General features: G+C 36.3%; 1 protein-coding gene across 2 annotated transcripts; it reads right to left on the bottom strand.

The window, feature by feature from the left end:
- Window positions 1–23,579: 23,579 nt before the first annotated feature.
- On the bottom strand, window positions 23,580–60,648 carry CCDC186 (coiled-coil domain containing 186). 2 transcript variants are annotated; one of them, XM_034440171.3, is made up of 16 exons: window positions 58,856–59,551; window positions 43,835–44,496; window positions 41,018–41,144; window positions 40,283–40,411; window positions 39,575–39,787; window positions 37,543–37,662; window positions 36,974–37,078; window positions 34,928–35,026; window positions 34,669–34,755; window positions 32,266–32,408; window positions 30,288–30,543; window positions 29,245–29,434; window positions 29,067–29,147; window positions 27,555–27,765; window positions 25,765–25,984; window positions 23,580–23,947 (listed from the first exon to the last, which is right to left on the bottom strand). In XM_034440171.3, the coding sequence occupies exons 2-16, from the start codon at window positions 44,479–44,481 to the stop codon at window positions 23,864–23,866; spliced, it is 2,712 nt and encodes a 903-aa protein (XP_034296062.2). In that variant the 5' UTR covers window positions 44,482–44,496; window positions 58,856–59,551; the 3' UTR covers window positions 23,580–23,863. The 2 variants fall into 2 exon arrangements, with proteins under 2 accessions (XP_034296062.2, XP_034296063.1); XM_034440172.3 differs by lacking the exon at window positions 43,835–44,496 and having other exon boundaries at window positions 58,856–60,648.
- Between the last annotated feature and the right edge of the window lie 3,877 nt (window positions 60,649–64,525).

Below are 64,525 nucleotides of genomic sequence, written 5' to 3' on the forward strand. Positions count from 1 at the left end.
TATGATTGCTTTTTATCATTTTAAAATGTTTTTAGAATTTTGATTATATATATATATTTATTGTAAGCCACCCAGAGTCATTGACTGACCCTGGGTGGCTTACAATTGAATATGGAAATTGAATAAAGAAATAATAAAGTTGTACTCCTCAATGAAATAAATATTAGATTCAAGTGGTTTAAAGACACTCCTTAATAAAGAATCTACATCTGGAAACAGTTAGCATCGGGACAAGGTAAGGAAATATCATTCCACTTCCAGATAGTGTTGGCCCATATCTCGGATGAACCCTTACCTTTGGAAACTGGAATTTGATAACATCTGCAGAGCCACACACTGCTCTTACATGCCATAAAGTAAGCATTTCCAGCACAAAGAATCTGGGAGACAATAGCTGCCAAAATTCAGGGAGGTCATTTACCCCTCCCTCCAAATTAAAATAATGAATAGAAAGGCACTTGGGAGAAATCATAACTCAGGTATATTGGTTTCAAAATACAGAGTTTAAAGTTCATACTGGTTTTAAAGTTCAAAATAGTTTACTTAGACAAACTTTATTTGCTAGGGGCTGCATAGGCATCTGGTGGCAGTGGTATCATATGCATTGTGTCTCAATCGCACAAATGACACAAAATATGGTTAAGGTGTACCTGAATGATGTCATGATGCATGTGATATCAATTATCCTTCCCCTCATGCTTATGAATGACAGCCAACTGCCTTATAGCCTGACTAATATTCAAGCACCAGAAACAAGAACAAAACACTTCATTAATCTAGCATAGACAAGAAAAATGGACCAAGTTCTCTGAGATTTAGGACTTCCTGAATGTTTTGAGTCTATAAGACATTTCACTTCTCATCCAAGAAGCTTCTTCAGCTTGGGACAACCATAACCTGGATGTCCGAGAATTTCCATAGACATTCAGCAAATGTGTGGGAAATTCTTTAAAAAATCACTGGTTACAGAAAACTTCCTTTCCATGCTGAAAGGAATTGACAACTGGCAGATTATCTAAATGTGTTTTACTGGAGGTCTGAGAGGAAACCACTGTCAACAATCATCACCACCATCTTAATTAATTATTTGGATTAAATTATGATTTTATTGTACTTGTTTCTTAACTTGTGTTCGCCGCCCTGAGTTCTTCGGGAGAATGGCAGCATATAAATACATGTAATAAATAAATAAATAAATCTCAGATATACTAATAAACAGCCAGGCCTCCTACAACTGATCCGTATGACAATCAAATGGTATTTTTTCCCTTTTCAATTTCACAGACCTCTTGAAATTTAAGAACTAGAGCATTTAATTCTGCAATTTTCAATTGACACAAAAAGGGAAATACTGTAGGTCTTTGCCTGAACTTACCAAGCATCAAACCGTGACATGACTTCTCAACTTGAGCAACAAGTCACTTGAAGGAAAATAGTTATTTCAGTTTTTCTATACTTCCTTATCTGTTCAGTGTTTGCTTTGTCCTGGATAGGCGTAAGTGATTTAGTGCCACACACCCAGATTTTTGGAGCTTAAAGCTATCAGGTCCAGCAAGCATGACAAATGGCAAGGGAGGGTATATATGGTAGCCAAAAGGGTCTCATAAGTACCAAGTGGTTTGGATCTGCTCTAAAGTGACATTTTTATTTTAAGAGCAAGAGAAGAACATTGAACAAATATGAGATAACCGGTGTGCAGCAAGAATAGAAACAATTAAAGGGAAATGAAAACAGTTACTAGTGCTACAAATATCAGCTAGCATGCATGAGTTCACCATTTGCTTGGGCAACTTAATATCTAGAAGCTGTGCAATCAGGAGATAAGAAGAAGGAAGCTGGGGTAAAACCACAGAGAAGTGAGAAGAATTGTGGGGTTTATCGACCACTCCCATCTCTTAAGTTCCAGATACATGAACTTTAAAACAAAAGGCTACTATGAAGGTTACTAATATAAAATCATGTTATAAAACCAGTCTTTCAGACAAACAACCAGCAGCTAAGCAACTTAATTCCTACTGCAGAGAAATATAAACTGAGGCAAACAACAGTTGGTTCCTAAATCCAGAGGGGAAGAGTGATTCAAACATGTAAAGATCAATCCTTTGTATATAGTTTCTCTGATCAAACACACAAGGTGTATTATAGCAACAAAACAAAACAAAGACAAACAACTTTACATTCCCACCATTATTTGTGATGTTGACAGTGCAATTATTCTGAATACTTGAAACAGATCTAATTGAACCAGGAATCTGTCTTTAATCAGTCAAAGTGTGCAACTGTGGTATAATATTTCTGTACAATGGCTTAGGTGACTTGGCAGAGGTAGGGTGCTCCGTGAGGATCCCACTTCCAATCTAATAAGTGCAACAATGTGTTACAAATGAAGAAAGCATTAAAATTCAACAGAGGATCTGATGTATTTCAACAAGCAATTTTTAGTCTTGACCCATTTTGGCTGTTACACTTTTCAGTCTCTGAGAATTATTATGTGTAATCTTTTAGAAAACCAAACAGTTTTATATTCACTTTATGTCTATCATATCAGTGTTGCAACAAGTTGGACGGCTGCTAGATAGCAGCAAAGTGATGCATGGAATCCTCTTTTCTCCCACCTAGAGATCATCTAGTTGTTTCCCATTTATTATTATGAATTCACTCTGTTCATTTGTATGTTTAATTTAAACACTGACAAAACCATTTGACTCATGGCAATTTATAGCCCCCCCAAAATAAAATCAAAAGCAAGACTTAAAAAACATAAACACAATATTTCACTATGATGATTTTGTTTTTAAGAAGAGCACTTACAATTCCAATCTGACCCAGCTAACTATTTACAAGATAGAGAGGATGCACTATTTTATTATAGAGCTGTTGCTAGAAGTCATGATTTATGATAATAAAAACAACAGCTGGAGTTGTTCAACAAACCAGAGCATATATCTTGATTTAGTATAATATGTGAATAAAGTCAGCCGTAATCACCTCTATTTGCACAGAGCACTAGCACAATAAAATTATGAGTTGCAAAAATCCAAAAAAATTTTTTTTTAATTCCTGATGCTAGTAATCACCCACACCTTTAGGCATCAGATAAAGCCTAACATCTGTACAGAGTATGTCCCTTTCTTTCTTTGTCCCATTCTTTGTTCTCATTTGACATTGCTGTTTTAAAACACTTTTAAGCAGCAGCTAATATAGACTCATTCTCATAAATAAAGACTGAGATAATGTCTTCAGATGCTACAATGATCAAATGATCAGTGCAAATTATAACCATCAATTTAATGTTTCAGAATTAAAGTAGGATCATCTGGTGGTCCACTGTTGAGGTAATTTATGTGCACGGAACAACTTCTACATAATTATGTGGGAAAAATGATGTAAATGACAGACTTGTAAGAAGTAAAACGGAAGAAATACATTGTTAAAGGGAAAAAAGCAAGGGTTGGAAGATTATTTTAACAAAGGTTTCAAGGAAAAAATGCAATAAGTTGAAATATTTGTTAATAATTAAAAAGTGGAGGGGAATTTTAAGTAATATTTTTAATAAATGAGAAAGATTGGGGTTGCCTGGACACCATAGTTGAAAATATTAAATTGAAAATGAATACAGCGATAGAGAGAGATGAAAGAGGAGTAGAGAGTAGAGAAATGGACGGATGGAAGAGAGGGGAGGAAGGAAGAGAGGGGAAATCAGAGTAGGAGAGAGGGCTAGACAGAGAGGAAGAAAGGAGGAGAAGGAGAAAGGAAGAGGAAGTAGAGAGGAGCAGGAGAGGAGGGAAAAAGAAAGTAAGAAGGAAAGAAGAGAGGGAGATGGTAGGATTGAGAAAAAAGACTGCTGTACAACAAAAAAGATGAAATGGAAGAAAGGCAACCCTGAACATATATAAATATATTAAGATAAAGAATGAATGGTTAAAAAAATAAAAGAATAAATATGAATAAGGAAGAAAATTAGAACTTGAGGGCGAATGAAGATGTTGTTTATATAAGGAAGGAAAGAAATATTGACATATGATTAAAAAAGGGGGGGGGAGAAAATTGTGGCAAAAATTGTAATTGAGTAAAATGTATTTGAATTTGATAAATTGTATAAGATAAGATATGGCCAATACTCTGTTAAAAAAAGATGTGGGTGAATGTGGGGAGGGGGGGCGGAACCCAATAAAACTTGATTAAAAAATAATAATTATGTGGGAAAAGAACAGTGAAAACTGCTAGACACGGATAATAAAAATTGCAATTGCTAAAATAGTGGGCATCATCACAGCTTCACTCCACCCTTCTGTGCAAACCCAGAAAATTATTTCCACAATTGAAATCTTTATCCTGGTCTGTATTGTGCTTCTTGTCAAAGGTTTTCTACTGTTTCCCCCACCTCTTTTTAAAAATGTTTTATTTGATCTTTGGCTATTGAATCCAGCTAGTCTTCCTCACAACCTACCGTATACTATCAAAGCAATATTCCAATAACAGAATCTGATTCCTCCAATGTCTGGACCTTTCTGTTTTAGTTACATAATAACTCAGTGGAACTGCATCTATCTTTAGCAAAGAGATGTACTGACTCATCACACGGGCATCCTGATCATGAACCATCTGGGAGTGTTTTAATAAGTTTGTTCTTCCGCATGATGCACCATCCTGCTCTGTTTGTGGCACAAAGGAACTAACCTGTTAGGGGAGATTCAGGACAATAGAATTATTTGCTGTCTGGTATCAGTGGAAGCTGACCACACAAACCTGGATTCCAGCCACTGGCAATAACATGTTCAACTTTCAGATATCCAAGAATCATAATTAAGATATGCTGAAGCCATTAAATCTGAAATGTTACAGAGACATCATTGTCATTGGCATTTCAATTAAGATTATCTCCAACATAATTATAACGGGTAAATAGGATTTCTATTAATTCAAACTTCTGGTAAACTACTTTAAATAAAATTCCAGCAAGATCTTTTGGGTTTAATGTTATAAAGATTCTTATTGTAGTCTTACACTCAATGGTAAATGCTATGCTCATCTTCATGCAAATACAGAATGAATAGAATGTGCAATTTAATAGGAAGTATAATTGCTGTGTCATAACGTAGCCCTTTGGAAAGTATGAATGGCAAAAGTCTGAACCTAATGCAGAAACATTTAAAAAATCCATTACTTTCTATATGGAGGTAATACTACATTACTTTCTTAACCGAGGGGCAATTGGAATGAGATTATTTTTCTATTACGTTTGATAATGGATAAAACTCAGTTCTCAATGTTACCATAACCAGCCTTGATTTTGGCAGTGCTTCTATGTAATTATCAGTTGCATTTTACTGGAACTTCAGCACCCAAAGATTTTTTTTTTCCAATGTAAAACATAGGAGTTAGCTAGCAAAATAAACAGCAATCTTGTCACTATTAAAGTGAAAATAGGAAAAGTGTGGCCCTTCAAATGTAGGCCAGCACAGCCAGCACAGCCATTGGAGAGAGAGAGAAAGAGAGAGAGAGACAGAGAGAGAGAGAGAGGGAGGGAGGGAGAGAGCGAGAGAGAGAGAGCGAGCGAGCGAGCACCAATGGATAATATCACTAGCCCTCACCCACCAACCCCCCCCCCCATTTGAAATGTTCAAAGGTTAAGATCTGGCAACACAGACATCGCAATCACAATTGCAATATGCAAAGAAGCTTCCACTGCTGAACAGTTTGCATGACAAAGTACACTTGCCAGAAGCTTTTCTTGTGTTTTTTTTTTTACACAACTATTAAAGTCTTTCCAAACAATCTTGTCCTGCTTTACAAAACATTGTCCTAATTTAAACTGGTTTAATTGTACTGATTCTCCCCAAAGTCTTTGTAAGAAGTGCACTTTAGTAAATGCACTGAGATTTTTTTGAGAGTTCGACTCCAACAGAAAAATCAATTTCCTATCTTGCTTGGAGGAAATCCAACAGCTTTTTATTGGATTTTAGCTTGTTCTCCTATTTATGTTGTTGAAGATTATTACAAGTAGAAAATCTTATGCACCTTCAAGATTACCAAAGCATATACAATGGAAATTTTAGCTTTGGTTTAACGAAGTCTATTTCATCAGTTGCCTACAATCCCAGAAGAGGACTACACACATTAATGCTGATAAGAGAGCAAAGAAGAGAAATAAATTATTTCCACAGAGTTATCACATCTGTTCCCAAACTTTCAAAAATACTTTAAAGATGATCAGACTGACTTCTGTCAATTCCAAAATGCTGGGTAGAGATCTAGCAAGCCTGTTTCAATCTTCCACAGGTTTTGCATCAAGATCAACAATAAAAGCCTGCAATACTGCATTCTAACTATTGCACCATCATGGCTCTATTGCTCTATTACTTGTTATCACCACTACCTGTCCTAACTCTCCCATGCTTACTCCCTGCATATATGCAAAAAGTAATAAATAAATAAATAAATAATAAATAAATAAATTAAAAATCACCACAGCTCATATAACTGGAATTGGAAAACTATTAAACCACCCTTCCCCTTAAAGCATCACTAGTTTTGCTGCCTTAAAGAGCTCAGAGAAAGATGAGGTGGGAGTTTTGCATATGAGGATTTACCCAGCTCTCCTTGTATTTGACAAAACAAATATGCTTTACAGTACTTCCAATTACAATGCAGCTGAAATCAAAAGAAACCAATTTGTCTACTAAACACTGAGGACATTTTAGGAGATTTGGAGCGCACATCTAGATCAGCAGACCACCGATCCAGATGTGCGCTCCAAATCTCTGTAAAAGTGATCAAATGTCAGATGACCTTTATATGCAACCCAAACATTTTTGCATTTAATAGTTGCTTGACATATTTTGTATGGTGTGTGATAAGAGCCTTGAGTTTTGCTCCTTCTGTAAAGTAGTCTTAAATATTCTAATGAAATATATTAGACTCCTAGTGAAATTGATCTTTGCCATTCCATTTTCCCAAGGGTGGACACTTTGAGTTGAAGTAGGGCTGTACCAATGACTTTACAAACATCCACACAAAGTAGATATGGGCACTATGGCAAATAGTTATACTGCATTATTCCCATGCTTGTTTTTAATCAACTCCAATTTCAGGATGAAGAAACATTAGAGGAAAGTATGTATTAGGATTGTTTGAACATTATGGTTGTATACAATCACCATCATCCATAGGAAAAGGACCAATTCTTCCATCTTCCAGGATCCCAGCACTACTATACTGCATCTGTCCCAATGCCAGAAGGAACACAAAAAATAGAATAATCTATAGACTTTGCTACATAATGAAATGTCCAACAGTCAACTTGTGTATTTGCTTATCTACACGAAGTGGATCACAATACAAGAATGAAAAGTTCAAGGTTGTGAGTTTCTGCATACAATTTTTTCTCAAAATTTCTATCCAATGTTTTAAAAGAACATTTTGTGGTTTTGTAGCAATGAGATATTGGAAATGAGTGACTAATCTGAAAACCAGTCGGTGAATCTGTGGCAAAGCATGTGAAAAAAATGCAAAGCAGATAACCCAGCAAATAAGGAAGCCAGAAATTGTACCATACAGGAAATCCGTGAAACAGAACTAATGCAATATAGGAAACACGAGGCTCTGAGTCATCTTGCTGTTCCCAGTATACATCCAAAGAATTAAACATTTTTTAAATTTTTGTCCCCCTTCTCATCAATGTATGTACACTGACAGATATTCATGCACATGACATTGAATACAGGTATTTTGCTTCTAAACCATGGTTAGTTAGCTCAGTGTCTATAAACTGAGCTTGTTGTAAAATGTTGCCAGTGGGATGATTTATTTTAGTTTTTTAGATGTGACATTTTACTACCCTGTTTCTCCTAAAATAAGGTATCCCCTGATAATAAGCCCAATCAGTCTTTTGAACGCATGCACTAAAATAAGCCGCCCCTGAAAATAAGCCCTCCCTGAAAATATTTAAATGCCTGTGAGGCCGGTCCCTGCCATTTCCTCTGGTTTCCTCCATGCACCCCAAAAGAATAAGACCTCCCTGAAAATAAGACCAAGTTTATTTTGGGCTTCAAAAAAATATAAGACAGGGTCTTATTTTTGGGGAAACATAGTATTTATTTTTATTTAGTATATTTACTCTACAAACTGGCTATAAAATTGATTAAATCAATGTAAATCATAGTATGTTGAATCTAACATAAAAAACAAATTATATTGTTAAGGAATTTAGATGTATGCTGTCAGTTGTGAGGCAGGCAAACATAGTGAGGTGAATAGTGTTTTGAAACCAATTGAGCTGCTGGTTAAAATAGCTGTGTCCATGGACAGGAGTATCAACAATGCCCCTGGACCCAAATGGAACCCAGTGGCAAGTTGGTAAGAGATCAACAGTTTAAATATGGAGGAACATCAGCAACAGGGCTAAGCCTGCTGCTATTTTCATTCCTATTTTCCTGGAATGGGAAGTATAGTACAGAATACAGTGACTTGTGCCATATTTTTTTTTCTTGATTGGACTTCTCTGACTCATTTTATTTGACTGGAAGGCTATTTTTGACCTGATTTGAAAACTACCCATGTTTTACTTGATTTGAAGACTACCCACAAATTAAATTGTTCCCAAGTGCAATCGCCCATCTGTTAATACCCCAGATCCATTATTGTCATAGTGATGTACTGGCTGTACATCTACACTGGCTGTAATACTACACTGGTATGTTTTCAGGTTTAATCCAAGGTGTTCTATCTTCTAGAATGTGTACATTGTTTGGGACCTGGGTATCCTGTTCCATTCTGAATAACCAATCCATTCAAACAAAAGATTTTATATTAATATGGCTGGTGACAGGGGTGGGTTCTACTTACCTTTATTACCGGTTCACAACGGGACCGTGCACACTCGCTTGCTTCACTCACGCGCACGCACATGCTTCTGCGCATGTGCATGCACAGAAATTTCCTGACGATGTCCGGGTCGGTGGGCGTAGCCTCCTGCCAGTTTTACTACTGGTTCTTGTGAACCAGTCCGAACCAGGAGCAACCGACCACTGGCTGGTGAGTGGGGACACCAAAGCAAGCATATTCTCCATAGAAGATCCTACAGAGTTTGCCTATGGAGTCAAACAGGTTACCCCAAGAGTTGTGAATGTCCTTTTCCTTCATGATCTTCAAGAAAGGTAATGTATTCTGAATGATGGCATCTTTTGTACTGGTTTGTTTATTTTACTAGCATTCATTATGTATAGTGTTACTATTTGTATTCTTTTTGTATAAAGGTAATCCTTGACTTACAACAGTTCATTTTGTGACCTTTCAAAGTTACAACAGCACTAAAAAAAGTGACTTCTGACCATTTTTCATACTAATGACCATTGCAGCATCCCTGTGGTCATGTGATCACAATTCAGACACTTGGCAACTGACTCATATTTATGACAGTTGCATTTTCCTGGAATCATGTGATCACCTTTTGTGACCTTCTTACAAGCAGTCAATGAGGAAGCTAGATTCACTTAACAACTGTGTTATTAATTTTTTTAAAAATAATATTGATTAAATTTCCAAAGGTTAAAATACACAGTACAAAAAGAAACATAATACACACAAAAAAGCAAGAAACACACAACACACACACACACACAAACCAGGAAAAACACACACACACACACACAAAATATAAACAACCAAAAACAAACATAAAAATTTCAATACTAAGAACAACTTTTCTGCATGGGTATCTCTAGCCTATTTAACCTCTTTACACAAATTCTACTTCTAAATATCTCTATCTTAAACTAATATCTTTATCTAAATTATCTTGACTTCTATTTACAATTTGATCTCGTAACAAAAGCATCCCTTAAGTTTTATGTTAACTGTGTTACTAATTTAACAACTACAGTGATTCACTTAACAACTATGGCAAGAAAGATAATAAGATGGGGCAAATATCTCATTTAGCAACAGAAATTATGGCTCAATTGTGGTTGTAAATTGAGGACTAATTGTACTATTTAGAATCAGTTGTTGAATTGAACTGATTGAATTGAACTGATACAAAACTTTCATAAACAAATAATATTGTGGTTGTTTTCAGTGAACCGTGGCTAAATAAACCATCCCATTCATGCTATCCTTCCATCTATCCCAAACCAGTTTTCATCAACTCGCTAAACCTCCAATGTTTATGATATCTTGCTTGCAGCAGGTGAAGTTCAGCTCTTTATTCAGTTGCTGACATTCAGAACTGGCAGATTTAAAACAAAGACTAACTGCGCAATAATCCTCTGACAAGGAAGGTTGCAGAGATCAAAAACAGATTATATACAACTTCTATTGCTACTCAGGAATGCTAACACCTGAACAGCTCCCATAGCAATGATGTTGTCTACAATAACATTAAAATAATCGCAAAAACAAATCCTTAGCAGGTGTATCATGAAGTATAATTGCAATTCTGATGATATTAACTCGGCAATATGTTCTTATTTTGACAACAGAAGTGGTTTGAGAGATGAGGAAATTCGTTCTTTTTTTTGAGAATTTTGCAAGTCTGAAAGTACAAATAATCCATCATCACTTTTAAAGCCAAAGGAGTTAGGGAGAGTCCCTTCTGACTCTTTTTTTGCCCATTATGCAAATGCCCTAACCCTAACCTAACTTTTCTTTGCCCATTATGCAGCTGATCTCTAATCTGACCTTTTCTTATTCCCTATTGTCCCCACCTAATCTCAGTGTATCATGTGTACTCCTTTACTTTGGCATTGCTCACATTTATTTAATGGACTATGGCAGCGGTCCCCAACTTTTCCATCTTGATAGTCTGGCCCAGTGCAGCGGGAGGAGGGGAAGCATGTGAGTGGCAGGCGCATGACAACAGGGCTCCATTGGTGTGAATGGCAGGTGTGCACGCCCTCCACTTGCAAGAATGGAGCTTTGCATGTGAGCGGAGGACACTTGTGCTTGTGCATGAAGCTCTACTCACGCGAGCGGAGTATATTCATGCACAAAGTTCCATTCACGTAAATGGAGCTTTGCGTGCGAGCACAAGCACCACCTGTTCAAGCATCCTCTGCACACCAGTGCAGTTTTGCATGTCAGAGCAAGGACCGTTCGTCACATGAGTGGAGTTTTGCACACACGCATGCTTGTCCATCGGTCACACAGCCTGGTTTCAAACAGGCCGTGACCTGATTTCAAACAGGCCGTGGCCTGGTAATGGCCCATGGCCCAGAGTTGGGGACATCTGGACTAAGGTAACTTTTACCCATCCTAGTGACTTTCAAATGGTGTGGCCATGCTGCCAGGAGATGGTAAGTTTTGTGCTCCAATAAATCTAAAAAACATTTCATGTAGGGTGTAATCACCCCTGGAAATACAGGGGTGATAGCAATAGCAACAGCACTTAGACTTATATACCACATAAATAGTGCTTTTACAGCCCATAGTGCTTTTACAGCCCTCTCTAAGCTGTTTACAGAATCAGCATATTGCCCCTAACAATCTGGGTCCTCATTTTACCCACCTCGAAAGGATAGAAGGCTGAGTCAACCTTGAGCTGGTGAGATTTGATCTGCTGAACTGCAGCTAGCAGTCAGCTAAAGTAGCCTGCAGTACTGCACTCTAACCACTGTGCCACCTCAGCTCTTCCCTCAATAGGGAATGCTAGGGGGGAACTGGGAATGGTGAGTATGATGCAGTGGTGGGATTCAAATTTTTTTACTACCAGTTTTGTGGGCGTGGCTTGATGGGCCTGGCAGAGAAAGGATACTGTAAAATCTCCATTCCCTCCCCACTCCAGGGGAAGGTTACTGCAAAATCCCCATTTCCTCTCGATCAGCTGGGACTCGGGAGACAGAGAATAGATAGGGGCAGGGCCAGTCAGAGGTAGTATTTATTGGTTCTCCGAACTACTCAAAATTTCTGCTACCAGTTCTCCAAAACTGGTCAGAACCTGATGAATACCACCTCTGGTATGATGCTTATCTTTGGGTAAATAGCTTTGTTTGTTTGTTTGTTTGTTTGTTTGTTTGTTTGGTTGGTTGGTTGGTTGGTTGGTTGGTTGGTTGACTGATAGTCTACCCAACTCCTAAATGAAATGGGAGTTCACAACTAAAAACCATGTTATTAAAATAAATATTGTACACAACAACCACAAGAGCAAAATGCAAAACAAATACCAATAAAAAACTAAAACTAAAAACAAAGCAAAATTGTATGTTCAAATCAGACTGTTCCCTAGGTATTTATTTATTCAATTTCTATAGCCACCCATCTCAGTCAAATACTTTGTCCTTTTATCATTGCTCTGAACTTGAAATTGGCTTTAAAAAGTGCGATCTCACAACCTTCTTTTTAAAGCTAACTGAATATTGAAACTAGGAGCATTTTTTCTCTAGTGCCACACAATGAAGAATTTGTGAAGAAAGGTTAAAGTTAGATTTCCCAGAATGATCACATAACTCCCAAAGTGATAATAAATATTTTCCCTTCTTGCTTGAAGAACAAAATGGGAAGTTCTATTCATTTTTTAAAATTAGTTTTAGTTAAACAATCATGCCATTTTTGAAGAAAGCCCTGGGAAATTCAAGATGAACTGGAATATTGGGAATTCTCATTGCTATTGATGATTTTCAGAATATCCCCAAAGATATCTCTCGGTGAGTTAATTCATGCATGGAGGAGATCTGGAGCCTTGGTATTTATAATTTAACACTGAGGTATTTTTTTTCAAAAAGTTAATTGTATCTTGGCAGCAGTGTGTGTCCTTGCAAAACATACCTGTCAGTCATCCCAAGGTATGATAAACTATTGAGCAGAAGTGTTTGATTAATGAAAACAGCTCAGGTTTTGGCAGAGCATTAGCTTTCCTAAGATGATCAAAATAGCTATTGATCTTACAGCTTTTTTTCCAGCTAGGTAAAATAGTAATAATGTTTCACAACTTGGGTTTCTTTTATTTTGAGAGTAACAGAAGTATTTATTGACTTGATGGATGGCTGCAAAAGGCATCTATTTGGCTCTTGACGACTCTGACAGGCACACGGAAAAGGCATCAAATAGGACCTGCAAAGCTTAGAGGCCTTAGTTTGAGCTCCTGCTTCATTATTATGCAGTTTTTTATACCTCTTTAAATATAAAGTTAGTACAAGTAGGCAAAGGAATAATGATTTTCTGTCTCCTTTTCCAGTCAATTACATATTTAAAAAAACAAGAAATGATACATAAATTCTCCATTATTTGTAAACTATTTTTAGGGGGAATCCATAGTGATTTTTGGGAGGAGAGGTGAAGGTCACAAAGAGGTAGTAGTGAAACAAGGAGGTGGGGTTAGATCACGCCATTAGCAAGACTGTTTTTTCCCCCTGTATTTGACAGCAAGGATTTTTTTTTTACTTTAATTGTGCTAAATTCCTAAATAGGGTCTTAAATTGTATATTTTATGTTCCATATTTCATAAAGTTGGAAACCATGTTGCCAGTTTGTTTCAGAACTGATATTCAGCTATGCAATCAGCACAGAGCTCAAAGCAGCAGGTCGCCCACTCATGGCCTTCAGAAGGTACCAGAGATGGAATCTAGAAGTTTCTGCTTGCAAAGCAGATCACTGACCTTGGGCAATGGCCCAGGTAAAATGTGTTCCATAAGACTAATGAGCAAATGATGCGATTAAAGTACATAAAGGAAAGAAAAAATCCACCATAACAGCAACTTGAACTTCAATAAGAGCCCAAGCTCTCCAAGGAATGGTCTAGATTTACCGTTGGTCAAGGTAATAGCAGTTTATTGTGATGATAATTATAAGAGAGGCCTACAACAAAATGTTTAAGTCAGATACTTCCATTTCTTTTTGCTTCTTACTAGTTTGGGCCTCCCACCTGATGAATATGCTAGTTATGTATGAGCTGTTTCGATTAGGGGCCAATTTGTGCTTTTTAAAAAATGGTTTTTATTTTATTTTTGCAAACTTCAAAATTCTGTATGTTAGTAACTTCTATTTGTTTCTCAGTTGTGCTTATTTTGGTGGGATTTATCACTTGTGCCTCCCTGTTTAGAATTATAGGCAGAAAGAGAAATTTTGTTCCAAGGGGTTTAAGAGCACTTGAACAAAATCACAGTTGTGTAAATGTTGCTCTTGATCTGCTTTGTGCTTATAAAAAAGGAAATGGTTCAGGGGTGTGAGATGCCTTTAACTAAATGTCCTCAGGGCTTTCAATGTCAGCCTATGCCATTATTCCTCAGTCTTGGCAAGTTGGGAATTGAAGTCCACACATCTTCAAGTTGCCAATGGGGTTGGCGGAAAAGTACATACAAATGCTTGTCAGACTTGAAAACCTGTAGAGATAAGCTTCTCTCCTAGTTAAATGGGCAAGGAAATGATCTATATGTATATGTACCGATTACCGTTAATAGCAATTAATTTCTGATTTCTTTGGGGTTTAGCCATTCGGGGAAAAAAAGTAACAAATAGTAATTATATAGCCGAAGAACAAATTTTAGAGCACAAATCACGAGTTATTAATAAAGAATTCCATCCCCTTTTCAGTCAAATCTTCCAGCTATTTTGGAGGAAAAAAACCATGACAGTTACATGAAGATCAAAATGTTATAGATTTATAGTGTAGGTAGGGCTTTATTCAGAGGAATCCACAGGGAGTCAAAATCTACAGGACAGTGATTTCAAAGTAAAAAAGCCTCACCCCATCACATCCTCCTACAAAAATGGCAGGGCTTCTTTTGTGACATTGCACCGACCATCTTGCAGATTTGATTCCCCCCCCCAAACCCTTATGGATGCCAATGGTTTTATTCCAATGCTTCCAAGGAGAAGACTTTTGAATGTAAGCTGTCTTGAATGAGTACTGTCTTGAAAATGTCAAGATGGCAGCCTTGATTAAAGCCTTGCCTGTTTTTTTACATGTGTTGCAAAAGTTTTGATTACATCACTGTGGCCACTACCTTAACTTTTTTTCTTTATCATATTCCGGAGTCACAGGCAAGCAGACACACATATATGGTTTCAGTGCAGCTACCTTTGCTTTCATCTCTGCTACCTTTGATTCTTGGGCTGCTTCCCTTATGCTGTTTCTGTACTTATAGGGACAATAAATGTTTCAGCAAGACAAACATGTTTCTTTTAACTTGCCCAGGATTACTCAGAAGTAATTTCATCAATAAACTGCATTTTGTTTTTTTTAAGTTGTTACAATTATTTTTCAGTATGTGGTTGTTAGTATTATCTGCTTTCTGTTTTATTTTGGTTTTACTGTTAACTGATTCCACAACAGAAGGATCCAATTCAATCCAATAAACAAAACCAACTGTTAAGTAGAGGTTAACAGAATTGGAAATAACTCAGGTCATAAATCCATCCATATTTCAATATGTCTTCTTGATTACAAGAAGTTTATGTTCCTTTCAATGCCAAATCAACTATTGGAAAAATTGTCCTCTGAAACCAACTAGATTTAGAAATGAACTAGATCCAAAATGTCACTTAAATTACTTTTATAGTAAATTGATGACCAACCTCCAGCAGTAACAGCAAGATTTCTAGTGGTAATACAAAAGATAAGACTGTATTTCCCTATCATTGGATTTTTTATTTTTCTTGTGCAATCCTTTGTTATCAAGATGTACAGATTTTTATCACAATGTACACAGAGTGTATCTTGTAAAGGTTCCAAAAATACACAAAGTGCCTGTGTATCCTAAGCTACTTCTGCTAGGAAATACAATCCTAACTATTGCTCTTCTAGTTAAATTTTATAACACTGTTAAAAAAAAAGAAGAAAATAGGTAAATGTATTTCCTGAACTTTAATTATAAGAAGCTGGATTTCTGGTCCCATGTGGTTGGAAATGGAAAATGCATGTTATGTTTGGCTTTTCTCTTCAAATCCATGAAGCCATTAGAACATCCTTGCAATCTCAGAAAATGGCCTAGCTCTATATGTAAACTTTACATATAGTAAAGATTCTAGAAAGAATGCAGAGAAGAGCAACAAAGATGATTAGACTAGAGCTTAAAACATATGAAGAATGGTTGCTGGAATTGGGTTTAATGAATTGGGCCTAGTTTAATGAAAAGAAGGGCTAAGGATGACATGATAACAGTGTCTAAGGGGCTGCCACAAAAGAGGAAACAAGCAATGTATGGAAACTAATCAAGGAGAGATCCAACTTAGAACTAAGGAGAAATTTCCTGACAGTGAGAACAATTAATCAGTGGACTGGCTTGCCTCCAGAAGTTGTGGGTGAGCCAACACTGGAAGTTTTTAAGAAGAGATTGGACAACCACTTGTCTGACATGGTATAGGGTTGGACTTGAAGACCTCAAAGGTCCCTTCCAACTCTGTTTATTCTGTTATTAACTTCGCCTTCTTTCTTTAAAAGGTAAGTGATATAGGAAAACGATCTATTCTGCAACATGCAACATTGGCATTCACAGTTGGAAAAAAACAGTCCTGAGAAATAATATTTGTAGAAATATAAATCAAGGAAATTGATATCTTTTCAAAAAATCGTTCTCCCACACAAATTATATTATGAACTATAATGTGTCTTGCTTCACTGCAATGCTCTTTCTCTCCCCCCCTCCCCTTCCTGAGAATCTGGACAATATTCCATCCCAACTGAAGAGTAAATCTAAAAGAAATTTCAGGAAAGTTTTGTTATTCTGTTCAGATTTCAAGGAAGTATGTTTTATCTGTTTTTATGAGTTTTCCAGTTTTGTAGGCTGTCCATTGTCATTGGAGACAGGCAGATAAAAAATGTGAATAATGGTGCTTTCTGACCATGGTTGTTTGCTTGCAAATGTGTGTTATCCATCCAGGTGACATCTTCAGTGTCAGAATGGAGTGTGATTTGCTTTCTTATTTATTGAATAAGTATGTAAATTGAAATAAATACTAATTTTAAATATGATCTTAAGATGATCACAAATCATCATTTGTAAAACAGGTCAAATGTGTGGTTTTATCATACTGCATATTCAGTGGTCATCCATTCTCACTAAACAAAAAGAGACTTGATCCTCTGAAAGATAAAATATAAACAATACCAGGCACCTACATAAAAAAATATATCTTTTTTTACTTTCACAGACTGTCAAGGCAATCCATCTTTTCCAGATACATTGAATGTGGCTTAGAGGGAGTAAGATTTGAGGAGGAAAAACCATTGTGAGTCTCATAGGAACAGAATTGTTTAGTCCCAGTGTGCTCTTAAAATGCAGTTGTGGCACTGCTCTATTTGTTCCTGCCGTATTAACATATTCATCAACCATCACTCTTGGAGGCTTCAAGTACTCTAGGAAAAAGAGCTTTTGTACAAATTGGCTTTGTGCAGGATTCTCAACCTAGCTAATTGCACAATTTTTTTCCAAGGATAAAAAAAGGTAAAAAATTTAGTTGCTCGGTATTTTTTGTTGTTAAGCATCATAATAGACTTATAGAAGATGCTGTGATAAAAACATTAGGTTTCTACCCCCAGTCTACTGTACTTGCCAATACATGGAATTAAGATATAAAATTAACCTCAAAATTTCTACTCTGTGTAGTTATCTTAATTTATTGCTACCTACTTCCTGCTTTTGGTCAACCCTCCCTCTCTCACCCCTGCCACAAGGTGGTAAGATATGATTTGAGAAGCTGCAGCTGCAGTATTAGAAATAGAATTGCTATGTTCACTACTTTTGACAGTACACCTTGGAATAGACAGTAGTGATGTGTCTGTATCTTGTTTGCTAAGTCAAAAAGTCAGTTGTCCTGCAGCTTTGTTACAAGTTAAACTACTGCACATTTGTTCATACTATTTCAAACCCAAGATACACAGAATATAAAGCTACTTTTTAGAAGGCAGCAGAGAATCTTCTTTTATACATGAATATCTACGGAATATTTTTAAATCAAGCCATCCTCTCTTTCACACACACACACACACATTATATGTATGTGTGTGTGTGTAGATATACACACACACAGTAATGCAAATATATTTAGACATAGCTTCACTATCAGCACACTAACTAGACAAGTAAAATCCTTCCATTGTGGAAAAAAAGCAGCGATTGTCAGGTATGGCAAAAATATTCCTCTTTTTTTTCTGTAAGAAGATATGCAGGGATTTTTAGCACCACCTACTGTTGTCCATAATAGGCTATTTTTCATTTTAAAGCATTACGACTAAAATATAAGCAACACAGAATTATGTGTATTATTAAGCAGAACTGTATCATACACAGTAAAGAGAAAGCTCTTTATCTTTGTTTTAAAAACTAACATATGTATTGCTAGTATACAGTATATTACTAGCAGGGTGTGACTTCTGATTCAGAAGATGGTTTTTTGTGTTCATCATTAAACACCAACTTCACAGTATTTGCATAATTTTGACTTGGGAATGAATTTGCAAGGAAGATGTTTTTACTAAAAACAGAACATTTCCCCCCAAGGAAGCCAAATATCCTTAGTAGTCATTTTATAAACAAAAGAAAGCAATTTAGAAGAATCCCGTTTGTCTGTTTTTTGTGCATCTTGCTCATGGATGGAAGTTGTTGGTAAGAGGAACAATAACTATTAGGGCTTGTACTAGCAACATCAAGGGATGATTACTTGCAGTAATGTCTTAATCACAGTGGTACTTAACGTCAAAGTGAAACTATCATCCTACATTAACACAGTACTTTCCAGTGCTACCAAGTCAACTTGCCATTAAGTTCAAATATGAAATTAAATGCTGTGTCATTATGTGAATTGGATTTTTGCGTTCTTCAGATCCTTCATGCTACGCACCAACAAGTCTTCATTCTCAGGTTAAGTAGCACATTGCATTATTTGATACTTCGGAAGGCTAGCACCCTCAGATGTCAGTCACCATATCTCTAAGAAAGCACTCATCTACAAAGGTCTGTGTGTTTTACTAATAACTTGCTGTTAAGAATTGAGAAGAATTTCTGACAAGTGTGTGCAATTTAATACTGACTTAAAAAACCAAGGTAGATTCAGCCATGTTCCACATTTGTTCCCGCTTCTCTCCAGTCTTCATGCAGGTAGCAATTAAAAAAAAAAAAAAGACAGTACATTGCAGTTAATTGCAACTTCTTGTATCATAAATTACAGAAGCCAAGTTTTGAAAGTCTTTTATGGCCAATTGTAACTTTCAGGCTTTGACACTCAAGATCAAGGAAGAATAGAGGGAAAGCAAAGCATTCAAATGGGAGTTCACTTATAATGAACAAGATGGGATTATCCGAATGGTAAAGAAAATGTGACTGGAATTGAAAACATAAAAGAAGCAAGATATTTAATCCAAATTTGTAAATAGTCTTCCTTTTCAAAAACGTATTTTATCAGATAATAGATTTGGTTAAGATGATTTATATTTGGATATCAGTTTACATTTGAGATGAACATCACTGCTTGTTTTACTATACCGTATTTCATTCTATCCTCCGTTAACAAAACATCTTCAAAGACAAATTGCTAATACAATCTTTTTTCCTTTCAAGTTTATCACTGATCTCTAGGAATCAGTAAATTCTAGTAGAATCTAGGAATCTAGCCTAGATATTTTACAAAATAATAAACAGATACTCCTGTCATCCTTCACGGCTCAAGTAGGTTTCCCTTTTCTGAATAGTAAATAATCCTGTAAACTTGTTTCACACACATCTATTTGCTCACAACTGTGTTTTTCAAAAGCACCTGTTTAAAACATAGACTTCAACTCCCAGAATTCCACCAGCTAGCTTGGGAATTCTGGGAGTTGAAGGCCATGTATCTTAAAGTTGGTAAATTTGAGAAACACGAGTTTAGCACATAATCCTTTTCTAGTCAGGAAATATACATCTTAAAATCACTTTACCAAAGATCTGAGTTCTGAGCAATAAATAATATTAATTGCTATTTGTGAATATATTCTGAACCAAGCACAACAGTGACAGTTGAATCCATATACCGGCTTAGAATAATTTAAGACTGTCTGAGTAATTTTCAAACTTTCTTCTTTTCCCATTGCATTTTTCCATTCTGATTCATTCATTATGCTTGGTTTTCCTGGTTGTAGATGTATCCAGTGGTATCTATCATACAACTTTTCCTCATTCAGTGAGCTAAAATAGTTAAAAAAGAACACTAATGAAGACAAGGTCATTGGACATTAATAGATTAAACTCTTTTCAATTTAGCTATTGTTTGGTCAAATGTTTGCTGTATGGAGCCATGGGTGTAACTATCCTGAATATAAAGAAGAATATAAAGAAAGCCACTTTAATTTACTTACTTAATACTGCTAATAAACAGCATTCACAAGTTGTTTGTCCAAGCCATGTATTAGCTGTTTATTGCTCATACTGCAATGAATGAACTAAAAACTAAGTATCAGGGGACATTGTTTGTTCTTGGATGGAAGACAATGAAGAAATACTAATCTGGAATTAAAAATTAACACATTTGAAAAATCGCAGAATAGCAAATTCATATTATTGGCAATAAAATAGACATGTCCATAAAAATCACAAAAAATTGAGCTTCATTCAAGGGGGACTTTGGCTTTAGTGTACTAGTATGGAAGATCAATTCAAACTTGACACTTGTTCACTATTGAAAGCAAATACAGCCATAAAAAAACAAAACAAAAAAACCCTCGTCATTGTAGCAGATTCAACATCCAGAAAAACTTCTGTTTTCATTAAATCTCCCCAATCAAGTGTCTTGCTCGTCATCAAGCAAAGATATGTTTGAAGGAGGTGGGTCATTTCTGAAGATGAAATCAACGAGGCTTCTAAAGTGTCAGACTGATTTGATTTCATGATCCTATAAATGTTTTCAAAATAAACTCTCAAGAACAGTTGCCAATATTTTGCCAAAAACCTGAAAACCGGAGGAAAGCAGGTTTCTGGGGATGACGAGATGGGAAAGAAAGCCAAAGGAAATTATGAAAAGAAAAGGTAAAGAAAACCTGGCATTAAGTTTAAGGGGGGGAAAAAATCCCCTGTTTTCAGCTTACTTGTATATTCTTTGGCTTAGGTGCTGACACATTTTGGAATAGGTTAGGTGAGGCTGGAGTGTAGAAACACCAAGGCTTACTAAGCCAAGACAAAGGTGGTTTGATGCAACTTGTATATTTCTAACATTTAGAAGACAACCTTGCTCACACTGAGAATATGCCAGGCTTATTTCTAATTGTGTTTTTAGAAAAGCTCATTTCTTTGGATTGACTGTTACTGCAATACATTTTGCATCACACAATGTAATCTTTTCCGTACTCAGACAAGATTTATCAGCTTCAAACTTATATATTATTCAAGAAAAATGATTGCTTGAATGCAGTTTAAACATTCTACAGTATAATTACAAGTATAATTATGTAGTATAATTACTACATGGATCTAGTTCACAGGCTAAAGTTTTGAAGGTCAGCGATATATTGGTCTGAAAATTAATATAGTTCTGTCATACATGTGACAAACTCTGCTTTTACAAATACTTTGACATGCAAACGCTGCTTAAATTTCAGTCCTTAAAATCAATATTATGTGATTAAGTAGGGCATTCATTTTTATTTCAGCCCTAATTTGTTAAACATGAAGGAAAACAGTATGCAGAAAAATATCCAGCAATAAGTCCAGTTGTACTGAACAGGCGTTCTTTCCTCAGCAAGAAAACACAGGATTGTAACCTGAAAATTATTCTGTACAGCAATATCCACAATCCTAAAGATACAATGTACAATTTAACATTATGAATCAGAAGGCAAGCATGTTTGCTTGTTGTAATGTTACAGCTATACATGTGTTGTGTTTTCAGAAAAATATGAAAAGCACAACTTTTAGAAAAATACAAACTCTAGCACTATCTACACATTTATACAAGGGATTTGTTTAACCTCAGATGCTGGTTGTTGTTGTTGTCATCTCCAAAGCACGCCTTAAAATCTCTGTACTTGAGAAGAGGAATGAAACCATCACATGCAACTATGTAAACACTGCTAAATGAGTTTTGTACTTTGGAATAAACAATCACAAGGAACACTGCAACTCGAAACCGTTGCTGCCTCCCTCTCAAATACCAGGCAAGGGAGAATAGAATAGAAATGGTCACAGGAAAGAAGATTTTATTGCTGAAATGAAAAACTCTTAATTTTCTGACTACCTTACTTAAAAAAATAATTATACAAGATTCAGGTGTTCTGCAATAGTACATTTTTGGACAGCAACTATTTTTAACCAAGCAAAAGTGGGGAAAATGTTTGGACAATGGATTCATTTAAAGTGCTGTCTTCCTGAAAGTGCAGCAGCAATTAAAAAGAGGAAGGCTAAGTATTTGCCTAACATACCTAAAAATCTATTGCTTCCCTTTCGCGCCAGAGAAAGAACAAAAGGGTATTTGAGTATTCGGTCTATCTCATCTCGGAAGCATAGATACACACATACTAGTGCATGTCAAAGCAATAAAAAAGGTGTATATATAGAGCTTACATCGGTTTCCCTTCACTTTCTCTTCTCCGAGGTTAATGCAGATGTCATTCATTACAACTCCCCTTATTCCTAACCAACTGCATGGAGGACCCCAGGTTGTGAGAGGGGCATGAAAGATGATTTTATCATCACAACACCCTTGATTCTCTTTTAACATTATTCATAGCCTGAACTATATTTAATGATTCACACCTAGAACTGCAATAGTTGCTCTCATCTCCAGGTTTAAGCCATGCTCCTTTATTTATTGTCTCATTATTCTCCCACGGCAGTCCACTTGCAATCTTCTTCCAAGCATACCAGGATGACCTGCCTTGGGTGCTACACAAAACTGGGTAGATAGGCAGAATATAAATATAACTTTTTAAAAAGCCTTACAGAGTAACTAGCCAACATGGTCACTAGGAATTCTGTAGCTGTTATCCCAACCGAAGCTACATAGACGACGATGATGATGGAGGACATAAAGAATAATTATCCTTATTTGTATAATTAGACTAATATTGTTAAATAGTTATGGAGGTGATATCAGTATCTTCAATATCTGGGCATATCCCCTTTTCTTTTCCAATCAATATGGGATCTTATCAGTCACTTGCTCAGATATATGTAATGTCACCTGTGCTTATCTGCAGTCATTACAGTGTCAATTATTTCCATTTCAATGAACGCAGTCAATCTGCAAGATTTGAAGGCTTCATGACTCTATATTTTGTTTTCCCATAAATACAAAATCAGTTTTAACCTCTTACGTCTATACTCTGTAGAGTTTTCCCAATCTTTTTTTTAAAAAAGGTGATCTTTCTTTAAAGAAAAAGGATATTATTCACATCTGAGGACTCAAGGGATTTTTAAAAAATGTTTTTGGTCAAGTTTCTAAAATACCTGTTGTATCTTTCAACTGTATATTAAAAGAATGTGTACTATGAAGTCTTTTCACAATGTATGTTATAAATAACAAATCTAAATATATCCAAGAACGCATGTATATTTGGAGAAAAAGATGTATGCCCTAGAAGGCACTGGGGTTAATATACATGCAACAGCCACCCTTTTTTATCCTCGTCTTCACTCTGCAAAACAAATATCAACAACAAATGCACCAGTCTTATACATTAGTCCATTTTTAAAAGTTGGTTTTTTAATTGCACAAAGCAGAGTGGTTGCATTCTCTCTAACAAGAAGAAGCTGCAAGTGTTGATATGACTAATTTCAGTGATGGATGAAAGTATGTTCAGAAAAGTTCAAGGTCTCCATTTGTTTAAGCAAACCAGACAAGTCAAAGTTGTTCACAGTCAACTTTGTTTTGTTAAAACTTCGTTAGACTGATGACACATATCTGGCCATCCAATTTTATATAATCATCAAAGCTGGAATATCTACTTTTCTGATCTTGGTCTCAGTTATGTCTGCTTCAGCCTCTGTTCTAATTCATGTTGCTGCTTAATTAATCGTTCTATTTCAGTTCCAAGAGTTTGTAGGTTATCCTTTGAAGAAAAAAGAAGACACAAATTGTTAGCAGAGCTTCCAATATTTAAATTCAAATAGATCTATATACACATTCAGAATTTATTCAAGAATATTATCTGAAACAGCACAGACATATAAGATACAAGATGCATTCACTTAGTCATGCATTTTTAATCAATGCAAAACTGCTGAATTAAGTGATAATCATAATTTGTTCTACATTTCTGATTCAAGAATTCAATTTCTATTAGCAATAGCACTGACTTATATACCGCTTTACAGCCCTCTCTAGCGGTTTACAGAGTCAGCATATTGCCCCCACAATCTGGGTCCTCATTTTACCAACCTCAGAAGGATGGAAGGCTGAGTCAACTTTGACCAAGTGAGAATCGAACTGCTGGCAACTGGGAGTCAGCAGAAGTAGCCTGCAGTACTGCATTCTAACCACTGTGCCACCACACCTCTATTATTTAAAACATTTCTTTAAAAAGAGGCACTCTCTTATATAAATGTTTTTTTAATCATCACACCAACAAAATAAAATATTTCAGATGCCTTAACAAATTCTTCAGTACTATAAAATATACTTTAAAAAGCAAATTTAAAATGGCAACATCAAGGAAAAGAAAACCTGGTTAAAGCTGATTTAATTTTTCTGAGTTTCTTATTTTCTTATCAAATCCAAGTTCTTACTTAATTAATATAAAGACTTATATGAAAAGGTTCAGCATCAATCAGATAATACCGTATCATACGTTCCTTTGGAATTAAAGAGTGTGATTCTGGTTCTTATTTCAATTAGCTATAAAGTAAAAAATGTAACAGCTGGGGCCATAATCTTTTAAGCTAAAACACTCATCTCTTCAGTACTGACATTTATTTTTTTTTAATTATCATTAGTCTTCTATGCCATCATCTTGCCAAGGAGATTCTAGTAGGCTTATAGTCATACAATTAAAATACCACATAAAACATTAAAATAATAAATAAGAACCGACTTTGAAAACTGTAAAAAATATATTGAGAAACTTTTGTTTTCCAGTCAGTCTTTAAAGTAGACATTTTGGCCTTAAATCTAGTAAGTCATGAGAAGATTCATTTAAGTACAGATTAGTCCTGAAATGGATAGAGGTGATGAATTTCAATTTGTACTAGTTCGTGACTAAGGAATTAGCCTAATTTTGTCCTTGCTCTCTTTTTAAAAATTCCTCTTAGTTCTAACAGGAGTAAAATTGCCCAAACTTGCTGACATTGCCATGGGCCCTACATGTGAAGAGAGGGGTTTTTGACTAGTGATTCAAGGACAAAGTTCCTTAGAATACCTGTTACCAGCAGAAATAATGGGCGAAGAGTTTCTCACATGTACAGTTAAAATCTCCATAATAAAATTCTCTTTCTTGGATAGAGTCTTTGTGCTCTTGAAGGGAAATTCCCATTTTACCTAACCCCCTCCCCAGAAAGACACATCTGAGGGGCTTCTGTTTTGGAATTAATAATGATTGCTTCTTTTGTTAAACATTTCGTACAATAATTTAATTATATATTTATTTCATTTTGCTTAAAACAAGAATATACCCAAATTTAAAAAACATTCTCCTAACTGTTCTGAAAACTACTTCCCCATGTGTTTAGAGTAAAAACCCTAATTCTAATCAAATTTCTTTTACTGTAGCTTTAGTCTTTTTTCTTAATGGAAATTGCTATTCAAACGCGCAGTTCATTTTCCTGCACGGTCCCTATAGTATTCTTCACTGTTCTGCAATTTTTAATGCTACTGTGAAACGGTGCACAGTATTTTATAAAGTGTATTGTGGAGTGTTATTTTAATACTCACTTTTAAGGTAATATTTTTCAATAAGGTATCCTCCAGGACTGCCTGAAGTTTCCTGTTTATCTCCAGAGAGAGTTCTAATGTGAGTCCGCTGTCTGCAGGGTGTGATGTATAGAGAGAGGCCATGATACCACCACGCCGACTTAAATGTACTTTATTGAAATCCGATGCTTCAGATGAAAGCGTGCCAGCTTCTTCCCGCAAAATGTAACTCTGGATTATTCTGCATAAAAAACAAAGTAACATAAGACAATGTCACAGAAAAGTTGTGCCCTTGTGGGAAGGTTCTGATTCATTTGCATCAGTCTTACACCTTAACTAAGAAAATCCATTTATTACGCTTTACCCAGAGCATGACTCTTGAAAATGTCAAGAATGGGAAGTCCTGTATTGTAATTTTGGAAGAATGGGCCAGGCTGCTATTTATTTCTAGCATCCACTACTAATTAAAGACAATGGAACTCCATATACATGCGTATAGAATTGCAACTCTCTATCCGAAATGAAAAACAAGGATATGTTTAACATAAGTCACAGTGGCATACTTTATGGCTTGCAAACTAGAGAGAATGAGTTCACAGATAGTGCTAAGCCAAATCAAAGGAAACTACAGGCTAAGGAGCCTCAGGGAAATGCATGAACCTGGTCACTGAACCTAACAGTCAAGTTCTGCACCACATGGATATAACTTTTTGGGCAGGCTGCACAGTCCAATATGCCAAATGATTAACAGAAAGCTTTCTATGTGTTAAAATGTAATATGTGAACTGCCATAATATCATTAATTTCCCTTTTCTTTGTACAGCATGTTTGTATATTCAAATTATCCCTGCCCAACTATTTCTTTAGTTACTGCATATATCATAGCTTATTCAATGGCAAGAAAAGAACATGAAACTATGAAAAAAATTGTATCTTTTCAGTCAAAAATGTATAAAACTAAGGAATAAGTTTGTGCCTAAGTTATAGTCCCAGAGTTACCATTAATGTATAAAATGTTTGTAAAAAATGTTTCATGTGATCACTTCTACCAAACATCATTTAGTTGCTCCAGATGGCAAGAATTAGTTCAGTGTTCTGTTTCCAAATGACAAAATATCACCATAGAGCTAAATTGGTAAATTCTTAGAAACTTTACCACATTGGATATTGTTTTAAGGATCAGATCTTTGAATTATGTAAGTTTTAATTAGCAGTTACAAAGTTGGAGATCTGTAATGATATATTCTGCCAGGGTACATATTAAACATTTCATTGCAATTACGTGCAGCCACACAATTACTTCAGAATATTGAATGGCAGAGTTAACACAAATATTTTTATATGAACTTGAAGAGTTTTAGCTCTAAAATAAGTCAGTGAAAGAACAGTGCAGGAATAAATTTAAGCTAATGACTTTCTAGCAAGTAACTACTTTTGATTCAGTTTATTGTGACTATTTTCAGAATCAACTACATACCTTTTCATAACAGCACTGAGTATGTTATATACATCAAAACATAAATGTTATATTTCTACAGATAGTCATCATTGCTATCTTCATTTAATTTCAGGGCAAGTTCTGTTTATTACTAAGACAGTCTTTTTACTGAATTCATATATAAGGCTGGGAAATGGAAATTTCCGCTTTTACAGCATACATGTCTTTTCCCTTACTCAATAAACAGTGGAAATACCTGGGGCTATTTGGAAAAGGCTACCACTATTTCAACTTTTACTTCACAAATGTGTTGTGGGCAGTACTAGGGTTTTACTGTGCCTTCTTCTTTTCTTAGCTAATGAGAGGTACATACTTGGTTTTTTTCCGGATTTCTTCCACTAGTTGTTTGATATGATCCTCCATGAACTCCATCTTTTCATTTTTTCGAGCATGTGCTTTCTGTAGCCTTACTATCCGCTCAATCAAGATAGTCTTGTCCACTTCAGGAAAATGATCAACTATTACTGAAGAGCCAGTGTTTTCTGGTGAACGATCTTCATTGCTGCTCCGAGCATTAAGAGACCCTGCCAAACCAAGTGCATCTTAATTGGATTGTCCAGTTTTAAGAAAAATCTCCCTCCTCCTGCCCATTCCTTTGATTCTCTCCCCCCCCCACGCCCCCAAGTGTATATCTTCAGAATTAGGTCCTGTTTTATGTCTGTTCAGAAACTAACAACATTCATGAAAGTCGCAGTTCTTTAAATGGAATTAATTTTGGCAAGAAAAATAAAAAAGAGTTGGAAATAGCAGCCATAAACACTTTGAACCTTGTTTGCCTATCTCCAACTTTTAAGACAGAAGTTTTAAATCACCAAAATATTATTCAGAGGAATCTCTGAAAATTTAAAAAAAAAAAAAAAAAAACAGAGATGGAAGGTCAAAATCTTCAAGGATTACTTAGGTATTCCGCCATGGCCTCACAGAACCACAACTGCATTTCATGCAGAATTCGCAAACTAAGCTATTTTTCAAAGACCTCCCTGACTTCATTTGTTCTGTTTTGTATTCATTTTACAATAAAGAACATATGGCTCTAATTTTTTGTGGGACTCTTGGGCAGAACGACGGAGATATGGAAATCAGAAAAAAACAACAACAAAAGAACATTACATGTCAGCAAAAGAAGAAAAAAAAGAATTTCTGACAACCAGAAATACCTTGGGTATGAAATCGTCTACAGATAAATGAAGATGATATTCTTAAAGAACTGAAAATATAGCAGAGTCAGCTTGTGTTACCCTTAAAATATCAGCAATGGTGTGTCAGCAATTGCATAAAGTAATAAGTGATCTCAGGAATGAAAGAGCAGGGAAGCTCACACAGTACAGCTTTTGTTGGCTGAAAATTAGCTAGACTTGGAAAATTCATCACAATGTGTAGGTGAGTCAAGTATAGAAAATTGAAGTGTTCTAGCTGTGTTATGACTGTAACACATTATTTGCATTTACTATCATGACCTTTTAAAATGTATTTTATTGTATACATAAAATACATTTATTGAATGTATTTTAAAATACATTCTTATAGCTGTGCAGTACACGATTTTCCAAATTTGCCTAAGTTTATCCCATGAGACATTAGTATGAAATTATTCTGGATCTGGAAGATCACAGAAACGTTATGCTTTCAGGAAAAAATCAAAGACAGGTAGTTTGGCTAACTGGGATTGGGCAACATGTACATATTCAAGTACGCCATGATCTGCAGGAAATTTTTAACAACTGCTGGGGAAGAATGTATTTTCATGGCAGATTTTACAGCTGTAGCTTATGTTATTAGCATTAGCATAGTTTTGTTTCCTCACAAACCCAGCAAAATAACTCACCTGATGAGCTGGAACGACTCCCCATGCTGCTGACTTCTTTATCACAACTGCCATTTTCAAGGTTATCCAATTTTCTTCGTGCTAATGAAACAAAACACAAGATCTTTGATGAAAAGCTGATGTTTTAATTCCTAGGTCAAATATGCACTACAGAAGCCAATGTTTGAGAAATATTAACCTTGCTGAAGTTGCTTAGTGAGATCTTTAAGATTTGCAGCATGTTTTCGTTTCTGCGTCATGAGCTCATCTTTTAATTCCCCTGCCTTGGTGTTCAAGTCTGCAAATGATTTCTGTTGAGATGCCAGTTCCATCTCTAGCATCTGGACCTTGTTTCTGTGGAACTCGTCTTCCTTCTTCAATTTATTTGCCTGAAAAATGACATATAATCAGCATTTCCTTTCCACAGTATATAATTTTAAAAACTGGGCCTTTTTTTTTTTTAAATAAAAGAGATTCTAGATCAACTTGCAGAGTTTGGTCTGCTGAATGATTTGTCTGGTTCGTCCTACTCAATTTATTCCAGGTCAATAGATTGGTCCTTGAGGGTTTTTTTTGGCAACATGGATTTACCATAGAAAGCAGATAATAAACACAATTGTTATGTAGAAATTTAACCTGTAGAGAGTGGTTCAGGAATGACTATTTCATTTTAATAAGGGTTTCTGTATGGACTGTAGAAGAGAAAACATTAAAACTAAATTAAGCAATAAGACATCATAAAATAAGACTCTTTTAAAGAGTCTTATTTAAACCAATGTTGGCCAAAATTAGTAAACGCTATATAGAATAAAAATGTATTTGCTGCCTGCTTGAAGTCATTTAAAGGGATAATCTCCCATGGGAAGAGATTCAAACCAAGGGCTTCCCAACTCTTGCAAATCATAACGCATATCCTAAACCCTAAAAGCAAAAGTTGCATTTTGCAGGTTAACTATTTATTATCCTTTGGCAGTTCATAGTTCCCTACAACCACACAGGAATTAAAGTTTATTGTCATGTTATGCTTTATGTGAACAAATGGAAATGAAATGCAAGCAAGATATGGTTCCTATTGATAAGGAGAAAACTGAACTCTAGGATTCGCTTGAAAACCATTTAAAATGGATCACATTCACCTAGAAGGAACCAAATGCAACTTTGGGAATACTCCTTGATTCACAGCAACCACAAGATTTGCAGGTAATGGTTATGGAGAAATATTTCACTAGCGCTTTGATTTACCAGTTCATCTCTTGCTTGATTAACAAGCTCCAGCTGATTCTGAGACTCTCTCTCCATGAAAGTTAGCTTATCAAGCTGCATCTGTAAGGAGTTGGTTTCTGACTGGAGTTGGGCATTCTTCGTGGTTAGCTTTTCGGTGAACACCAATAGCTCAGATTCTCTTTTCCGACTGCCATCTATGTCCTTCTGGAAGTCACTAAGCAGAGTGTTCAGACTATCCACTTCTTCCTTCCAAGAGTTCATTTCTTGTTCATCTCTAAATCAAATATATATTTTAAAGAGTAAAATGTGGAGAGCAAACCAAGCAAGCAAAGATCTCTTTCTGGTTTAGCTCCACTGGGCAAATACAAATTCTACAGCTGAAAACATGCCACCAATACCCGCAGATCACCTGCAGCCTGACATTCCTTAGTACCCTTATCCCACCCTAATTTCTTTTGGTTAAAACAGACAATAAAAACAGAAAATGTATCAAACAATAGCAGACCAGTTATACTAGTCTGGACCAAGTCTTGGTATGTGAAAACGTGTTCCATATATAAGGTATTTATTTCCTACTTAAGCAAGTAGTTATAGATAATTTGAACATGAGATGATTCATAGCAATTAAATAGTTGTAACTGCTAAAGGAAAATGTATTTGATGGCAGGAGTCACTTCTAATTTACACACCAGCTTCAAACTGCAACTAGTCCAACAACATATTTTGAGGAAATGGATTTCAGTGTTAATTGGCAAGAAATGCTTATGTTACACAATGCAAATCCAAAGGGAAATTAGTGACACTGAAATATTCCAGACAATTATCAAATTATAAAACCTGTGAACTATATGATGGTTCTCCAATTACATAATGGTTGTCTTTATTTAATATGTTAAGAAATATGCAGAAATGTTACGGTAAATTTATTGGTTCGATTTATTTATTGGTTCGATTTATATGCCACCCTTTTCTGGAGACTCAGGGCGGCTTACAATGCGTTAAGCAATAGCCTTCATACTTTTGTATATACCTGCTTAGTAGGGCTTTCACCCTCCCCCAAGCAGTGTTCTTTTTTATACAAAGTCAGCTTATTGCCCCCACAAACCGGGTCTTCATTTTACCTACCTCGAAAGGATGGAAGGCTGAATCAACCTTGACCCTGGTGAGATTTGAACTTGCAGTAATTGCAGGCAGCTGGTGTTACTTAACAGTGCTTTAGTCTGCTACGCCACCAAGGCTCTTGGTGGCATATTATTAATAAAATTATCGATTTTATTAAGACACGTACAATAAAATAGAATAAAACTTATCTTTGCAAATGTTACTGAAAAGAGCTGTGATTTTAACTTTTTAAGAATTATTCATTTTAAGCTTATAAACACTCACAATAAAAGAGAATGCTTATCATTCTTATTTCAAAAATGTGATCATATCATTTCAAATAGCTGATCTAGCAAGAATTCATAGCCATGAATAAAGGCATATGTGTTTATATAAATATAACAAAATCCTAAATAATTATATATAAAATATAAATCATTTTTATATTTAATATTAGCCTATCTGTAACATTTTTTCCCTTTTGAACTTACCATTACAACAATTTAAACACAAAGCTACATTGCATTGCAACAAATTTTAGAAATATTAAACAATAGCATTCTGACTTTGAAGTACCCTGGTTTGAGTTCAATTCTTTCATATTAAAACACAAATTGCATCAAATATCATGTAAGCATTTTGAAAATGATTGAATCAGACCATTTTGAACATAAAATTTGAAATATCAGGTGCAGCAGTATTAAACAGCAACAAAGTATTGCTTGGTATTCGTGATGTTACATAATTAAGTTAATTTTATTTTTAAAAACCACTGTTTATTATGTGGAGGTTATTTTGTTGCACCAAATAGAATGTTTCAAATTGAATGCTCCACATATAAAAGTATTTCCATTGTTTAAAATAAAACAAAGAATTACAAACTTAATCTTTGTACCTTTGATGTTGCTCCTGCAACTGGTCTACAGTTTTCACTTTCTCTAGCAAATTATGAATTTCAGCTTTCTGTCGATTAATAAGTTCTCTGTATTTTGATAACTCATCTTCTGTTCTCAACCGTTCATCTTCTAAACATTTGACCTAATAAAGAAAAAAAGCCAATTCATCAACATCAATAGCATTTTATATAATACGTTTCATTAGTTTTTCAGGGCATTAAAATATTTTGTTGAACATGCATGCTAGATAATATTCAGCCTACTCTCTCTTTTTTCTCATTTGCTGCTTTCTCTTTCAAGAGATCCCAGAACTATTTTGGAAATTTTTACTTTCATGAAAACTTTCATCACAAAATAAGTTACCTTGATAAATTTCAATTTGTCAAAAGAAGCCAAATGTGATTTGTCAATTATAAGGTGCCTTATTTTAATTAACTCATAATACAGACATAACACTAAATTACAATTAATCCAAAACTGAGCAAGAAGCTTTGAATCTCCTCAATTTTACAAGAGAAAAAATGGACTACTACTGTATGAGAGCTGGTCATTCTAGAAATGAAAAACTGAATTAACTTGTTAATGAAATGTAATCATTATGACTACACAGGAAAGAATTCATCTTTAGGAAAATGTATGATCCTTTGTTAGGAGTTTTTTCTGGTGAGGTTTTAGGCCTCCAAATTGGAAAAAACCCATTCATATTATAAAGTAATTAAATGGGTCAGTGAAGTGGGTCTCAACTTGTCCTTAAGCAATCAAGAATGGATGGGCGGTTTATAAAAAATGACTGACTGAATGAATGAATAAACAAACAAATCCTTCTTTTTGAATAACACCAGTCCCAAAAAGTAATCTTGTGGATACTTGTAGAACAGGGGTGTCAAACTCATGGTGTTGTGTTGTTGTCACGTGACATAGCTCTACTTTTTTCCCCTTCACTAAAATGGGGATGGGCGTGGACAGCGTGTGATGCATCCAGCCCGCAAGCCGCGAGTTTGATACCCCTGTTTTAGAAGAAACAAAAGTGCAAAGAAAATAATATTCTGGGCCTTGGCAGAAACTTAAGGTTTATGGCAAGTGCTCTCTCATATTGAATAGTGGTGTATGGCTGCAAGAGAATAGGCCCTCCAGTGGTATCACAGATGCTGTCCACAATAAGGCACATCAAAATATTGTATTTCCAGCACCAGGCAAAGGTGCAATTAACACAGCAATATGTTGTATTGTTGGCTGCAGTATTCTGCATTTACATCTTTATTGCATAAATTTTTATTTAGAAATTGGATTTCGTTTTTAGAAAGGGCTACTAAGTCTTCCACCCTTACTTTCCCAGCCCTTGATTTGGAAGAATGAAGAAAAATGAAGCAGTGAACATTCAAATAGCAACAATTAGATCCACATTAGCAGTTGGTATTCTAGCAAGCTTTTGAACAATGAAATATTGCATAAAGCTATCCAACTGCTCTTAGGGTTTTGAAGACTCTGTTGTTCAGGGAAGTCACATTTTTCAACAGAAGAATAGGAAATGAAGGTTGCCACTATATGTTTGGACTTCACCAATAAATGATAATTATATGGAATGCATAAAATTAAATAGTTCATAAAACAGAATACCTTTTCAGCAACCTAGAATATCACATTTTGCACTATCCCTAACTTTGCTTATAACACTGACTTTGTAGGCTGACTTTGGCTCACTTTTATGATAATCCTTGGATTTAAGCTCAAAGAAGCTAAGCACTGCACTGAATTTACGGCTGTACTATAATTTCAGAAATAGCTTAATTTCCACAGAAAAATTAATTCTTCCACATGTGAGCTCTAAAAGAAAAAACCTTTTAGAGTTCATAGTTTCGTATTTGATTTCAAGTCCTAATTTGCAGAAGCAAGCACATTTAAAGAATTAAATATTCGAGAAGCACATCTGCATTAGACCCTTGCATTATGGGTTGCCTTTCAATTTGCTACTCTCCTAATTTTTATTTAATATCCAAATGATGATGCTGAGTTGTGCTGATGCTCAGCACACAGTTAAATAACATACATCTCTGCCTTGGGTTATCCATCAAGGGATTTTGCTGTCAAGGTTCTTTCCCAGTAGTTTTAAGGTTCTTGACTCTGGAGTCTTTCCATCTCTGACTTTGGATGGGGTTGCTCTCCCACAATCCATGTGCAATTTAGGGCACTAAAAACCTTGGCTACACTTAAGTGTTGCTTTTCATGATCATCTATCTATCTATCTATCTATCTATCTATCTATCTATCTATCTATCATAATATAGGTCACAATGCTGAGATGCACAGTTGTATACTTTCAAGAAATAAACAAACCATATGTACAACCACATGTTAAAGAATCCTTGACATCTCCTCCTTACAACTAAATTCCATTTTCTTACCTTTGTCCTTAACGTTCGCAATTCATCCATGCCTTCCTTAAATGTTCTCTTCACATCTTCAAGTTCTTTTATCTTGGCATGATGGACCTTTGGAAGAGGGGAAAAAAATCCAAGACATATCTCTGTTTAATTTGGAGAAATGACTTTCACCTGTCTTCCTGTTAGATGTGATTTTTATCAAATCTCTTTTTCTCATAATCTAGCAGCAATATTTAATTTTTACAAAAAAGCAAAAACTGGTGCAAGTAATACATTTTACCTCTAGGTGATCAGATTTCTCTTGCAATTGTTTCTCCAATTCTCCTTTGGTAAGTCGAAGTTTTAGGTCCAATTCATTGGATTTAATTTCTTCAGACTCCTAACAACATTACAATTTAAAAGTTGAAAAAACATAGAAGATGAGCTTATGAAGCAGACTTAAATGCCCTCTCCAGAACCCTATATCTATATAAATATTATCTCAATTGTCTTGATGATGTAATTTATACAGTAAAATATCCATCCTAAAACCTATTTGTTGCACAATTTATTTATGTCTCTTTTATTTACAGTCAACCTAAAAGTTGTTTGTTTTAGTAAGTCAGCTTTGGAAACAAATAGCTGCTTTCTATACCAGCAAGAAATAAGCAAAGTTACAAAGTCCCTTTGTAACTTTCTGTAGTGAGAATGACACATTCCCTCACATTCTAAACATGTGGGACTTTGTGGAATGACTAAATTCCTTTTGCACATTTCTTTGAAAGTGGGACAAATATATGCAAATTTATGACACAAGAATAAGAATAGAACAGAACAGAATCTGGAAGAGACCTTGGAGGTCTTCTAGTCCATCCCCCTGCTCAATCAGGAGACCCTATATCAGTGATGACTAACCTTTTTGCCGTTGTGTGCCAAAAGCGGGGGGGAGGGCGGGGGGTGGTGGTCATGTGCGAGTGTGCCCATACCCATAATTCAAAGTGCCCCCCACGCTCTCCCACTTTTGGCACGCAATGGCACAGTAGGCCCAGTAGGCCCGTTTTTCGCCCTCCCCAGGCTCCAGAGTCTTTCTTGGCGCCTGGGGAGGGCAAAAACAGCCTTCTCTATGCCCCTCGGAGGCCCTCCAGAGGTCGGAAACAGCCCGCTGGCCAACTTCCGATGGGAGTGGAAGCCCCAGGTTTTGCCCTCCCCAGGCTCCAGAGGCTTTCTAGGAACCTGAGGAGGGCAAAAATGAGCCTTCCCCATCCCCACAGAAGCTAGAAATGGCCCGTTTGCCTACTTCTTGTGCACCCAGAAGGCACGAAAATCAGATGCACACATCGGAGCTGAGCTAGGGCAATAGTCATGTGCCCACTGATATGGCTTCGTGTGCCACCAGTGGCACGCGTGCCATAGGTTCACCATCACGGCCCTATACCATTTCAGACAAGTGTCTCTCCAGTCTCTTCTTAAAAACTTCAGGTGATAAGCACCCATGATTTCTGAAGGCAAGCTGTTCTTCTGGTTAATTATTCTCACTCATAGGAAATTTCTTCTTAATTCCAGGCAGCTTCTCTCCTTGTTTAGTTTCCTATTGTTTCTTGTCCTGCCTTCAGGTGCTTTGGAGAATAATTTGACCCCCTCTTCTTTGTAGCAGACCCTCAAATATTGGAATACTGCTATCATGTCACCCCTAGTTCTTCTTTTCTCTAGACTAGCCAAAGATATATTGATCTATTAAAGATATAGCTGGTTTGAGCAATCGGCATTTCCAACAATAAGTGAGCAAGTTTAGAGACATCAGATGTTAAATCAAGAACATGTGTTTATTCACTGTGGGATGGATGATGACTGCCCTCCTGGAAATAAGTTAGTATGGCTTTCCTGAAAATTATATTTAGCTCCTCTCAAGAGGAACTTGAATATTATTATTGATTAATATTGAATAATATTAAATCTAATGAAATCTAATTTTTTATTAAAATTTTTTATTAAATCTAATAAAAAAACAATGAAGGTTTTTTTAAAGAATGCAATACTGTCTAGTTTCTCTGTAGAGAAACTGGCCAGTTTCTCTACAGAGAAGCCCAGGTGGGATATAAAACTGCCTATTTTAAGAAAATAATTAGATATTGAGAAAAGATGAACTAGTGACAACATATGACATTGTTATAACTATTTGGCACAGGGATCAAGTCTATATTAGATTAAATTATCATGATCTTTTGTATCATCATGTATAAACTGTGATATGTGTGTATTTTATGTCATCACTCTTGAGTTTCAGACAGAATGATTACCCTTCTGTATTGCAAGAAAAGATTTATATGAAAGTGAAATTAGATCATACCTGATATGTTTTTATTATTTCTTGGCAATTTTTTCGTATCTGGTCAGCTTCCTCCTTGGCTTGAGTTAACTTTGCTGTTGCCTCTTTAAGACGATCTTTGGTTTCCTAGAAAATGATTTAATAATTACTAACAGTAATTTAAATGAAAACATTGGTAAATTAAAATCCACACAGAAATGATAGCATTCTATTTCAATTCATGGTGGAACAGATGGGCTCAATGAGAAGCTCCCAAATGTGATGCACCCAAAGCCACACATGTAGAATTTTTTTTCCCATTGTCATTATCTATCTTCTTGTCCAAAGTGTTTAAAGTGACACCGATAAAAAATAAAAATAAATGCATGGAAATTAATATGATCAAATTGGTTAAATTATCTTATTTTCAAGTATCTTTATCTTATTTTAAAAGGCCCAAGTAAAGACCCAAGATCCCCCCAAAAAGTTGTGTATCCATTCAGTTAACATAAAAACTTAAAAATTAAATAGAGGAATTAGACAACAAATTCCTTCACAAGCAGATGATCTTAAAACCCTCAGAGGTCTTTTATAAAATGAAACATACTGACCTTGTGTAAATCCACTTCAGCCTTTAATTTGTTTTGAGCCCATTTTACTTTGATCACATAAGAATTGACTTCTTCTTTTAATTTTTCAATATCTCGTGACATTCTGGTGGTTTCATTTTCCTTTATAAAGGATAATTTTAGAATACTGAGGTTAATTGAGTATTATGGACTAATAAAAAGTTTAATTTACCATTCTGCAAACAATAAATGTAATCATAATGGTTTAACCAAAGTGGAGCATAAAATAATTGGATTTTTTTGACTTTTAAGAAATCTACCTGTCTGTATCTACTGACAATGGAATATTAATTCCTTGAAGGACTTGAATGTACAATGTGATGTGATTGATATTATAATGTTAATCAGGGAATTGTAGAATTGGAAGTGGATGTTTAACTTATCATATAAATGTTAATTAAACCTTTTGGGCACCAGGGACTGGTTCAATGGAAAAAGGTTTTTCCACGGACCGGAGTGGGCGTGGTTTTGCATGCTGCCTGGGGCTTCACTTGTTTGCGAGGACCAGTTGCTGGCATGCTGTGGACACACTGCCGATCCATGGACCGGGGGTTGAGAACCCCTGAATTAAAGCATTTCTGCAGGTGGCCATTTAGTCTTTGCTTGAATTTTGCCACCTCTTTCAGTAACTGATGCTAATGTCAAAGCTATATATGGTATCACATCCAATTTCATTAAAGCATTTGCTATTTTTCTTTTTTTTTTCTCACCTTGATTTTAGTTATCTCCACTGGGTAAATCCTTTTTTTTTTTATTTTACAAAAAATAAATCTTACACTGAAAAAAATATTGCAAATCAGCCTTCTGATCAATTAGGCTTTTCCTTTGTTAAAAGCACAAACACTTTTAACCTCACATATAAACATGCCTTTAAACATAATTTAGACTACACCTAATTCAAATTTCACCATTTGGGGGCAGCAAATTCCTCACTATACAGAAAAGTGATCAGGCAACGGAAGTATGAAGTAACTCCTTTTTCAACTTATCGCTTTACAACACCATAGCATTGTTTCTTTGTTTTATAGTGAAATAGTTCTAATTCTGTAAAATATTAGTTGCCTGAATAAAATTAGAGGGTCAAGAAAACTATCTTATAATAGACATGACATATAAACAACAATAGGGTCTTATTGCCAGCAATATTTTATAGGGAGCTAGACTTAGTTCCTTTTTCCATAAATTAAGAAAAATTAAAATACTCAAGAAAGTAACACAGATAGAAATACACAATTTGAGAATATTATTTATTTGCATAATAGATCAAGGTAAGCAATATAATGTCATGAATGTCAATATGCTTGAAGACTGTGGATATACATCTCCTTTTATACTTGGCTGGCAGTTTGCTGTAATGAATTTTCTGCTCTTCTCCTGAGATTCTTTTAATGACAAATAGGTAGGAAGGTAGTAGGTGAGTAAGTACTCTATGGCAAATAGACAGATAGGTACTGTGTTTTCCCGAAAATAAGACCGTCTTATATTTTTTTGAACCCTGAAATAAGTGCTTGGCCTTACTGCCATACACTCAAAAGCCCGATTGGGCTTATTATCAGGGGATGTCTTATTTTGTGAGAAACTAGGTAGGTAGGTAAGTACTCTAGGCAGATGAGTAGGTAAAAAACAGATATAAAGCTAGCATCCTACAAGTTTAAGAAGGCTCAAGTGGTGGATAGCTGAATCCCATAGTTTTCTTTAAAAATATTCCCATGGCTTGAATTCTGGGTAATCAGTAGTTCTTTGGCGGACCATATTAATTCATAGAAATCAGTCTGGGTTTAGGCAAGCTCCTCCATTCATGGTAATTGTTTTCTTTAAGTGTCCCAAAAGAATCCAACTCATCACAGATATAGATATAATATGTATACTGAAACTTTTTTCCTCTGCTTCATTTTATTTTAACTTCTTTCTGCACTTCATGTGCAAGAAACAACTAAATGGTATCATCATTTTTGCCTCTCTTTTTTTTGTATTCAAGGTGACTACCAAAAGAACATCAATGCAAATAGCATACCTTGCTTTCGAATAGTTGGTGCAATCTTGCTTTTTCCTGGGAAAGCTGCTTGATTTTGTTAGTATGTTTTTCAATATCTTTGTTTGCATCTCTGAGTTTTCTTTCAAGGATCTCTTTTTCCTTTCTCAGGTCCAAGGACTCCTTTTCTCCTCTAACATACTTCATGACCATAGCTTCCTTTTCTTGACGGGCTTCTTCACATTTCTTGTTTGCCTTAGAATACCAAATATTACAAGTTTACTTTTAGACATGAGAGCAAATATTATTTTCTCCTCCAAAGAAAGTAAAAAAAAAAAAAAATCAATTGAAGGATTACAAAATACATAGTTTCCTAGAAAATTGGGAGGAACTTGTTCTATTAACTTGGCTCCCAGCAAAGTTAGAATATACCAGGGGTTCCCAACCTGTGGGCTGCGTGAGTGGCTGGCCAGTGCATGCAAGTGTGTGCGCATGCACACAACTCCACTCGCACTAGGGTCACGCACATGCTCATGGCCCAGTTTGCATCGCAGGCATGCTCATGGCCCTATTTGTGATGCGCGCGCTCGCAGCCCCATTCCCATGTGCACATGCGTGCGTAAAGGCACCTCCCTCCCCCACCTCCACCAACCCAGAAAGGTTGGGGAACTCTGGAATAGACAATATAAACATGTGATGGGTCAAAATAGCGTACATTCTAAACTAGGAAATTATCACCTGATTAATTACCTGATCTGTACGAAAGGCCATCTCTTTGTGCAATTGCTGTATAGCATTTTTTGCAGCAGCATCCTGAGATACAAGTTTATCTTTAAGTGTTTTAGCTTCTTTCTGGAGGTCTTCTACTCTCATTTCCAGCTGTAAAAGAAAACAAATGCCAGTATGTATAGGTATATGTAAATTACATAATCTGTAAAATTTGAAGAAAGATCTTAAAAACTGACATATTAGAAATCATAATTTCTGCATTTATATACCTTAGAAAAAAGTTAAACCTAAGAATTTAAAAACTGGAGACCAACATACCAATTTGTATCTGAGAAATTCTGCAGCGATAACTTATTGAGCAATAAATTATTATTTTTTTAAAAAAATAGTTTTGGAACAGATTGAATATCCATATAGGATCTAGGCTGGAGAGGGTTCAGAAATTTCAGAACCACCGATTGGAAAGCAAAGAACCATTAACATGCAATATGGGAAGAGAGAGGAATAAAGCATATAAACATCATTTTAAATATGGTCCAGCAAGGCTGATGAATTGTCACTTCCTTTCCTTTCTGAAAACCCTGCTCTGCAATTGAAAAAAAAATCACTGCAATTTAGTCCATCAGGAAAAAAAAAATTGATCTTAGACTGTGGAAAGACTAATCTGAAATCTAATTTTCTGAACATCACTTTAGAACTATAAATAGAAATACACAATGTTTCCTGAAGAAACTTGGATCAGCATAAAACTCTTACCTGTCTAATTATATTAAGGTGTTGCTTTTCAGTTTCTGTTCTCTTCTTCAGCTCATCTTTTAAGTTGTCCTTTTCTGAACAAATGTCCAAAATTAGTTCCTGATGCTTCTTGTTTTCTTTAATCAATCTATCCATTAAAACAATTAAAATAATTGATCAGGCAAGGTGAACATTTGTGAACCCAGTCCTCTTGTCCTCTTTGAAACTACTATAGAGACCAAGAAATTTATTTAAGATCTGTGGCGCCCTTCCCCCAAAGCAATAAAATACAATTAAACTCCCACAAGTTGAAATGGCCTGATAAAAAGCCTGGTAAAGAAGACTTGGCCTCTAAAAACAGAAGCCATAGAGCCAATTGTAACCTTCAAGGAAAAGCATTCTGGTTGGTTGCATGAATAGGCTTTTTTTAAAAAAATGAAGTTGCAGAGTATCCATTTAATTAGAACATGTTGTATATTTATTTCTCCTTCCTGGAGTTCTAGGTTACCACAATCATTTTTGACAATCATCTGTTGTTATGAACTTTTCTGTGCTGTAGGTAGTTCAGTACTCAATTAAAATGGGATTGCTTTATGATGCACTTGGTCTTACAGTTAGCATTATTTTCTTTGTTTATTAAAATATGTCTAGGAAGGGTAGCCTGTCACTGTTTCCTTCCTCTCTTGTGAATTCAATTCCATGTGAGAGAATTCTTAGAAGCTTGGCACTCTGACAAATTCACAATTAACAGGAATATAGAAATAAACTCCATTTATTTTTCAAAATTCAAAAGCAACAACAAAAGCTCAAAGGAAGGGCCAGACGGGCCACACCACATCCTCATTAACCAACTCCCAAGATAAGTATCGAACCAGCACCTAATCACTACAAGCACAAGACAATAGCTTGCCAATCAAAGAAGAAACAATACCACTGATCCAGCCCAAACACACACACAAGGCTGGTAATACACCCTGTATCTCTTCCATGTCAAAGTGCTGATAATGTTACCCAGTGTGACAACAAAACATTTGCAAGAAGAAAGCCACACTCAGAGAACATTAAGAACCCAGTTTAATTGCTATCTTCACACCAAAGTTGCTTTTTAGATTCAACCACTTTTAAGAAAATGAACCAAAAACGTAACAAGTGCAATGATTCGCTTAATAAGTGTGGCACGAAAACTCGTAAAATGGGGGCAAAACTCACTTAACAACATACATTTTGGGCTCAATTGAGGTTGTAACTTGAGCACTACCTTTATGTATATTAAAGAAACTGTCTGGACAGAAAAAGCTAGAAAGTCATATAACCAATCAACACAACCTGGGTATCTAGAACAGCTATATTCAAGGCAAAGGTAACATGTTTCGAAATTATCAAAACTATTAGGCAATGAAGAAGAAGAAGAGGAAGAGGAAGGGGAAAAGGAAGAAGAAGAATAATCCTGCATTGCTTCGCAAAAGGTCATGATCTGGGTTGACTTTGGGTTCTGTAATTACATAAGTTTGTTGTTATAGAATGGCTAGTACATATTAGTATGTAAAAGTAAAAAATTGAAGCTGTAATGTTATGATGTTATTATAATGCACTAAAAAAAAAATCTATTCTTTCTTTTCCCCCCTTTAGCCTACATCTTTTTCTTTCCCCATTGCCTTTCCCCATTTTTGCACTATTTTCATTTTCGTTTATATTTTACACTTTGATAAGCCTAATAAAAAAAGTTCACTACCCGGGCTCTGCAAAGTGCTTCAGGTATAAGTAGCAATACATTGATTAATCCAAGAACATTTATTTATATTCAATGAATTTATATACCTACCACTCAATATATGACTCAAGATGGTTAGTCAAATCTAAGATATAAAAATAAATCAATCTTCTTGGATCCAATTACCTTGAAAAATTCATGAAGTATATGCTCATAGGGAATCACAATAACCATTTAGTGTCTCTATTTTAAATTTGCAACCATGTCTAAAAAATGTACAATTGTTACAGATTTCAGTTGACTTTGTATATGCTACTATGCAACAACAAATGCCCTGTCAACTGACAAAATTCTGATAGGCGAACTGTGTGTTGTATTTTGGTTGCTATGCTTTAGCAACTGTTGTGTTTACTTCTACAGTATCATTTCAACCTTTGGATAAAGGTAATTTTATAGCTAAGAATTAGCTATGAAGCTCCACTGGCCAACTGCAACTTTTCTCTAATATAAAACAGAAGATATAATGGTGACTTTGCAAAGGGCTTCATTTCATGTTAAACTAAATTCTTTCTGGTTATGCCTTTTATTGCAAGTTCATCTTATATAGCTAATTATTCCTACCTAACCTTAATTCAAGTTTAGTGTAAAAATAAATATCCATGATATATTGATGTACAATGTTACATTAATTGTCCCATCTGATGACAATGCATCTTAGCAGGGGTGCTGCATAATTTCAGGCAGCCTTTGTGGTTTTAGACTACAATTTATTTCTTAATCAAGTACTTAGGATCCCATCATAGCAAAGGAAATGCTTGACAATGGAAGATTCTTTATTTCACTTTTCAATGCAAAGTATCTCCTCATCAGCAAAAATTACACTGAAAAATATGACTAACACAGAAATTGGGCTGACATTGCCCAATTCTTGCAGATTAAGAAACAACTTGGCATTCGCATTCCCAAAGAGTTACCTTAAGGGAGTCCTAGATCTCAAAATTTCAAAAATATTTGTCCAACTATCAGTTTCAGTATGATTATATCATTATGGCTATCCAGACCATAAATCTATTACAGACCACAAAAATGTTTAAGAGGCAGTATACAGCTATTCACACAGTACTCACTTCTTTATTATGTGCTCTTGCTGTAAATATTTATCTTGAATGCATTTTTCAAATACAGCCAAGGTAGCCTTGGTATTGCATATTCCGTTTGAAAGTGTAGGATTTTTCAACAAATCTGTTGACAGGAGCTCAGATTCAATTTCTTCTAGCAAAGCCTCCTGAGAGGAAGCATTCTCTAGATTTGAGATAAGGTTCTTAGTGTAATCCGTGTCATATGGGCTCTCTGAACAGACCCCATAAGGTCTTTTCACATGATCTTGAAATAGGTCCGTCAAGGATTGATTTTTGTCCTCTGTTTTCAAAACCTTTTGTTCACTTTGTTCACTGGACAAGCAATCTGCTTCCTTGGATTCTTTTACTTTTAACTCACAGCAGTCTCTGTTAAAATTTGGAGCAGGTTGTGCTTCAATTACATCTCCATCCTCATTTAAATCAATAGATGAAAAGGTGGGATCCAGTATTAACTCTTTATTTTCTATGCTTAAAGTGCTTTTTTCACATCTTGTGTCTGCAATATGTACATCATCCTGAATATCATACTTTTTGTCAGCTTCTTCAACACTTGGTAAAATGGGAGATTCATTACCAGTCTTTGATAGGTTGACCATCCTTGGAGTAGTGTGCTGTTCTGGTAAGTGTTCATCCATCTTTCCACCAAGAATCTAGAAATAAAATTATCCATATTATCATATAGACAAACAAGAGGTACTATAATCTATGTTCAGGTATATTCTGCTGATTTTTAAATATTATGGCATTGCTTGAACATTAGTTAGTTCTATTAACTGAAAGACATGAAGATACTTTTTAATCTTTTAATCTCTTTTGATAGCCCATAATCACACATACTGACACAATTTAACCAGAAGAATAAAAAGAACAACCACATTTATGTATGCAACTCATTGGCCAATTAAATAAATAACCCATATTACCTAGGGCAGTGATGGCTAACCTTTTTGCCATCGCGTGCCAGGAGAGGGGGCGGGGCGGGAGAGGGTCACTCATGCACGTGCCCACACCAATAATTCTATGCGCCCTGCCCTATGCATGCACGCGCAACCTCTCATCTCCCCGCCCACGCTCCTGGCACGTGATAGCCTGGTAGGCCCGTTTTTCTTTCTTACCTGGTTCCAGATCCTCTCTATTTATCTGGGAAGGGCAAAAACAGCCTTTCTCAATTCTTCGGAGGCCCTCCAAAGGCCTGAAATTTCCCAACTCCCGGTGGGACAGGAAGTGACGTTTTTTGCTGTCCCCAGCCTCTCTAGGAGTCTCTGGAGGCTGGGGACAGCAAAAAACGTCACTTCCTGTCCCATCGGAAGTTGGTAAATGGCCCGTTTCAGGCCTTTGGAGGGCCTCCGAGGGAGTGGGAAAGGCTGTTTTCGCCCTCCGCAGATGCATAGAGGGGATCTGGAGCCAGGTAAGAAAGAAAAACAGGCCTTCCCCCCCCCCAGCCCCTCCGGAGGCAGGAAACAGCCTGTTTCCCTACTTCTGGTGGGCCCAGAAGGCCCGAAAATCAGCTGGCCGGCACGTGCATGCAACTGATATGGCTACCATAGGTTCGCCATCACAGACCTAACCAATCATAGTTGTCACCTTTTTATATAAATATGATTCAAACCAGGAAATCATCATGGTGGTGAGAGCAGCATCCACACCCGGATAACTACCATATTTGGATACATGTCCAATTTACCTGACTGTGCTAATTAAGCAATTTATGCTTGCCCAAAAGCCTGTTCAGCCTCTTCCTATCAACCTATCCACTTCCTTTGCAGGATTGGGATATCTGGATCTAAAATTGCTGCTTCAATTTCAGCAAATGGACCATGGTGAAGCTCCTAGGTAGCTGCTTCTTTTTTAACACAGGAGACATAGCAATAGCGCTGCCAAATGGCTTCAACACTATCCGTCTCCTACCTGCCCCAAAGCACTGTATATGTATGTAGGAAGAAGGCAGGTCTCTTCAAAAGAGTTTCAAGGAAGACCCCAACAGGGTATGTTCTTCGGCTTGTTCAAAACATTCAAACTCCTAATGATCAAAGTTGAGAGAAAAATTTAACCCAATTCCAATGCCAAAACACAAAAAAGTTTTGACTTGACTTTTACCTGGCACAATACAATATAAAATAAGCCAAGAAAGAGATAGTTGTAAAACAGATTAATATATAGTTCTTCTAATAATTAGTAATATGAAGCTTAGGATTTTTTTTTTTACCACTGAACCTTGACTTCCTTGGTTTGTATTGCACACGGTAAAGTTCCAGATGCTAAAACAAAATGTTAGACACTGAAAATTCAGAAAACCTTGTATGCATTATCCATATATTGATGAGAAACACTATATTTTTATTATTAACAGTGAATATGTAAAATAATGCAAAGTGCTAGCAATCTTGTCATTATTTTGTATGATTAAACACAACTGGTCTTCCTTGAACCCCAAAACCTGCCTCTCCCTACTTGCATAAACACATACTTGGGGCTGATACAAAAGGAAAATGTTGAAATCATTGATTTGACAGCTGCCAAGTCTATGTCTCCTAGAATAGACAAAATAAATACAGCAAATATGAAATCTCTTTGAACACTCCATATCTGAGTACTGGCCACAGAAAGGTTTCTTCCTCCCTTCCTATTTCACAATGTGTTAAAAAGTCTAAAGAACAAAGTAAACAGGATGCATTACAGCCAGCTCTTTAATGCTATGAACAAAACAGGATTGGCTAACAACACAAATTTCCTTGCCTTATGATATAAGTGCACGGGTTGAAGAATTATATTTCCCATTAGCTTGAACACAAGATCTGCAGTATAGGAAAACTATTCCAAGCCCAATGAAAAATCAAGTTATTCTGCTTTCATAGTACAGTATATCACCGATAATCATGAACTATTCCTGCTCTTAAAATAAAATGTAATGATTCCTAATAAAGTGAGGAAAATCTTACAATAGAAACATTAAACAGGTTCACTGCAAAGTGACTATACCATAGCTATCATCCAAGAGTGCTGGACTCCAGCATATATTATACATACATTATATGACTACATCTTGACAGCTCTCAGCTCTAGTTAGGGAAAGTTCCTGTAGAGTTGAACACCTCCTTTAAAAGTTGTTCCACTTATTCATGTTAGATAGCACCATCAAAAGTTATTGGAAAAATATTCAGAAACATTAAATACCATCTCATCATCTCCAAATGTAGATTTGAAACAAGTATATTTGTCGAATATTACAGAAACATATTTAGTGCCAATCATTTTTTACACATGGAATAACTGAATTGGAAATATTTGAAAATGAATCTTAAAATAATGTAATCCAGATATAAAAAACCAATAGATTTTATAGAAAAGGCTATAGATTTATTTGTAAATAAAATAAACATATAATAAAATAAAACAAAATAATAAAATAAAATAAGCTGAGGCTGTACTATATTATATTGCTAAACTGTCTGGGGTCATACATCTTAAATTAAGTTGCTGAATGGTATATAAAAATATATACATAATGAAATATAAAATATAAAAATATATACATAATGAAGACTTCTTAACCAAGGAGTTTAAATTGGTCTGAAGGAACTATGTATCTTAAACATCTATTAAATGAGAAAAAGCATCTTTTTTCCATCACTCGTTGGAGTGACTGAAGAAAATAGCCTCAAAGCATAGAGCCAGAACCCATAGGGGCAGGATGGCGAACCTATGGCACGCATGCCACAGCTGGCACGCAAAGCCTTCTCTGCAGGCACGTGAGCCATTGCCCAGCTCAGCTCCACTGCGCATGCACGCACATGCCTCCCACCGGCCAGCTGATTTTCGGCATGCGCCGGGACACATGCAGGAGGCTCAGAGTCTGGGGAGGGTGAAAAATGGACCTACTGGAAGTACCGGAAGTCTAGAAACAGACTGGGGAGGCTGTTTGCACTCTCCCGGAGGTTCGAGAAAAGCCTCCGGAGCCTGGAGAGGGTGAAAACGCTCCCCCCCCGGCTGTGGTGCAGGTCGTTAAAATTTTTGAATCCCACCCCTCGAGCGCATGAGAGGGGGTCGCCCAGGGGGTCACGTGCGCATGCAGGGGGGACATGCATTTTTTTCTTTTTTAAAAATTTGGTTTATATGCCGCCCTTCTCCGGAGCCTCAGGGCAGCTTACAATGCGTTAAGCAATAGCCTTCATACTTTTGTATATTTATACAAAGTCAGCTTATTGCCCCCACAAACTGGGTCTTCAATTTACCTACCTTAGAAAGGATGGAAGGCTGAGTCAACCTTGAGCCTGGTGAGATTCGAACTTACAGTAATTGCAGACAGCTGGTGTTAATCACAATGCTTTTAGTCTGCTGAGCCACCAGGCCCATGCATTGCATTATGGGTGCTGGCATGCACACATGCGAAGGTTAGCCATCACTGCCATAGGGAATGAGAACATCCATTCTTTCATTTATATTCTTTTCTTTTTATTTTGTACCTTTGTTCTGTTTTATACAGCAGGTAATTCTTACCAAAGTTCTAAAACTCTCTACATACTATTAAAATAATATTTTTCTCTTTAAAAAAGGGAGTGGTAATGGGTAAGCATTCGAACTATATAAGATTTTTGTAACTTCGTTACCATCTTTTGACTTTTTTTTTAAAGTGTCCCTCTTTAAAACAGAACAGAATAATAGAGCTGGAAGGGGTCCTTGAGGTCTTCTAGTCCAACCCCCTTGCTCAAGCAAGACACCCTAAATTACTTCAGACAAATGGATGTCCAATCTCTTCTTAAAAGCCTCCATTGATGGAGTGCCCACAACTTTTGAAGACAAGCTGTTCCACTCATTAATTGTTCTCCCTTCAAGAAATTTCTTAGTTCTAGGTTGGTTCTCTCCTTGATTAGTTTCCATCCATTACTTCTTGTTCTGCCTTCAGCTGCTTTGTACAATACATTGACCCACTCTATCCCTTAGATATTGGAACAGTTATTATGTCGCCCCAATCTTTCTTTTTATTAAGCTAGAGCAGAAATCTTCAAACTTTTCAGTCTGAGGATCACACTGGACATTTGCAAATATTCAAGGGCTGGGGGGTAAAATTAATTTTAGAAATGAGCGAATAAAATTTAACTGAATGAATTTGCACAATATGATATGACTCAGAACAACAGCAAAAAAGAAATGTGACAACTACGAAATGCCATGCCATGCTTATATGGACAAATGATATAATATCAAACATTGGCAAATATAAAAACAGAGAAAAACTATGCTGGATTAGGCAAATCCCCAATCAGTTCAGATCAGTCCTCCCACCACTCATAGGCTAAAGAAATAACTCTTCAGCCAGGTTCCTCTTCCTCTTCCTCTTCCAGGTGACCCTGACCCAGTTCTGAAGAGACTTTCTTTGTGGGGTGGGGGCGATGATTCAAGGAAGCCCCCTGAATCATCCCTCCAGCAAAGATAGCAACCTTCCAGCTGGCTCAAAGCTGATGCAAATTAGTTGAGATATTATTTTATTTAAAAAGAAGCAAGTTTACTAACTTGATGTCAAGATGAAATGTCTGAAACTTGCAGATCTCAAAAACCTAAGGTGGGGAGCAAATGGCAATGAAGTGACAGCAAAGTGGGCTGGAGATATTCGAAGAATTTTTTCTTTTTAATATTCACTGTAAATATGTTCATAATAATGGATCTGAGCTCTCTCAAAAAAAAAAAAAATTAAAAAAACAACCCAACAATTCTGAGACATAAAAAAAGATAGAAGTGTCTCAATAGGCATGGAATTTAGATTTATTATTGCACAGAATGATCTGGAGATTTGGAAAAGAGCTGTATGGCTCCAATCCTGCTGTAATTTTAAAAGTCTTTGATCTCTATCTTCCTTCCCAGGCTTGGGACAGGTAAGTTGTCCAACTTCTGTTGATTTTCTTCTGGTGTCTTGAGTTTGTTTTTTTCCCAGTTGTACAATTTTTTTCTTTTTCTTTTATCATTCCTACTTTTAAAGTTTATGGCACCGAGAGGCTCCTAGAGGTGAAACAGCCGCTATATCCAGTGAAATAAATGTCTGCATTCCGCAAAGAGTTTGTTGCAAGGATTTACTCTTAGTTTATTGCACAAATACACACAATAAAAAGTCAGTTGTACAGAGTTCAGGACTCTTTTCCAAACTGTAAGATTGCAACTTATTTATCTTTTGCCCTGGGTATTCTTACATGAATTCTTTTATAATGAACAGAGTTGTGTACTTTGACCAAAGCTTAGTTACAGACTTCAATTAAAATTACAGTAAACTGCTTAGGTGCACTGGATTTTGACCAGCCTTGAGATAATAAATAACAAAATGGATTAACGCCTGGAACAAAGCAAGTAAATATATTTTATCATTATGTAGAAATTACTATAATAAATAGATTCTTAATAATGGAGCAAGGAATTTATGAAAACTGAAATAATAAATATGAACTGTAGTATCACATATATATTTAAAAAGTTGGAAAGAATAATAATGAAAGGAAGATAAAATTATGCTATACAGCCTGTACTTCTCGGTGATATAAAGAAGCTCAAAGCTATAATCCTTAGGCAACCCTGTGGTAGTTGTGAAGAATATCCTACCCTACACTACTTCAAGAATGGTAGGAGGCTTTTATGTGCAGAGTAGAGCATATAAGTAGTACTGAGAGAAAACAAACATATACTTGCAACTACGGCTAACTTTCTTTTCCATTCTACGTGATCCATGTTTTATTCATGTTAGATCACATGGTTCTAACATATTCTAGTTGTGAGACGGAGAAGATCAGTCCTAACCTTATGGGTAGCTACAAAGCTACGCTTCCCTTATCCTTAGAAGTTGGCATCAGAAGAGAATGCTAAGATAGGTGTTCCGACTTTCATTTCATAATGAAAGAAGATTCTTCGGAATATATGTAGAGATTTACTTTCCAATAACACCAAGTCACTATTTTGTGGTTGAGGAACAAGGCATTCAAGGCAGAAAGAATTACTTCTCTTTGTATACATCACAGTCTTATATATTTATTTGACATCATACTTTATTCATTAATTCCCATCTCTGAGGTTAATTTCAAGGTCACCAAATGATGATGGCAGTCACTCCAGCCACTCTGAAAAAACTACAAAACGATAGCAAAAGCTGCGCCACGGCAGTCCAACTAAAGAGTATGACAGAATCCAATCTGCTTCATATTTTAGAGTACTGCCATCCCTCTGCTTTCAAAGGTCTTTCATGCCAACTTATATGAAAGCAGGTTTCCTTTTCCCTAACAAATTCAGTCTATTCATTCAGTGGCCAATCAAGAAGGAACATGATTCCATTCATGAAAGCCAGCATGAAGAGATAAATCTCTTTGTATCCTCTGAAAAGACCATGTTTTAAACATGAACTCCTCAGTAAAATTGAAGATACTTCCCTGCCTAGCTGTTTGACAAATCAGTTCTTCCCAGCTCTTTTCATTTTTAAAACTTCTCTTTCTACATAGATTGCAGTGATTAATATCAAAGCTCTATATTAGATCAGGTACCTGACAATAAAGCCAACATCTGCCATATCATATCAGCTGTAAACACACATATTAATTTCAGATACCACTGTGGACATAGAAACTAGCAACTACATCAACAAACTTTCCTTTCTAGTCCAACTACATTTCCTTACTCTGCATAAATGACACTATGGAATTGCAGTTACTATCAAGGGATTTGCCAGAACTCTAACCTTTGCAGCCTTAACATCTTAGGAGCACTAACTACACAGTACACATATAAAAACTAATGTAAATGTAATTGTAAGCAGATCAATGATCACACCACTCTAACAAAGCAACATAGTTGTATACTTAATATAATAATGGGGCTTGAACAAAAAAAATGGAATATTTTTGACCTAAGACTTTCTGCCATATTAGCACAAGGACCATCTTTAGAGAAGTAATATCCTCACCAAGTAGTTGATCATGGTGAGTATAACTAGAATAGTAATACGTAATTGAGTAATATGTGAACAAATTAAACCAATTAATATTATTTTCAGAAGCTTCTTACAGGTTTTCCAGAGAACTTCTGGATTTCCAATCAGAGAAGTATGTTTTCCCACTGCACTCTGGTATTTAACTTCTTTTTTTTAAAATAGCCTACCACCTGGGAAGAGAGAGACATGATTATCTAATTCAAAACAATAGTTACATGGCCATCGTACTTCAATACAGCAGATAAAAGCTTTAAGATTTCACAACACATTATTATTGCAGGTAGCTGTGACTTACAACCACAATCGGGACCAGTATTTCCATTGCTTGTTGGTTGTTAAGTAAGTTTTGCCCAATTTTATGTCCTTTTTTGCCATGGTTGTTCACTTCAGTTGCTAAATGAATCACACGGTAGTTAAGCAAACCTGGCTTCCCACATTGATTTGGCTTGTTGGAAACCTGCTGGGTTAGGTTGCAAATGACAATTACATGACCTCGGGATGCTGCAACTATAGGAAATACACGCTGGTTGCCAAACGCCCAAATTTTGATCACATGTCTGTGAGGATGCTGTGGCAAACATAAGTGCAATGATTGGTTGCAAGTCAATTTTTTCTTTTTTTAAAAAAAAAAGTTTTTTTTATTTTGAAAACATTAAAACAAGACACAAATACACAACATTTATATATATATCACTTTTCCCTACAGCTACTTCAAAGTGATCCTTTCTTACTATTTACATCTATTCACACATATTTTAACTTTATCTTATTCAACGATTTATTTTCCACCATTCTTTCTTTCGTCTAGACTGTACTTTGATCTTCAATATTTTCTCTCCCCTCTCCTTTATTCCTTTCTCATTTTTCTTACTTTCCAACCATTCATACCACCTACACCACACTTGTAATATTATGTATCCTCTTTCTCCTTGATTTTTGTTAATTTGTCCATCTCTGTGCACTCTAAGATTTTCCTAATTAATTAGGAAATTAATTAGGAAAATAATTAAATCTTCTTCTGATGGTAAGTTTTCTTTCTTCCAATTTTGCACATAGACTATGTGGGCTGCTGTCAGTATATGTAATATTAAATAATATGTTTCCTTAGTATAGTTTTCTATGGAAATCCCTAATAGAAACTGCTCAGGTTCTCCCTTTATTGAATTCTGAATTATTTCCTCTATCCACTTTTTAACTTTTGCCCAGAATTTCTTCGCCTCTGGTCCACCAGAGATGATAATAGATGGGGGTTCGCAACTTGGGCGTACTCCTGGGAGGATGGGGTTCGCAACTTGGGCGTCCTCCTGGACTCGCGGCTGTCTTTAGAAGAGCATATGACGGCCGTGGCCAGGAGGACTTTTTATCAGGTTCGCCTGATTCGCCAGTTGCGTCCCTTTCTGGATCGGGACTCGTTACGTACGGTCACTCACACCCTTGTCACCTCACGCCTGGATTATTGCAATGCTCTCTACATGGGGCTCCCCTTGAGGAATACCCGGAGGCTCCAACTGGTCCAGAATGCGGCCGCGGGGGTGGTGACGGGAGCAATGTGGCGCTCCCATGTGACCCCCCTCCTGCGCGAGCTGCACTGGCTCCCAGTGGTCTTCCGGGTGCGCTTCAAGGTTTTGGTTACCACCTTTAGAGCGCTCCATGGCTTAGGACCAGGGTACTTACGAGACCGCCTTCTGCCACCAGTAGCCTCTCACTGACCAGTTCGCTCCCATAGAGAGGGGCTCCTCAGGGTGCCGTCGGCCAAACAATGTCGACTGGCAGCCCCCAGGGGGAGAGCCTTCTCTGTGGGGGCACCTGCCATCTGGAACGAGCTTCCCCCAGAGATACGGAAAATCCAAGACTTACGCATCTTCCGCCGCGCCCTAAAAACGTTTTTATTCCAACAGGCTGGTCTGGCCTAACTCTCCCTTTTAAATTGGGTTTTAAATGTTTTTTAGATAAATTGGATGTCTTAATTTGTTTTTTGAGCCTAAATTATTTAATCTGTTTTTAATAGTTTTTAACTTTTGTATGTCTTTGTATTTTATTTTGGCTGTTCACCGCCCTGAGTCCTTCGGGAGTAGGGCGGTATACAAATATGATAAAATAAAATAAATAAAATAAATAAATAATAAGTTCCATAGTTATTCTTACATTTCCAACATTTCGGTGAATTACTAGGGAACATTTTCGCTATTCTAGCTGGTGGAAGACAATTTTTTCAATGCCATTAGAAATTTGAATGATCACTAAACAAACAGATTAAGATTAAGCCGAGGACCATTTTTATATATTTTATGTTACATTACTCTTTACGATGATTTAGAAATATAAATTTGGATGAGGAATGGAAATATATTTCATCAGGTCTCCAGTAGATCACCTTTAAAATAAATGCACAAACCTTTCCAGCTATTCTGGTCAAAGGGATTTGAGTCTTTTAAAATTTTCACTTGATGCCAAAACTCAAAGAAACTCCAAAATTTCAACCATCACTCTCCTTCTCAAGGCCCGGAAACTTAACCTGAGTTCAAAAGAAGATGGTTGCATAGGAAAAGGTAATTCTCGGCATTATTGTCGGGGCTCGACAGTAATTCTAGATGATGCAAATTGCTTTTTTCGATCTACCTACTTGGATATTAAGGTCAAAATGCCCATAAGAAAAAAAATTTTCTGGGAATTCTTTCATAGGAAAAGAAACTCTACTATTTATATTTCTGGACTTGGTCTTTTTCTTGCAGATACTTCATTACCCAAACTAGATAATATCATCAGTAGTAGTAAGGAGTGGGGTTTGCTCTTAGTTTATATTCTAATTGCTTGCTCTGTTAGTGTTCGTGGAAGTGGTCTTGGAAGTTCTTTAGTTGGACTGTTTACTGTTGGATTGTTTGGCAATTCCTTGGTTGAGGTATTGTTTACTTCTTGACTGTTGGTCTGATGTTAATCTTGGAATTAATCTATGTTCATCTGGATGTTGATTAGGGTAGGAAGGTCTTTTTATTCCCTTTCTGGCTTGTTGACTGTCTCCTTTGCACAGTATGCAGATATTGTTTATGCCTATTTGTCTATTGATGGCTAATTTGTCAGAGTGCCAGGCTTCTAAAAATTCCTAGCATTTTTAGACTTGGCTTGGTCTAGGATGGTCACAATTTCCCAACTGAAATATGGTTAGGTCTGTCCATATGTTGTGAAATTAAAAAGTTTTGATCATGTCTACCGACTGCTATGGACAATAGGGATCACAATATACAGTATGCTACAACAGGAGTGTTTCTACCTTGTTTAAACATGGTACTCATCTATACTCTTATTCAAACACTTGTTATTTGAATAATAAAGCTCTCTGGGACAGTGTGAGATGAATGTACACTCATTCCAGTTTAGTATATAGTAAGCTCTAATAAAATGGTGAGCTTTTCATGTAGAGTATTACTTACATAGTTTGTTTCATTGAGATCTCATTGTCTTAAAAACACTAGATAGTGGTCTTGGAGTGAGTGAATGAGCATGAAGGGAGGAGAAATACAGAAATTTCAAAAAAAATATCTACCTATATCTTGGCAAAACCCAAGAAAAATCCTTCTTTATAGTAGATCTAGATTTTACAACTCCACCAAAAGAGAATATATCAGTTATCTTCACAGATAATCTTCACATTTCACAGAAAATTCCACCAAAGGGCCAAATGTTCCATTTAAACCAGAAGCATTTCAACCATGAACACTTTGAAGTGTATATCAAATTATTGTGGGCTTTATCATGCTAAGAAGGATCAATGTCCATGTTGCATTAACAAGCTAACAGCAGGAACAGGAAATTCTAGCAGGATTTCTGTTTTGTTTGGCAAGTATACATGCAAAGTTGCAGCCCTGCAGAATCTATTGCCTTGATGCCTGGGGCACCAAGTTACTGGCTTGTCCATGCAAAGAGAAGAAAACACAAAACAAGCTTTGCATGGATGAGCCTTATTGTCTTCAATGCCTTAGTTGGATGCTTGTCAAAACTGAAGTTCTGAAAATTCTGCAAGCGCACCCATCTATTCAAAATATTATTTTAAAGTTGATTTACTGTAAATTTTCAAAGAAAATGTTTTAAGATTATCAGTGATTATAACAGTGACTATCATTGTTACATTTGAAATATGTATCAATAATTATTAGTAGTATAATTGTATCTTGTCCATCCCTAATTAGAAATAAATCATCAGGTTTGGGGGGAAGGGATAAGAAAACGTAAACCACACAAATTCATTTATCATTTTATGGGTGAAGAAAATGCAACATTTGCAAATTCTAATTTTAGGACATCTTAGATAAATGTATTGTTTTTAAATTTTCTCTTGCTCTTTAACATGTGTTTTAATTTATATTCTTCTAGTAATCTACATTTTTATATGCCCTTCACACTTTTTTATGATTTAATATCACATCTTGGTTTTTTTTTAATAGAGAAGGCTATATATTATAATTAAATCTTATAACATTTAAAATGCTTCCAGACCTATCTTTTCCTATCTGTACCTTTCAGTCAAAAGATTTACAGGCTCAAAATGGAAGTCTTCTTTGTTGCACATATTACATTACCATGTGAGAAAACAACAGTGACCAATAAATCAAGATAGAAATAGGCAGAAAAACAGAGCTTATTGACAAAATAATTTGATACATCTGGTATAGTTCTACTATTATTCCTACAATGTTTTTTAACACTGAATTTTTACTTTATCTGTCATTTTACTTTATCTCTCATATGGTGTTCTGTTGCTAAGGCAAACATTAAAATAAACATTTAACCTGTCAAACTGATCTTATTCTCAGTCATGTAATATCATAAAACTACTACCGTAAGCAGCAAAGTAAAAAAAACAAAAAACCCTGAGGGGTTTAATACTAAATCAATTCAGGACTTTCAGACTACTAAGATCTGCAACCAGTATAATGATCACCATCGTCAGCTACGGGTGATTGTTACAACATTGCTTTACTGTTTTGTATACTGAATTCTCTGTACACAGAAATCAATATACCTTACATATAAAGGTAAAACAGTCCCTCACAACAAATTGTAACTTGATTGGATTCATATTAAATAAACATAATAAAACAGAATATAGAGAAACCAGCTTGGAATGGCAGCATAGAATAAGTGATTCAGAACACCATGTATTCTGGTCCATTAAAAAATACAATTTCTCTCTCTATATAAAATAAATACATGAGACTTTTTAAATGACTTGGTTATTGGGCTATACTATTATTACTATGGATTAAATAAATGTGTATTTAATTATGTGTGTGTGAGAGTGTGTGCGTGTGTACGTGCAACACACAATTGTGAGTTGTCTTGAATATCTTTTCTGTTCAAATAATTAGGAAATGTCATTTAAGACAATTACATTTGTTCTGAGCAGCTTGTATAAGCTAGCCTTAAAAATCATCAAAGCAAGCCCACTGAATAATACTCTTTGTTCACACAGATAATAAGTATCAACTGCACAGATCAAAGAAATGCAAGTCAATTTTACCCAGAAGCATTAACTCCATTTAAATTATATGGCTGTCATATACTTCTAATTACCAAGCATATTGTTTCACCAAAAACAAACCCTTCCCTGGTACACAAAATGTGGGAAGAAAATGCAAGAATGAAGAATCTGGTGCTGTATTCCTTAGCTATTAATTTTTAAAAGATTACTCAAGTATGCTAAATCACATTTCTTCAACTTTCAGCCTGTAACAAAAGCTGTTCAGAAAGTTCACTATGGCAAAACTGGCAGGAATTATGGATAAATTGTGTAGAATGGCTTTGTGAGCAAATTGATCTTTGGGATCTTTTCCAAGCGACTTTGAGCCTTATATCACCTGCTTTTATAAGCATCTGGCTACCTGATTCTTAAATAGGGAAGCCACAAAATGCCTTGTTCATAGCTCAACATTCAAAATAATAACAAAGGCTTATGTTTATTTGTCACTAAATCGCACTGAACCTAGTGGGATTTACTCTTAAATAAACATAATGAAGCTCACAAATCTTCTGAAAAAGACACCAAAAGCACTTTGTATGCAGTAATCTAAGTACTATTGATAAGGAAAAATGAAGATAGAAATAACATAGGGGAAAGGTTTTTCTTATCTATGCCTTTGGTCATGCAACTGAGATTGAACATTTATTGGAGAAAATATTTTAATTGCAAACCAATGAAGTAAAATATATAGCGTAGCCAAAGCTTTTCAGGTAGGACTTTTGCCTTAACTAGAGAAGGCTTTTCGCTGATGTATTCCTGTATTGCCTTTTGCAAAACTAAATACTAAATCTAAATTTCACAAGCATCCTGCAGTAACACAGATGAAATCGAGTCACATAATCTTTTTTCAATCTTTGTGGGTTTGATTTAAAATGGTTATATTCTGAGACTACGGGTTCGCATCAGAAGTCTGAAACATGAGAGACCTCAAACGATTTTACACCTGACACCTTTCAGATGCCTAACGGTAAGGAGGCAGCACCAGCCAATATGTACAAAGGCATCCTTAAAGGCATCAGTCCCCTAAGGAATTAAATAAAATTCCTCACTGCTTACACATCTGACCTTGAAGCCAACACCTTGAAGGACCTTTCTATCATTTACTTCCTGGTAGAACAACTCCATCGGAGTTTATCCAATGTGAACCGAACCGTCCATCAACATTTAACAAAAATGACAAAAGCCCACGGGTGCTTTCATACGAGAACGAGAGGGCAAAGAAGGAATGCCCCTATGGAACCCCATTTAGTAACCTACGCGGGGCTCCGCGGGAGGAGCAGAGAGGAAGCCTCGTAGAATGATCAGTGTCTGACGTCGAAAACCTTTCCCGATTAAAACAAAAACAAAAACCCTGGAGCAAGCAGGTAAAACAAGTCGTGGGAATCTACCCCTCTAAACAAGAGCAGATTTTCCTGCCGGCTATCCGAGCACCCCTCCCTCTCCCTTATCCTGCCTATCTTGTTCTACATTCTTTGTGACCGAAACCTCATCAGATCTCCCAATATGTTCCCAAACCCAGTGGGGAAGCGCTTACCCGTTTGCTAGGAGGCTGGGGACCGGAGCATCTGTTGCATTAGTAGCCGCTCTCCCATTGCTAATTAGAACCGAAGACCCAGAATGCGTAACGGGGTGGGTGTGCGTGTAGCGGGAGGGTACAGAGCCATTCTCGCTGCTCTCGTTCCTGCTGCAGCCTCCCTCACAGGAACTGAAAGCTGACACATCAACAAAGATGGCTGCCACGGGCATCCAGAGCAGCTTCATTGGAGAGGCGGAGTGAAGGCGGAGCGAGATCCGATTAACAGCCTGCAAGGGGGAGGAGAAAAGGCCTGGGTTAATTCCCCGGTCGGCAGCCCGAAAGCTGCATCTCGTCATTCATCGGGGCGTTGCGATTCATATCTCTAGAAAGGTAGCGGGGGGAGCGATGCCTCCCACTGGTACCAGTCTGGTTGGGAGTATCGGCCCTGCCTTTTGATGATCGCGCGGGTTTCGAGGATTAGATCCGTTGGCTGAATGAAACTACCGATTTTTAAGCTCGCCACGGAGAGATGCTGCCGTGTAGTCTGTGGAGATTGGAAAGAGATTGGAGTCGAAGCGCAGAGCTTTCTCACTGCAACGTAGTTCACGAACAATATCGCTGGAAGGGCTAAGCATCTCAGCCAAGAGCCTGGCATTCGTCGAATCCGGGCAATCTGCTTCTATAGAGGCACCGCGCATGTAGAAGCCATATTTCGAGATTAGCTCACCTGCTGAAGCTTTCCAATCATGATTCGGAAGAAATCGACGTGCCCAACACCCATGTTGTATATATTTAGCACGGAGCTGGAACTGCTTTCCTTGATGACTCGCTTCTTCAAGCCTCTTGGAATGATTCCAAGAAACTATATACAGTACAGGCAGCTGGTGTTTGTCACACTACCACATGTGCAATCAGGCAAGATTTAGGGTCATAGCCCCACAGCGCCTGTTTATCCTGCAAAGTAGCAATAGTAGCTGTTCCAGCAGGTGTCCACATTCTTCAGCATGCATTGCATGCACTATCAAGTTCTAACTCAGATCTCCTGGCAGCAGCTTTAGGATCTTGCATATTCAACCAGAGTTTTGAATGCACCTTCTGCTGGGGTGAGCTTTGGCCCATTGATCTGCAAAGGAGCAGTTATCATGTATATTGTAGCAATTGGGTATTCCTATTGGTTCTAAAGCTGCATTCATGCCAGGACTACCATCTTTCCCAGGGAATAGGCAACAGCCACTCATGTAGGGCTCTCTTGCATAAGGGAGAGACATGGGTACCCCAAAGTTTTTCCTTTTTTAAAAAAAAAGATGTTTAAGTTGAATATTATGGCAGGACAACACAACACAGCCACATACTTCATTTTCTCCATGCCAGCCACTGTTGATATAATAATTATTCTTAAATGTATATATTGCCCAATTCCCAGCAACTGTTTCATTGCTCAGCAAATGTTTTGCTGCTTACTACAAATTATTGTTATGTTTCTGTCATTTTGTTTGTTTCTAAACTTCAGACAAAATCTGTTCTACTATTTTACTTCTCTCTGGCTTTGGAAAACTAATTCATTTATTTTGAAATTTATTTGTTGTCCATCTCATTTCAAAGCGACTGGGCGACTTACATTATTTTGTAAACACAACAATCTTAATTCTTGCCATTGGCTTTTATTGTAATCTTGTTTACTTATTAGTGCTTAATATTTACAGCATTTATCCCTCATTGCCTCTACCCTATCAAATTATTATACTTAATTTGTCTGACTAAATATAACCAATACCTTTCTTTCATGTCTACATTTGTGATTAAACCATAAAATTCTGGTTTTGGTCATTTTCTTTGCCTTGGTTTATACACAGATGTAAGATTGTCTTACTGTTTGGATTTTGATTTTTACGTAAAATATGAGCTCTGGGATGAAGAAAGAATATGATATAGTTAGAGGTAGTGTTAAATATTGAAATTGATGGTGAAAGAAATTCCTCTTTATTTACTTTTTCATATTTTTTTCTTTTTTTGTATTTTTATGTTCATATTTTTATGTTCAACCTACATCTTTTGTAGGTTGTATTTGTTCTTATTCTTTTGATAATAAAATTATCAAAATAAGGAATAAGACTGACTCACTCATGAGCTGGGAATGAAAGATAGGCAATATTATGAAGTCACAGTTGAAAAAATATTTTTCTAGGACATATCATATAATGATACAAGATACAAGATGTCACCATGCTAGAATAGTTAAATGTCTGGAATGGAATATTGGCCACTTTTTAAAAATACAATCATTCCTATGATTTAAGAGGAAGCTGGAAGAAGATAAAACCATACGAATCCTTGTTGCCTGCAACCTGTCAAACAATCATTAAATCACAAACTACATTCATATACACATAAAGAAGGTTGTGGTGAAGCAAAAACACATATCTGAAAAGTGGATTCTCTTTTTCATGAGATTTATTTAAAATAATCATTACACTACATATCACATCATCTGCAGAGATCAGAGATCTGACATTTCTTTGGTGTGCCATAGAATAAAAATTTCATTCATAACTGTTTTGCAAGAGATCCACCTAAAATCACTCTCAAAATACAGAACAGAACAGAATAACAGAGTCGGAGGGCACCGTGGAGATCTTTTAGTCAAATCTCTTATTCAAGCAGGAAATCCTATGCCCGTGATGGCGAACCTATGGCACATGTGCGAAATGTGGCACGCAGTGCCCTCTCTGGGCATGTGCACCATCGCAGCCAGGCCTTCGGGTTTCCAGCACTCTGGCATGCGTTCTGGTTTGGGAACTCTGCACCAAAAAAGTTCACCATCAGTGCCCTATACTGTTTCAGACAAAATATTTGTCTATTATTTTCTTAAAAACCTCCAGTATTGAAGTACCCACAACTTCTGGAGGCAAGTAATTAAGTGCAATTATCCCAGGGGAGTATCGAGGTAGATTTTCGCTTTAACAGTTCCACTGATCAATTGTTCTGTCAGGAAAATTCTTAGTTCTAGGTTGGTTCTCTCCTTGATTATTTCTACTCATTGCTTCTTTTCCTACCTTCAAGTGCTTTGAAAAATAAGTTGAGGGCTGCCCTTCTTCATGGCAGCCCTCCAATATTACAGCACTGCTATCATATTACTAGTCCTTTTCATTAAACTAGATATTCCCAATTCTTGCAATCTTTGTATGTTTTATCCTCCAATCCCCTAATCATCTTTGTTGCTCTTCTCTGTACTTTTTAGAGCAGGGCTGTCAAACTCCCGGCCCATGGGCCAGATGTGCCATGTGCTGGCCACGCCCATGCGTAGTGAAGGGAAAAAAAGTCACGCTATGTCATGTAATGCTGCTGTGACGATGTGAGTTTGATACCCCTGTTCTAGAGTAAGGTGACCAGACGTCCCGCTTTTGGCGGGACAGTCCCGCTTTTGAGCAATTTGTCCCGCGTCCCGCGGCGTTTTAAAAAAGTCCCGATTTTTCATTCTGCCTCCTGAGTTCCGGCTGCCTCCTGAATCCCCGCTGATGGCTAGAGGGAAAAAAAACTCTTTAAACTCTTGCCGCGGGGCTTCAAAGGGCCGACCTACAGCTGATCAGTGTTAAAAAAAAATGAGTAGACCCATGCCTGCAAAAATAGAAAAAACAGCCCCTGTTAACAGCTTCCGCTAGGTTAATTAGCTGCAAAAAGCTGCAAAAAGTTCCTGGAGCAGATTTTTTTCCCCCTAGCTATGCTGAAAACAAAGGCGAAAGCGAAAGTAAAGCTGCAACGTGACAAAATGAGGCAGAGAGAGATTTCTTTCTTTTTCTTTTTCTTTTTCCTCACCAAAAAAGGTAGGTACAAAACTGCAAACAATGGGAAATTTTGGGCAAAAGAGGAGAGTTCAAGATTTTAAAACACAAAAGAAAAAAAGCTCTATTTAACTAGGGAATTGTAATAATTGAGATACTATTAATAATTGTATATTGTGTTGAAAGCAGAAATGGTTAAGTTGTGGTTTGGAGGAATATATGGGGGAAATTATTTGGTTTATTATTATTGGTAAATATAATTAATTGATTTGTAAGAAATTGGATTGCATGGAAATAATTGGAATATTCATGTTCATATTGATTAATATACAAAAAGATAGTTATATAACTAATTGATTTATATTAAAATGTTGAATTTGTATTAAACAACTGTATTACATAATTACATAATTAACCAATGTGAGGATGGATATAAAAATAGATGACAATGGGAAGGGGTATAATATAGAATAGAAGGGAAAAATTGAATTTGATTAAGATTAGAGATGAGGATGAAGGGTAATATTGTTTTTTTTAAAAAATAGATGAGGAATAAATATGGCAAAAAGGAAATATAGAAATTGTAAATTTAATTGAAATGACTAAACACTGTTTAAATTTGTGAACCAGCCAAATATTCTGTTCAAAGAAAATACATTGTATGTTTGTATGTGTGTTTCTAATTATTGCTATTTATTCATATTTGTTCTCTTTTATTCTTTAAAGTTTAACAATTCATTCTTAATCTTAATATCTTTATATTTGCTTGGGTTGGCTTTCTTCCCTTTCATCTTTTTTATTGTACAGCAATCTTTCTCCTCAAACCTACCATCACTCTCTTTTCTTTCCTTCTTACTTTCTCTTCCCCCCACCCTCTTTTTCTCCTCTCTACTTCCTCTTCCTTTCTCCTTCTCCTCCTCTCTTCCTCCCTCTCTTACCCTCACTCCTACTCTAATTTCCATTCCTTCATCCCTCTCTATTGCTGTATCCTTTAATGCATATGGACTACTCAAGAGGGCTGAAAAAGTTATTTTTGACTGGTCCTCACACTTTTGACCAGTCCTCGAACTTATGACTGTCCTCCCATTTTACATTTTTGCCCTATCTTGTCATCATGGTGAAGAGAAGCAGTTGTGAAATGAGTGACATGGTTTTAAGAATGCTGCACGGGCATAAATGTGAGGATGGTCATAAGTGTGAGGACCAGTCAAAAGTGCGAGGACCTGTCAGAAATGACTTTTTTCAGCCCTCTGGTTAGTCCTTTTGTGCATATGGACTACTCAGAGGGCTGAAAAAGTTATTTTTGACTGGTCCTCACACTTTTGACCAGTCCTCGAACTTACGACTGTCCTCACATTTTACATTTTTGCCCTATCTTGTCATCATGGTGAAGAGAAGCAGTTGTGAAATGAGTGACATGGTTGTTAAGAATGCTGCATGGGCATAAATGTGAGGATGGTCATAAGTGTGAGGACCAGTCAAAAGTGTGAGGACCTGTCAGAAATGACTTTTCAGCCCTCTGAGTAGTCCCTATACACATAGCCATGGCCACCCGGTCACATGACCAGTTAGCCACGCCCACCCAGTCACATGGCCTCCAAGTCACGCCCACACAATAAGTCACGCCCACAATGGTGTCCTTCTTACCAATGTTAAAATCTGTTCACCTTACCCTATACACATAGCCATGGCCACCCGGTCACGTGACCAGCTAGCCATGCCCACCCAGTCACATGACCAGCTAGCCACACCCACAAAATAAGCCACGCCCACAATGTCCCTCTTTACCAATGTTAAAATCTGGTCACCTTATTCTAGAGTCTCAATATCTTTTTTATATAATGGCGATGCAATATTCCAAGTGTGATCTTACCAAGGCATTTTAAAGTGGTAATAACACTTTTGTGTG

Source organism: Pantherophis guttatus, chromosome 6 (assembly GCF_059756535.1).
Source record: "Pantherophis guttatus breed Tessera chromosome 6, ASM5975653v1, whole genome shotgun sequence".
NCBI lineage: Eukaryota > Metazoa > Chordata > Lepidosauria > Squamata > Colubridae > Pantherophis > Pantherophis guttatus.

Coding starts and splice junctions, on each gene's coding strand:
- CCDC186 (XM_034440171.3), bottom strand. CDS start 44,481: ATGGATGAACACTTACCAGAACAGCACACTACTCCAAGGATGGTCAAC. Junction 35,027..36,973: donor AAATAATAAAAACATATCAG/GTATGATCTAAT, acceptor TAATGTTGTTAG/GAGTCTGAAGAAATTAAATC. Junction 29,435..30,287: donor ATCAAGCAAGAGATGAACTG/GTAAATCAAAGC, acceptor GTCATTTTTCAG/GCAAATAAATTGAAGAAGGA.